Genomic DNA, 64,131 nt, shown 5'->3' with positions numbered 1-64,131 from the left:
GAAGGGAAGGGAAGGGAAGGGAAGGGAAGGGAAGGGAAGGGAAGGGAAGGGAAGGGAAAAGAAAAGAAAGAAAAGAAAAGAAAAGAAAAGAAAAGAAAAGAAAAGAAAAGAAAAGAAAAGAAAAGAAAAGAAAAGAAAAGAAAAGAAAAGAAAAGAAAAGAAAAGAAGAGAAAGTCACTGGTCTTGGAAGAGGGTCAGAATATCTGTCTCGCTAACCCCCTAGGACTTTCAAACAACAGAAGATACAAATCCTCCAACTCATCCCTCTGCTTGGTTGTCCTTCCTCCACCCACTAGAGTCCCAAAGCTACATGTTCTGGGACAGACAAAAGTCTGTTTTGTTTTGTTTCATGAATAAGTAGCTGTTTGGTCACCAGGATTACCAGGCAGCTGTTATTTCAGCCTGGCCCACGCCGCTCCCCCGGGGGAAAGCGATGCGGCTGCTGTCACTGCTGTCTGGTCCCGCGCGCAGAGGAGCCAGGGCGGCCTCTGAGCATTCCTACGGAGCAGGTGTCCAGTCTCTCCCCAGATGAACAAACATCAAACGTTCTCAACTTACAAGCAAGCTCAAGAACAAAAATATCACCGTCTCACACAATGTTTGGCCCATGCAAGAAAGGTGACGTGGTTGAAGTCATGTACATCATGTTTAAATATCATACTCGAGATCTAAAAGGCGAATCAGAAATGGAAGAGAGCGCCTATCGCAAAAATCCTTTATATCAGTTGTGGTAAAAAGTTGGAATCTCCAATAAAAATAAAATGGAAGAGTAAGAGAAGAGATAAGCATTCCCGAGTCCTATAAGTAACAGACTGTTTCTAACACTATTTATGCGTGAGAAGTTTTAAGGCACCCTGACATGAACATGGGCTCCTACAGGCTGTTTGTTTTACAGACACATTGGGAGGCCGATGGTGCCCCTGCAAGCTTTCCCATGATATCAACAGTAGGTGATTCTCTCATGCCTGTGACCTCCTTCCTGTCGCTGTCATTCAAGTCACATGACCATGACGAGACAGACCCACGGGGCTCCACCTGCTGCCTCACTGTTCAGGTGTCCATTGCCTTCTGTTATTCGCTCTGGGTCTCTTGCAAATTCCCTTCACTCACCCTACTCCTCACCTGGAATCTTCAAAATCTAATTTATAATTTGTTTTTGACCCATCCTATGCCATTATATAAACTTTCTCCTTTCATTTTCCATCCGGGAAAAATGGTTCATCATCTTTTCTAGACTAAGACACCTGATAAGCTTCATGTTTTTCTTAAGACCTAGAAAAATCAGGTCTCTCCAAGTCCCTTCTGGAGGAATTCATTTTTTTTTTTTGACCACTGGAACCACAGTATTGATTTCAGCCCAATATTCTAGGCTGAGGAAACAAGTTTTAATCTTGCTTCTATTGTGATCACTCTGGTGATAGCATCTGTCTCCGGACACGTATAATGTAATGGGTTAGAGCTCTAGTTCCGGCATCAGGAAAATGTAAGTTCAAATCTCGTTTCGACCACTTACTAACTGTGGACTTAAGCCACTTCCATTCTCTAAACATCAGTGGCGATAAAAAAACAATGGTATTCCTCAAAATGGATTACACGAGAGAATCCTCGGAAAGATTTTGCAACAGGGCCTGGTGCATAATATTCATTCAACAGCATGAATCGTTTTTTTAATGTTGATCTGTACCTGCTCTCTGGTCTCAGCAAAGTCGTCTGTCCAACGATGAGAAGGAACAAAGGCCGCAGCCTTCCTGTGCTTTCTGAGAGGCCGCCCTCCGGGTCAGGGCTTTTCAAACTGCAGCTAAGGAATCTAGCAATCAGTTTAGAAGGCCATTAGCTGGACATTTTTAAATTAGAGTAGAATGTAAAAAAATTACAGGATAGAAGACAAGTCAGAGAAAGACAGGAGAGAAGAGAATAGAATAGAATAGATCAAAGTCCATTTCGTGTTGCAGGGACTACGTGGTGATACGCATAGGAGGATCCAATGTAAAAGCATTTTTTGCTGTGTCACAGTAAGCAAAGAGAAAAAAAAAGGTTTGAAAGCTGCTGCTGTAGGCTGATGCAGAGCTATTAAATACTGTACTTAAATACGGTTTAGGAGGGACATTACTGCCCCCTACTGGGGCTATTCTTGATTTCTCACAGAGATGGGACACCATAGGTTAGCAAAGGCCTTGACTGTCATTGCCCACATGACCTCAGCCATCCTCTCCTATCCCATCTGGAGGCTCACTTGGAGGCGACTCACCCCTTGAGCTACCTCAATGCCTTCAGCAATGAGTCAAGGCAGCACTAGAAGTAGGAGCTGGTGTTCTGACCTTGAAAATAATTTTATAGCACAGCGTCCTTCCCTTCTAACCGCCCCCCACAGTCTCTCCTGGGAAACTGAGCTGAGCAGCCCCATGACTGATTCTCAGCCACATGTTATCCTTGGTCCCACCTCTGCCCCATCCCACATCCCAGCTGGGCAGAACCTTCCCAGCCCTACGCAGCCACCTGTCTCTGCTTCTCTGGGGAGACTACACCCCTTAGAGGAATGCGAACCAACTGCATGTTCTCAGAGCCAGGATGCCAGCAGCCTCCATCCTCCAACCCGCTGAGGTCTGAAATAACTGACTGGGGTTGCCATAGCCAGATCCTCAGGGGTCTCCCACCTCCCCTCCTGCTGCTCTGTAGCCCATTCTCATGCTCATCTTTCCAAAGCGCAAATCTGACCACACTCTCTCCTGCTTATAACCTTTCTGTGGCTCCCCCTCGCCCTCAGGGTGAAGGCTAAACCCCTCAGGGTCTGTCTCCAGCGCCCCCTCCAGCCTCTCCTCTCACGTCCGCTCCCTACCTCCTTGACTCGGCTCCAGCTTTGCTGAACTTGTGGCTCTTCTCAGAAAATACCAGGCCCTCTCCACCCCTGGCCTGCAGTTAGAATGATAGATCTCTTTCTCAGGACTCGGCTTAGATGTCACTTTTTCCAGGAAGCCCTCCCTGATGCCCTCACTCCCGTGCCTGAGTTAAATTCCCTCCCTGAGTCCCACACAACACACTCCGTGACTGGCTCCCAACACAGTGCTCCTCCTCCTGAATCACATTCATTTACCTAACATGCCCCTTCCCTCTCCCTGAGGTGGGACGCGCATGCCCAACTTGGCACTGAGCAGCACAGACTCTCCTGGCAGGGAGGGCAGCCCTTGGCACGGGGAAAGCACTTTCCCCGTTTCCCTGGCTGCTCCAGGAGGACAAGAGTGGTCTGTCTTCCACGCTCCCTGCCACTTGCCAATCTTCTTATTTTCACATAATGCCCGCCCGAGCCTAGCTGGGCACTTGCCTTGACAACAGCTTCTAGTTTGAGTTTAGTGGATTGTTTTGTTTTCACTGCATTCGTTTTTATTTATAAATTCTAATATGGAAAGCAATGCAAGATTTTCTTTTATAGAATTAATTTATATCAGTAAAGGAAGTAAATCAATTTAGAAAAAGGTTGGCAAATGGCTGTCCAGGTGGCGTGCATGGCGGTAAACGCATGCATACTCACACGCACACGTGCATGGAAGCGTGAAGGTCACTGTGCAGGAGAGAACCCTCCGTTAGTGCAGTAAGTCCTCGGGGCATGAGAGGCAGGGTGCTAACCACCCGTGTGACTGGGAGAAAATCACTTTTCTGTTTCTTAGTTTAGTCGCCTGTAAAAAGAAGAGAACAAAACTGGGCCATAGAAGCAAATGATTTCATCTCCCGGATACAAATCTCTCTTCCTGCTCATACGACTTGGAAATCACTTGGCTGAAAAGGAACCCACAGGTGATTATACTTTTTTATATTAGAGATCAGAGATCTGAGGGGGACAGAGGTCAAGCAACTTACACAAGGTCACACTGCAATTTAATGTCAAATTCAAGACCTGAATCCAGGTTTCCCCACCCCGGTGATCTGTTTTTCTCCTCATTCTGAAACCACCCCCTTATGAAACACACACACACACACACACACACACACACAATATAAAACCATCTTGAAATAATGGAAAAATAAATAAGAAAAAGATAAAGGCCATATTTAACAATGTTAAATAGGGAAGTAATATACCTGGAAGCTGAGAAAATATGTTACAGGGCTTCCCACAATGCTGTAATTCCCTTGTTCGTTATGTGGGTTAGACACCAGGAGCCAGGCAGGCCACACAAGCTTAAGTGAATCACCTTTGGTTACTATACATGTATAATAAAACCTGCTTATGAAGACCAGATCCGATCACCACTTCACCCTCTGTGGGTCATGAAAAACAGCTTCCTCAAGATTTCAAGGGGGATAGTCACCCACATTTTTTAAATGGAATTTTTAAACACTTTTAAAACTATCTCAGCAGAGCAATTTGCATATAGGATGTAGTCCCTGCAATGACACAGTGCAGTGTTTTCCTCTACCCTTGTCTTTGCAAGTGCGCTGAACATGTTTATCGCTGAGCTGGTTAGAAGCAGACTTACCAGATTTACAGATGAACCAAAGTGCACAGAATCAAAACATTTTAACCAAAATTCCCAGTGAAATGTAAAATGGGTAGATCTAATGGCCTTCACGTAAATATATATGTATGTGTGTATATATAAATTTCATATGTAGCAATTGAGAAAGATCTGGTCAAACTGACGGTCATGTGTGATGTTTCACTTGATCATAAGCCCACTGTGAGCCAATAGTAAAATGTGGTGGCTCAGGGAAAAGTAACATCCTAACACAACGCTGAAATAACATTAAGTACTATTACATCCCTCTGTGCGCCCACCAGCTGATCCAGAGGCCTGGTGCAGTTACAGGAACCACGCCGTCAGAGTGACAGACACTGGCATCTGTCCAGGAGAGTGATGGGTCAATGGGAAGGGGAGAGGGTCTGTAACCTGAGGCAGATGGCGCATGGTCACGGCACCTGTTCGAGGGCCAAGCGAGCTTTCTGCACGTGTAAGAAGCACAGAGGCTCTGGGACGCACACACCGGGGTCAGCTCCCAGGAATGTTGCTGAAAGGTCTCCGCGTGGGAGGTTAGCCTCCTCCACAGCTTCCCTCCCCGCTTGGATTGTATGGTTTGTGGTGGGAACAAAACCACATCTATTTTACATGGTAGTGCATTAGGCCACTTCATTTCCTTCCTGGAGGAGACTATTCTGTGGAGAGTGTTTTGACAACCAAGCACGCTCCTAAGAGAAAATGAGAGGTGACTAAAGGCTGCCACGTTGATTCAATTCACCACCCGCTTCCCATCCCCACACCCCCCCAACCATATGGTTGGCCCAGGAAGCTAGAAATGAAGGGCAGAGGGTCTGGCAGCAAAATCGAAGCTGCTGGGCATCAGGCGGGCAGCCCCACGGCGGGGTCTTCTTGCGTGTTCCCACAGTTCAGGGCGAGGGTGACCCACCTGCGTCAGGGTCACAGGAGTTGCTCATTAAAATGCATGTTCCTGGGCGTCTCCCAGACCTACTGGGTCAGCACTATGGGGGCAGGCAGCTCCTGAATGGCCCCAGTGATGCCCGCCTCCCGGGATGCACACCCTCCCTTTTCGTGTGGGCTGGACCTAGGGACTCTCTTGTAAGAACAGAAAAGGCAAAAATAGGTGGATGTTGCTTCTGAGGTTAGGTCGTGCGAAGCCTGTGACTTCCCTCTCTCGCTCGCTCACTGATGAAGCCGGGAGCTTGGGCCGCCCTGGCCAACAGCGAGCAAGGCTCTGCCCCCAGCCAGCACGACATGAGTGGGTTTGAAAGCGGATTCTTCCCTCACCGAGCCTGAGAAGACTGCAGCCATGGCCGACACCTTGACCGTAGCCTTGGGAGCCGCCCTGAGCCAGGTCACTCTTGGATCCCAGCCCTACAGAAACTGAGATAATGATGCTCCCGGCCACTGCGCGTGTCATGTGGCGACAGATCTAATAGAGATGCTCTGTCAGGGAGCTGCCCTGAAATCATGACACCCAGCCTTCAGGTCTCCCCACCCCCCTCTCCCTATGACACAGGAGACAAATGTCTGTGCAAATGCAAATGGGCAATATTTAATAATATACACTATTTACACGTCATCTATGTCATAGCTTTCTAAGGCTCAATTTTTACATCCTGGCCCTTGGGAAGCTTCTTCTGGTTCTTGGGGGGGCGGGGGGAGGAGACAGGGAGCGGGGAGCCTCGGGGCAGGATGGAGACAAGTGAACCTGCCTTCGACCTCATGCCTGTGCTTTCTGGGGCCACTCTGAGGCTGTGTCTTTGGGGCTAAGAGCATGGTCATTCCCACCTGCCGGTCCCCAGGCCCCTCCACGGGCAAGGGGAGGGGTCTTTCCCTGAGCAAAGTCAGTGAGGCAGCCAAGTCCAATCGCTTGCCTCCTCCCAGCCAGTCCCTGATTTCCCCGGGGAAGGAGCAAGGCTTCCCAAGGGCACGGCTTCTCATTTTCTCCAGGAGAATCGTGGGCCGAGAAAAGTGCATTTCCGAGGCCAGCTGTGTGGAAGGACCACCGTCAACTGGGAAGGCGCTGGACCCCCAGCCGGGACTTCTCTCCGGGCTCCATCTCCCACCGCTGTGTGTCCAGCACCGAAGGAGCCCCTCTTCTCACTGTCAAATGAGGGGCTGGGCCAGGTGATGACTTAGACCCTCCAATTAGTGTCCAGGAGCCTAAGGCAGGGAGGCACTTCTGGCATGGCAACTGGTCAGAGCTGGGCCAGCTCTCCTCAGAGGGCCAGGCCCCCGCCACTCAGCCACCGCGCCCTCTCTGCGGAGCGCCCGGACGGGCTGCTGAGCCACAGGGGGCTCTGGCAGATGCTGTCCAGCCTGCTCCTGATGGTGTCCTGCAGCTCCTCGTCGCCCAGCAGGGCCGCTGCTGCCAGGGCCAGCCACAAGTACTCAGTGGCATCATGGGCATCCTAACCCCAAGGCACAGGGCAAAGAAGAGACAGCATTAGCAGCATTTCCAGGAGAGGCCTGGAGGCGGCGCTGGGAGCCCTAACGGTGTCTGCCCCACATACCTTCATCCCTCTCCTGGTTCCTGGGGGAGCTCCTCCCCTCCTCCCCAGGCACAGGGTGGCACCTTAACTAGGGTCAGCCAATCACGAAGCAGCATCCCCTAGGCACAGTGCTTCAGGAAGGTATAAATGACTCAAGCTGGCCTATCCCAGTCCCTCCCCAAGGCCTTCCAGTGTGATCTAGCCGAGAAAATGGTCCCTTACCCTTTTAGATATGGGCTTGGGCCTGTCAATGGCGGGGGGGCACTAAGGAACATGGGGAAGGAGAAGCATACAGAACCAACAGATAGAGGGAGGCAGGGAATGCATGATGGGAAACTAAATTCATTCCTGAACTTCCCTGTTATTTAAGCAAACAAACTTCCTCTTTTGCTTAATTTTGCTTAAGCTAGCTGGAGTTGAGTTCTTCCCTGGCAGCTGTAGAGCCTTTAGTTGACACAATCCAATCACGCACTTTGTCCCTGAGCCACTTGCTGGGAGCTGTGGGCAGAGGCACGATGGCTGGGGGCCTCCATGCCCAGGCCTCCCTCCCTACAGGGTGGGGATGAGGCACAGATCTGCCTCGGGTGAGACTCAACAGGGATGTCTGGTTCCCATCAACCCTCATAACTCAATAATCAACTCAGGCCAGAAACATGTCTGGCAAAGACGAAAAGGACAGCAGAGTTGCCCTGAGGATCCCCTGTGGCCAAACACAGGCGACTCGAAACCACCTTATTAAGAGATTAAGGCTTATGCTGGAGCAGACCGACCTCTGGCAAAGGGAAGCCAATGACTGGGGACAAGATTTGAGCCAGAAGTGTGAGAGAGTTTCAGGTCACCAGCACAGTCCTAGAAGAGGCAGGGAAAGCAAGCCCTGGGTTCAACTCCAGCAGAGCAAACAGGAGAATCGGGACTAAGCCGAGGCATGCTGGCATTCGAAGACCCCACTCCTCATTGTCTCAAACATAGTAACCTGTAGCCAGATTGCTCCTAAATATAGTTTACACAACTGTATAAGTGAGTTGCAATGGACTAGTTAACCTATAACATCTTGTAGACATACAGGTAAGCATTCATTTTTCTTTTTCTTTTGGAGCTTTTGTTTTGGGACTAATATATTTTCATAGGCTCTCAGGAACCAGGCAACGTGCCCATCCTACCTGACAGATAAAGTGGTCACAGGAACCAGAGCAGAGCAAGGAGGAAGAGGAGCTACTATCTGTCCTCAGAGATGGGAGGCACCTTTGAGCTCTCCATGGGGGTGAAGTGGAAGGAGCATTGGTCCCCAGTGGAGTCGGTCCCCACCCTTTGAGACGGGACTCCCCCTCAGGGACATCTCAGCTCTACCCTGAAGGCCCAGGGTCCGGGAAGAACATGGCTGAATGGCAGCTCTCACCTGACCTTAGAAGCCCTGACTCTTACCTTCAGCTGGTAGAACGTGAGTCGGCCCAGGCGACAATATACCTTTGCGTAGTACAAGGCCTCCTTGGGGGTCTGCAGCCAGGCCGGACAGAGGGACAGAGTCTTCAGGTAGCAGTCCTCGGCCATCTCATACATGTGCAGGGAGTAGTACACTGTGGCCAGACGGTGGAAGGCCACCAGCTCCTGCTTCTGATCTCCTAGGGATCGGAAGACTGAGCAAGACCCCGGCAGCCAGCACTTCCCATCACCCGTCCCCTCATTCGCTCTGCACAGTTCTGTGGAGGTCTGCTAGGGTCAGGGACTGGGCTCGGGACATGAGGAACAGAGCAGAACAGGCCCCTGCCCTCACGAGGGCTACTGTCTCACAGGACACAAACATTCCGGAAATAATCCCACAAATAGAAGTAAAATTACACCCCGGATAAGAAGACACAGCTGCCTGAGAGCGCACCGGTCAAGATTTTCTGGGATGATTCCTGAAGCAAATATTCTCCATATTACAGGTGTCACCTTCACTTGAGATTCTGGGAAATAATTATTTCCAAATTCCTGTGGGGGACGTGGTGACAAGATGAGCTTGCTGAAACAGCTACGGATTCTTTACAAGGAGATAACACTTGTCAGCTCCACACACGGGCTGTCCTGAGGGCTCTGGGCTGCCACCAGCTTGGATCTCAGGGTCTCCCAGAAGCCACAGAGACCTGCTCTCCAGTAACCCACACTAAGAGCCTCTGCTCTAGGGAGCCTAGATCTTATTTTGGTTTTGGGTGGGTTTGTTGTTTCAATAACAAAGTGGCCTTTTAAAGAGAACAAAGGCTTCCAATGGGTGGTTTGGGGGTGGGGGGGGAGTGGCATATGTGCAAGGTGGCTGTTTGATGCAATCTAAAAACATCACTTTTAAGATTTAAAGACCCAAAAGCCCAAATTATAATAGAAAATCCAAGGGAGAGATAATTCTGATATGGACAAATGCAGTCACAGGGAAGCATAAAAGGGTGGGAAACAGCTCCCTTCGGCTCTGCCCAGGGGAGGATAAAGAGTGCACCCAGAGGCAGCTGCCTGGCGCCTCCAAGGCCTCTCCTGAGATCAGCAGACAGCCCCTCAGGGGTTCTTTGCAGTAAAGAAAAAGATAGGATGAGGAGAGAGGGAGCTCCCAAGTGCAATTAGACACAATAATGTCCAGTAGCATCAACATCCCATGCCCTTGAGCATGCCCAGAAGTCTCCTCTGGCATCCTCAGGAAGACTGCACCTGCCTCCACATCTAATCCCTCCTCTGACCAAACCTGCTGTCCCTCAGGCACCAGCATTCCAAATGCAATGCAGTGGGGGCTCTTTAAAAATCTTTCTTTTAGTCTCCCTTCTTTCTCCTTTAATGACTTAGGTTGTTTCCCATGAACTTTTGTGGCAAATGCAAACTATTTTGGTTACAGGGTGAGTTAAGTTAATGGGATTCTGACCTTCATTTACATTTCAGTTCTTTGGGGGGAAAATATGCATTTGACTCACAATCAACCAATTAAACATTTAGGGCACAGTTTCTTCTCTGCAAGGCAATGCCCATGCATAGAATAAAATACCTTTTGCCCTGTGCTGGGAAGTAACACCCATGATAATCTAAGAATTAGAGCAACACAGGTCACACTTATCCAGGACGAGTTAGGTACCAAGCACTATGCTGCAGGTTTACGTGGACAATCATTGGTCTTCATAACAACTGCACGAGGTGGGTGCTACTTTTAATCCTAATTTGCCAAAGACAAACTCGAGACTCCAGCTGCTCCCTTAGCTAAGGTCTCCCAGCAGTTGGATCTAGAACATGAACCCATGCAGTCTGACTCCAGAGCCCGTGCTGTGGCGCCTTGTGGCACCTCCTTGGGGAGGCGGGGGGCGGGGGGGGGGGTCTGCCCCACCCATTCAGTGCAGGACACCTACCTGTGACTGTGCTGAGCCTGGCTGCCAGGGTGGCAAACTCCAGAGCCTTGTCGTAGCCTTCCAGGCTGATCTGCAGCTCGGTCAGCTTGTTGAAAATCCGGAGCTCGGTTCTCACGGCCTTCATCCTCCTCGCTAAAGGGACAGCCCCCGCCTGCGGAGAGAGGCATAGGAATCTTAGTCTCCCATGAATGACCCGTGTGCACCATACTCCAGGAGGCTCACGTTCTCCTGCTGGGTTGGGGGGTGGTAGCAACTGAAACTAAGGAACTTGGTCATCCATACATGGGTTTTCTCAGCTCACTCTCTCAGCCCTGGCTCTTGGTTGCTCTGACCAGATCTTAGAGGTGGAAGGACTAGAGGTCATCGGGCCTCCTAAGTTTGGGAAAACTGAGAGCAGGAAAGTTACCTCCCAGCCATGTGCTCCCTCAGCACCCACAGCGCCAATCTACAAAGTACATATGTGTGTAGGATGAGAGTACCCAACCAATGGTCATTTCTATTATTTTTATTATGACAGAATGTTAGGCAGGTCACGTCATCTCTCTGAGCCTTTCTCATCTATAAAAATGCATATGACAATGAGCCCCTCAATAGTCAGGGTCATGTTCCTTGTTCAGTGACAGGCACATAATGGGTGACTCACAAATGTTTGATGAGTGATTAATCAACTGAACAAGCAAATGAATTAATATCTGAATAAGTGAGATTTTTAAGATCAAAGAAGACAATGTTTACAACTTCAGTCAGTGGTAAAATTATGACTTTTGACATATCTGCTTAACATCTAGACATTTATTTATTAATATTATTTGTTAAATCAACTCCCTTTTATTATCTTGTCTCATTCTTTGCAGTGATGTCTGTGAAATCATGGGTTTGATGAGCTGGTGTTATACTTGATAAAAACATATTAAACAGATGTGTTTCTCCATGGACCAGCCATCTCCCACCTGCCTCCAGTGGTGCCTGGGAGCATTCTGGTACACAGATAAGTGTGCTACACACTGTGAAACACCGTGCACCTGAGAGATGCAATTATTATGGCCTCTTCTCCAAGCCTGAGAAGGACAGAGTTCATCAGCTCCTTCTTTGAGAGCCTGCCAGATTGAAGAGAGAGGAAGTATGTGGGCACGGGATGAGCAAGGTGTGGAGAAAAAGGGGCCACATATCCTACACACTCAGGGGAGGCCTGCATGATGGGCCCTACAAACTCAGAGACGAAAAGTAACCACATAGGATGGTCTGAACATAGAAATTCCTCACTGAAAGTGGGTCATAGCAGTAGTCACATCCTAGGCCTGTAGCTTCCTTGGCAAAGGACAATCTTAACCTTAAGTGTCAGGGTAATTTTCCAGACCCCTTAGGCCACATCCACAAACTAGAAGACCACAGAACTCCTCCTTGTTATCTTGTTTCTCCAATACCATCTCATGTGCTGCCAATATTATCAACTATCCTGTACCCACCAATGTAAAAGAAATACATGTCTCTCTTTTACTTTTTATCCAATCCCAGAGATTTCCCCGCTTTGCCTTCTCCTGTCCCCTTAATCTCCCATCAATGGATTTCATGTATTCCCTCATGCCTCCTCCTTTGATGCTAATGTATAAAATAAGCTTAAAACTGCCATTTTTTGGAACATTTTCTTAATCTGTGGAGATTTTGCTTCCCAGGAATTGTTATCAGTTTGGCTCAATAAACTCATAAAAATTCTCTCCAGACTTGGATGTTTTTTACATCAACAAAGAGAAGGAAAAGAAATACCAGCAAAAGAGGGGAAGGCAGGTCCAGGCTGAAGTCTATATGGCCTCTCCCAGGTTTGTGCCAGGGCCTGGCGGGCACACTGTGCGGCCTGGGACTTACCCGGTAATATTCCACCGCGCGATGCCTGTGGCGGGTCCCATTGAAGAACACATCACCTGCTTCTTCATAGAGCTTGAGGGCCAGGGAGGGCTCTTCTGGCTTCAGCGCTTTCTGGATGGCTGCCTGGGTGGGACAGAGACAACTGTCAAAGGCAGAGAGGACTTCAAGCATCCACAGGACTGGCAGGAGTGAGTGCCTGACCACCCAGCTTAACCCTCTGTGGTGTCCCCAGAATCCCAAATTGCCCTCCACACTCATAGAGCTGATAGGAAGACTTTGAGATTCTCTAGCCCAGCATTTCCCTATCATTGTATGAGAGATTACATCGGATGGCCCTAGAATAATTTTCAGCTGTACACATAACATTCTATGTTTTAATATACCAGTATTTATTTTAACGTGTTTTAAGAAAAAAAGACTATTACATCAAAACCTGTGATTTCAGATAGCATTGTTTAGTGTAAAACGCTAAGTCAACTTGAAGTTAAATCAGAAAAAAATGAGTATATAGTGATATAAAGAGTACACGGATACGGCAAAACTGTGAACTGTTCATATTAATGACTGAACTTCCAGATGGAGAAACTGAGGCTCAGAAATATTAAGAAACCTCTCCACATTCACGTCAGTGGTTAGTGGCAAACAAATGCTAGTGTCTTCCAGCCCAACACCCTTCTCCTAGCCTCCATGACCTCTTTCTCTCTAGCAAGCTAGTCTATATTGCATCGAAGCAGAACGTGGCATGGAAGGTGAGGAGTGAAGAACACACGACAGCCCAGCTGCGGCAGCTCAGGCCAGACTTCCATGGCAATGACCTGCAGAAGTCCAAGGTAGATGGCAGTCTGGGGTTGGGTGGGCCTGGGACCAGTTCTCGCTGGGAAAAGACCCCACAGTTACTGTTACCGCACACGCCACTACAGAGACAGGGGGCGGTGAAACGGAATCCTGGAGTCAGAGGCTCTGCTGCCAACCTGAACAGCTTCCTCTGGGCCTCCGTCTCCCGAAGAGTGAGAGGCAAGACTGAACTATCTGCTCTGAAAATCCTTCCAGCTCGAAAACGCCAAAGCAGGATGGAGTCTGAGAGTGAAAGCTTTACTTCACACAGCCGGGGGGCCACTTCCACCACTTACTACATGTCTCATCTTGAGCAAGTTATTCAGCCTCAGTGAGCTTCATCGGTAAAATGGGAATTTCAATTGAAACTCCTGCTGCATTTGTAATGAGGATTCATCCACATCATGCCTGTGATGTGTTTACCAAAGTCTCCTGTGCATTCAATCAATGTTACACAACCTTCAGTCCCAGTGCGAGTGAGTTTATGTGAGTTTAACTAATTGCGTAGGGGGGAATAAAAAGGAAGAAAATAAGAAATGGGAAGGAAGCAAAGATAATGAGCATATTTTACATGAAACAAATCTTGCATACTATCATGATGTCAGTATTTGCAGATAATAGTAATAATAATGAAATACCACTTATTAAGCATTTATTGAGCCCCAAGACTTAGTAACTGCTTACTATGCATATGCATTTACTATACAGGTGATATACCTAATCCTTACTAGAGACTGGATTCACCCATGAAGAAACAGAATCTTAGAGAGCTCATGTAGCAAGTCCAAGGCCACACAGTTAGAGAACAATAATGTTAACACTCCACACACATCAACCTCGCCTCATATTGCAGCACAGCCCTGAAGGCAAGGTGTGTGTCAAGCTTTGGAAAGATGGACGTGCTTGGCATTCCGGTGAGGGAGTCTCCCACCACGTTCTTTGGGAGCTTCCATGTGTATATGGACCCGGGACTGGCCCTTTGCCACCTGTATGCAGCCTGCCAGACTGCCCTGGCTCCCACCTGTGTCCAAGAAGCAGCCCAGTGTTGACTTTCCCTCCAAGGAGAGGCCAACACCTCTCCAGCTCCTGATGGTCCCTCTGGAGCAGCGGTTCTCAACCTGTGGGTTGTGACCCCTTTGGGGGTCGAATGACCCTTTCACAGGGGTCGCCTAAGACCATCGGAAAACACATATATAATTACGTATTGTTTTGTGATTAATCACTATGCTTTAATTATGTTCAACTTGTAACAATGAAATTGGGGGTCACCACAACATGAGGAACTGTATTAAAGGGTGGCGGCATTAGGAAGGTTGAGAACCACTGCTCTGGAGGGTGCAGCTGCCTCCCCAGTTGGCCCAAGTCGGCAGATGAGCTCTGCAGGAGGCCCACCTGCAAGTACAGCTCCACCAGCTCGTCCTCCTGCATGAGGTAGTAGAGACGCCCAGCCCCGAGCCAGGCCTCGGCAGCCTTGCCCTCCTCGCCCAGGTCGATGAAGATCCGCAGGCTCTCCTTGATGCAGGTGAGGGACCTCCTGAGGGACCTGAGGGGCGAACATGGACTCAGAAGGTGGGAGGGCTCCAAAGGGCCTCAGAGTCCCTTAGCACAGGGAGAAACGGAGGCTCTCAGGGGGGCGGGGGGAACAACATTGTTTCAGGTCACACAGGAAGGTCTGGGTGTGATTTGAACCAGGCTCTGCCTTAACTGGCTGTAAGAAAGTACAGGACTTCTCTGTGCCTTGTTTTCCCCATCTGTAATATGGGGATATAATTGTACCTGCCTCGGAGGATTGTTGCAAGGTTTAAATGTAATAATAAAACAAGAATGCTCAGAGTAAGCACTTGATAAAATATTTAAATGTTAGTTATCGTTATTACTGACCCATGCTCCATCTATCTTTCTACTGCACTTGAACATTTTTTCCATAAGCACTTAACACACAGCAGATGCCAAAGGCCTACTTATTGTATAAATGCACAAATGAATGACCATAGTGGTAACTTTAAATCATCAAAAACTTTTGGTGTTTTAAAAAGAAGTACCGAAGAAGAGTAGAAGTTTTCAAAGGTTCAGGTTTAATGGAGTGCTCTTTAATTATCTGGAAAAAACTGTCTTATGTAGGATACTCTTCCCTCATGACAGGGATTAATGAAGAAAGGAGGCACAGCTAATGTAATGTTGCACAGATTTGACATTCTAGAACAAGAAGGAGCACTGGGCATCATCTAGATCAGTGGTTCTCAACCTTGGCAGCAATTGGAATATCCTGGAAGCTTTTTAAACATACGTACACAGGCGAACCCACCTCATTGTGCTCCATGCCAGGGCACCCTGGGACACTCGGGGAGTGTGGCTCAGGCAGCAACACTCTGCCAAAGCCCTCCCACACTGCCTGCATTGTACAGCTTGGGTTGAGACTTACTGACCTAGTCCAACCCCATTATTTCATAGAGAAAACAGGCCCAGAGATGGGAAGTGACTGTGCAAGGATGCACAGCACGTTAGAGGAAGACTCAAGGCCAGAACTCCCTTCTTCTGAGTCCCAGCCCTGAACTAGTCCTGTAACACCCACATTCCTCAAAGCCTGATTCACAGCCCACGGGATTCAGCATTCCCTAGGGAGCTTATTAAACACACAGACTCCCAGAACTTCCTCAGATTGACTCTATCAGAATCATCACAGCTGCAAGCCAGGCTTCATTAGCCCTCAATTTCTACAGCTCTTTCTACCTCGTACGGGTATCCTGAGATTACACATTGCTCAGTAAACAGTGCACATCACTAAATGCTTTCTGTGACTGTGAGGACCCTAACCCCAACCACTTTCACAATGGATGCTCACTGGGCACACGCCCACCCCTGCAAATGCCCATCCCCCAACTCCATCCACATCCCCTCCTGGGGGACAGCCTAGAGTCCCCTCTCTCCCTTCGTACCCATATCCAGATGAACATTAAACTGTCTTTTAAACCTGCCTCGGAGGATTGTTGTAAGGTTTAAATGGAACAATAAAATGAGAGTGCTCAGAGTAAGCACTTGATAAATATTTAAATATTAGCTATCATTGTTATTACTGACCCATGGTCCATCCATCTTTCTACTGCACTGTAACATTCAAATGTGCCCTCACCTTCCCCACGTTTCCATTATAACTGCTGCTCCTTCTACCCCAAATTCCATTCTTTTATCCTTTCTCACCTTCAAAATCTTACTTCTCCCTCAAGGGCACCCTCACATGCTATGAGCTTCATGAAGTCTTCCCTGACCCTTCCCTGTTGGTGTTCCTTCCTTCCTCTCCAAACCTAGCCTTGCAGAGCCGGCCATCTCACCTGTGAGCACTGTTTGCCTTTGCCTGGGGTGGCTCTGGGTTTTGTGAAATGGAAATCCCTGCGGGAAGTTCAGTTGAAAAAAAAATGCATCCATTACATCAAAACTCACTTAATGAATTCCCCCTAGAAATCAGTGCCAAGAAAAAATTTGCTCCAACAGATATATTTGCTTCTGTTCTTTCATCAGGCAGTGTGAACCACATATGGCTTTCCCCTTTTACCTCCGCCACCAGGAAGCTTAGTGCTAACTTACAGTAATCACCCCCGGGTGCATGGAAACACTTGTTTTTCTATGTCTGTTAACTGGTCTTTGTTCTCTTTTTTCCTTGAGTGCTCTACAGAAGTGGGTGATTTATCCCTGCTAAATAAACACAGTCTCAGAACGTTCTCCTTGATGACCTGGGCCTTCTATAAAGGGATGATGACCTTATGTTTGCAGAGGTTTCCCCTGTCACTTAAGGTACCTCACAGTCTTCCTCTTGGTATCACTCACGGAAGGTAAAGCAGAGTGGATATTTATTTCCTCCCGATTATACAAATAGAAATCCAGAATCTTAGAGTTATAGAATGTTAGGATTTAAAAAAAGCCTAGTCTGGATCATATTCCAGAACAATGGAGTAAAGATCTCCAAAAATCCATTCTCCCATAAAAACAAAAGAGAACACAGGCAAAAATTGTCACATTCCATTTTTTCAGAACTCTGGAAGTTAACCAAAGGTTTGCGACAATTTGAGGAGAGTTCATTCAAGAAAAACAGCTGAATCGTGTTAAGAATAGTGAGTCTAGAACAGCCGTGGGATCCGGCCCATTTGAAATGAATAAAACTAAAAAAAAAAAAAGACCATACCCTTTTATGTAATGATGTTTACTTTGAATTTATATTAGTTCACACAAACACTCCATCCATGCTTTTGTTCCGGCCCTCCGGTCCAGTTTAAGAACCCATTGTGGCCCTCGAGTCAAAAAGTTTGCCCACCCCTGGTCTAGAAGCATCTCTCTCTACAGCTCTGTGGCAGCCTTAAAACCAAAGGCTGGTTTTTAACTTGGCAATCACAGTAGCTGGGAAAACCAGTAACCTCTTGCAGCCACTGGAGGGGACACAGTGAGTTTGGAATTCCCCATACTCTGTCCCCAGGGAACTGTCACTATCTGACAAGTCTGGAAGTTCCCTGAAAGCCTTCACTCACAGGGCTTGTTTTTAATCAACCTGACTCAGAGCTCACTCAGTGTAGATAACCCTTTCCCTGGGGTGTTTGTCCAAAAAGATGTGCAGCAATTGTTTAACAACGCTGCTGCCTGAGATGGTGAAAACATCTGGAGCAAAGAAGAAGCTGAAAACAAGACAACAAATAAAAGGAAAAGTTGGGGAATGAGCTGTCCATAGAAGGCATTGAAAAGCTCCAGCATATTCCCAGCAATCTAAAAGACCATCTGAATGTGCAAAACTGTGTGCATGTCCAGGAAATGTATAAGATTGTTATAAATGAAGATGTTAATTATAATCCCCAAGGTAACAACCAGAAAAATAGTGATATTAGAAAATACTTTTAGATGAATGAAAAGAAAAATACCACATATCAAAACTGGAGTGAGTGGAATGAAAGCAGTGCTCAGAGAGAAATTTATAGCTGTAAATATTTATATTAAAAAAGAATAAAAATCTCAAATCAGTAACCTAACATTCCACCTTAAGACACTTGAAAAAGAAAAGCAAAGTAAACCCAAAGCAAACAGGAGAAAGAAAATAATAAATATTAAATCAGATACAAATAATATAGAGAATAAAAAAATAGAGAAAATCAACAAAATAAAATAATTGGTTCTTTTTAAAAAAATTTTGAGTCAAATCTTTTGTTAGTCTAATCAAGAAAAGTAAGAGAAAAGCTAGGAATTAAAGTGGAGACATTATTACTACCAGAAATAACTACAGAAATAAAAAGGATGATAAGGGAATACTATGAACAGTTGTACTCCAACATATTAAACAATCTAGGTAAGTGGACACATTCCTAAAATAAAAACTATCAAACTGTTTAAGAAGAAATAGATAATCTAAATAGACCTATAACAACCAACAAGACTAAATTATTAATTTAAAAAAGAACAAAACAACTCCTTACAATGAAAAGCCCATGCCCAGATGGCTTCACTGGTGAATTCTACCAAACATTTAAAGAAGAATTAACACTAATCCTTCACAAACTCTTTCAAAAAATAGAAGTGGAGGAAACATTTCCCAGCACATGTTGAGGCCAGTGTTACCCTAATAGCAAAACCAGACAATATCACAAGAAAAGAAAAATACAGATCGATATCTCTTATGAATATAGATGTAAAAATATTCCACCTATAGTAGGAAATTGAATCCAGCAGCATATAAAGAGGATTATACTCCATAATCAAGTGGGATTTATCGCAGGAAGGCAAGATCAGTTCCACATAGTAAAATTAATCAACTCAATACCCTTTTTACTAGAATAAAAGAAAAACCCACATGGTAAGTTCAATAGGTGCATTAAAAGCATTTGAAAAAAAATAACTCTTTAATAATAAAAATTATTATTCTATTCAAAGAACTAAGAATAGAATGGAAATTCCTCAACCTAATAAAGAGAATTTATGAAACATTCACAGTTAATTTTATACTTAATGGTGAAAGCTTTAAGTCTGAAAGCTTTCTCCTTAATATCAGGTGCACAACAAGAATTTCTACTCTTGCCACCTTTATTAAACATTGTATTGAAGATTCTATCTAAGGTTATAAGACAAAAAATGAAATAAAAGACATCTAGATAGGAAAGGAAGAAGTAAAGCTATATATGCATGTGACATGATCTTATATATAGAAAACTATAAGGAATACACACACACACTATTAGAACTAATAAACAGTTGCAGGATACAATATTAACATGTAAAAATCTACTGTATTTCTATAAATGCCAATGAACAATCTGAAAGTGAAATTAAGAAGACAATTGCATTTATAGAGGCATCAAAAACTACTCAGAATACATTTAACAAAAGAAGTGAAAGATGTATATTATAGAAACTACAACACACTAGAAAGGGATTAAAGGAGATCTAAGTAAATGGAAAGACATCCATGTTCATGAAGTCGAAGACAGGATGTTGTTAAGATGGCAATATCACCCAAATTGATCTACAGATGCAACATTCTCCCTATCAAAATCTCAGCTGGCTTCTTTGCAGAAACTGAAAAGATGCTAAATTTCATATAGAAAGGCAAGGGACCCAAATAGCCAAAACAATCTTGAGAAACATGTTTGGTGAACTCACTTCCCAATTTAAAAGTTACTGCAAAGCTATAATAAACACAATGGTATAGTCTGGCATAGGCTAGACATATTGATCAATAGAATAGAACTGAGAGTCCAGAAATAAACACTTATTTTTATAGTCAATTGATTGTCAACAAGGGTCCCAAAACATTCAATGTGGAAAAATAAATTTTCAACAAGTGGTACTTGGACAACTGAATATCCACGCAAAAGAATGAAACTGGACCCTACCTCAAACCATATTTAAAAAATGAACCCAAAATGACTGATTGACTTAAATGTAAGAGCTAGAACTAGTAGACTACTGCACTAAATAACTACAGTAGTACCCCTGTTCCAAGACCCCCAATGAATACCTGAAACGATGGATAGTATCGATCCCTATTTATGCACTGTTTTGTGCTATAAAGAAACACCTACGGCTTCTCTTTAGCATATCCAGATTGCCAGCATCACTACTGTTGTGCCTTGGGGCCATTATGAAGTAAAATAAGGATTATTAGAGTACAAGCACTGTGATACCTCTACAGTCGATCTGAGAACCAGGAGGACCACTAAGTGACTAATGGGCAAGTAGCATGTACAGCATGGACACACTGGACAAGTGTGGTTCAAGTCCCAGAAAGGGTGGAGGAGCACAGAGAGAGATGTCATGCTACTCAGAACAGCATGCAGTTCATTTCTGGACTTTTCCACTGAACATATTAGGACTATAGTTGACCACGGTTCATTGAAACTGTGGAAAGCAAAACCGGGGGTAACGGGAGACTACTGTAATTACTACTCAGCTGACCCACACAGATATGGATTGTATGTTTCTCTGTGCCAACTTCTCTGCTCGACATGTCTGCCCACATGGAGCTTATGGTCCCCACACCATGACCTTCTGAACCTACCACAGAGTTTTCAAAACCCCAAAAGCTTAGGTCTCTGATCTAAAAGGTCCTCTAAAGAAAGCCCACAGCCTTAAGAATCTGTCCCCTTCCTGGGACTGAGGCACAGGTAAAGGGAGATTGCAGGACTCCTGATTCTTATAAGAGAGAGAAAGGGTGAGGGAGAGAAAGAGTGACACAGAGAGAGAGGGTGGGGAGAGGGAGAGGGAGAGAGAGAGAGAGAGAGAGAGGGGTCCTTATTTTATTATTTATGATTTGATTATCCAAGTGCCTAAGGTTACCAGATTGCCTACCGTGTAGCCTAGAAAAGCAAAATTATAATTTAATTAGCTTCTCCTCAGCCACCTCTCTCTGCGCAACACTAGCAATTATCTCTGCTCTATTTTAGAGGTCATTCACAATTATGAATTCAATGCTACAATGCTAATCTGTTGCAAAATGCAATTGAGTATCTTGCAAACCATGTGGAATTTAATAGAGTGAATTAAAGGCTTGTTAGAGAGCAGAGCTGCAGGCCACAGGCCCTGACAAATGAGAATGAAGTAGATTAGACCAGTGAGGAGACAGGCGAGAGAATACCAGCAGGAGGGGCGGACGCCTTGAGAATACTTTAAATACCAAAGGGTTAAAAGAAGCCTTTGGGTAAAATAGTTTGGGTATATTTTTGCAAAAATAAAGCTTTTTAAGAGATTGCTGAAAAAAACACACAAAACAAAGGATGTTTCATTGTACTATTACACAATTTTGTCAGCACAATTAAGCTACAGTCAATACTTCTTTTGTTGTTTATTCCAAGACTTGGTGCATAGTTGTAGTTATAGCCCAAGTATTTTGAACTAAAAAGTGAAAATAAACTTTATAATTTTATAATTTCCAGTTTAATTTTAAAGGTAAGGGCCCAAACAACTTTCTTTACTTTGAATAAGGTAATGTATTTACTTTCAGGGAATGTATTTACTTTGCGTCCTTTCTCTAGTACCAGCTGTTTCAGGTGAGGGAGACCTGGGTTCCTAACAGCCACCTCTCCTCATTACGCATCCTCAGCCATGGGCAAGTGATGGGTTGTTATGGAAACACAAGTAACTGTAACAGAGGCAACATTCCCGAGCCCTTTCTATATATCAAGCACTGTTCCAAGTGGCCCATGTGCATTAACTCACTTATTCCTCACAAAAATACTATAGCATGGAGGCCATCACTGTCCTTCTTCAACTGAGGAGGAAGCTGAAACTTGGAAAAATTAAATAACTGGTCCAAAGCCACAGAGCTGGTAAGTGATGACGACACTGGGCTTGCACTGAAGCTGCAAAGCCCAGGCTCTTTTCCTTGATGCTATAACATACCATGGGCATTGGACTTGACACCCTGCAGGAAAGAATAGTGTTTCTCCTTAAGGCAGGGGTCCTCAAACTTTTTAAACAGGGGGCCAGTTCACTGTCCCTCAGACCGTTGGAGGGCCAGACTATAGTTTAAAAAAAAACTATGAACAAATTCCTATGCACACTGCACATATCTTATTTTGAAGTAAAAAAAACAAAACGGGAACTATAACATACCATGGGCATTGGACTTGACACCCTGCAGGAGAGAATAGTGTTTCTCCTTAAGGAAAAAGGATGTTTCTAGGACTTTTCCCCTAAGCCCAGACTCACCTGGCCGTGTTTAGGTTCCGATACAGCTGCCCGAGGGACTCCAGCAGCTGCCCCTCCATCTCCCGGTCCCTGAGTCGCTGAGCCAGGGCCAGCCAGTGCTCGTGATAGGTGATGCATGCCTCGGGGTTTGGGGACACAGAGCTGTAGAAATGGCAGAGGGATTTGGTGACCTGAAGCTGACCTGAACATAAAGCAGGGACATGAATGAGATGACCTGAGACAGGAAAAGGGCAAAACGTGCTCTAACACTTTGCTCTCAAGCTGCCCAGCAGCAGGGGACATACTCACTCTTTAGGTGCCGATGCCTTAAGCCAAACAGCAAGGCCATTTCATAACAAAGGCGCCCACTGGCCAGCTGGCATCCACACACCAGGACTTGGGCCAACCAGAGAAGCACCTGTACTAATTCCATGTCTGTCTCCACACTGCCCTGGAGTTGACAATAGAGTCGGACGGCCTGAAGGAAATAGTCTCTGGCTGGCTGCTGGGCCCAAGATTTAAGGGAGAGATGGCCAAGATTAGCCAAAGTCACTGCCTGGTTACGCACATCCCCCACCTCCTGGGCCCCGTTCAAGGCCCGGAGATAGCTCTTGGCTGCCCTGTTCAGCCGGCCTTCACCTTGAAGTGCAAGTCCCAGAAGGTTCTGGACTACCCCCTTTTGGATAGCATCCTCTGTCTCCTTCAGGGAGTGTAGGAGTGGGTAGAGGATGTCCAAAGCCTTCTTCGCCTGGCTGGCTAAGAGATAGGCCCATGCCAGGCAGAGGGCAGACTCGAAGGCTTCCTGCTCCCCCAGCAGCTGCCCTAGCACCAAGGCTTGGCTCAGGTAGTAGATGGCACCATCAGGAGACCTGTGTTGGAGGTACACTCTGGACAGGATGAGACACAGGGCCCTCTGGGTGCGCCGATCTGCCTGCTCCTCACAGGCGGCCAGCGCCTGCCTGAGCGCCGGACAGGCCAGGGGGGAAACTTCATTCCAGCTTGTGGAGGGAACGCGGAGGAGCTTGGTAGCATTCTGGAGGGCCAGGTGGACCTGCCAAACCGGAAGGGACATCCCTTGGGCACTCTGGGGACCACGTTGCCGGACAGAGGCCACTGCAAGGTGCGGAAGGTATTTCTTATCATACAGAAAACTCAGGATGGTGGCCACCGCATCCGAGGCGGGAGGGTGTCCAGAGAGAAGCTGCAGCCGTTCCGCGAAGGGCAGGACCTCCTCATGCCGGCCGAGGCTTAGGAGCAATCGGATGGCCAGGAAGCAGGCCCGGGCCTCCAGGGGGCAGCTGCCCGACGCAATGCCCTGGCGTAGCACGTAGGCCACCACATCGAGCTCGTTCTTGGCACTGGACTCCCGGTCGGGCAGGCAGGCCAGCAGGGCCCCTGCCTTTTCCAGCAGGGCCGAGCCTTTGTGCCTTAGCCTCTGCCGCAGGTAGATGGCAGCCACGTTGATGTACAGAGCAGCCACCAAGGACAGGTCCTCAAACGCCCCGTTGAGAATGCGGATGGCCTCCTCGAAGTACACCCTGGCCTGGGAGAGCTTGACCTTCCTGACGCTCAGCCGGCCCAGGAGGAAGCAGAGCCGGGCATGGGCCCAGGTCATGTGGCTCCGCTTGGCCCACTTCCTGGAGGCCTCCAGGTAGACCACCAGCTCGTCCTCCTCGGAGAAGCTATAAAAGGAAGACGTGAGGAAAGAGAAGGAGAAATCATAGAGGCTCTTCAAGTGGTCGGCGTAACCCTGGTGATCCAGGAAAGCCAAGATGGGGGCGAAGGTCTCGGCCTCCTCCTCCTCCTGACCGGAGTTCAGGTCCATGAGCAGCTCCGGGTCATCCAGGTCGTCTGGCTCCGGCAGGTGATAGCTGTCTGAGGCGGCGGAGAGGAGCTCCTCCAGGCTGCAGTCCTCGGAGCTGCTGGACCGTCCGGAGCCCGAGGCCTGTTGCTCCTCCCTGGCCCCCCCAGGCCGGGCCTCCTGGAAGCCGTCAGGCTGGGACGCTGTAAGGGACAGCAGAGTTGAGCTACCCTAAGCCCCAGCAACTACAGTGGCCGGTGCTTGGCAAGCGGACAGGGTGCTGTCCCGAGGGACTGGCGGTCAGGGTCAGCATGATCTCTACTCACCGCTCAGATCATTTGGAAGATTCTGGATGGACTCGAACCCACCTGGATAGAGATGAAGGACAGACCAGTGTTAGGTCCTCATGGGCCACCACGCCTGTGCCTGCAGGTGTACCCCAGACCAGTCTGGGGACTTTGTATTTGTGCTTCAGACCATCAGCATCTTTAAGGAACTGGGCAGAATTCTCTCCTTCATCATCAGTTTAGAGTGGCTAAAACCTACATATTATCTTACTTAACCCACTTGCTTTACAGCTGGGAACTGAGTTGGAAATGAGACCCAGAGGGAGAGAAGAAAAGCTGAAAACATCAGCTCTATGCCCAGAGGTGTGGGGGTGGGGGATGATGAACTCTGAAGCCCCAAATCTCTCAGCAGTTTTACGACAGAGCCGTGAACAGACCCCCAAGTGCAGCTCACTTTGCGGCACGTGGCATCGCCTCCTGTTCCCGTGTGTCCCAGATCCCTCCTTCTTCCTTCCTCTTTCATTCATCAGCCGGCCACTCAACAGACACTGATTTAGTGTGTACGGTGTGTTTTGACTGGACGCGGTGACCAAATGTGACTAATGAAGAAAAGAAAGCCAAGGTGCATCGGAGGGTGGTGGTCTCGGGGTGGGGGAAGGGGGGAGATGTAGATGAAAGGACAGTCTTCGGCCCTGTTTTAGACACTTTGGGTTTGCAGTACGTGGAAGAGCTCTAGACTGAGAATTCAATAGATCTGGCCGGAGAAAAGTTGGCAGAAGGAGACTGAGAAGGCACAGAGAGGAAAGTAGACACGGAGACGAGGGTGCCTTATGGTGCCACCACTTAATGTCACAAAAGTGAAACAAGACTAGGTGAGAAGCAAGACGACCTTGTGAGTTTGGCAGCAAAGAAGCGAACCCTCTTGACTAGAGCAGCCGCTAGGGAGCTGTGGAGGCAAAGGCCAGACGCGCTCCGCAGACAGGGGCTGCTCAAGGAAGATTCTGCCTCTTCCTGGCAGGGAAGCAGCAGCCCGCTCGGGGCTCTCCAGTGAACTTGAGGACATCAGGCCCCTCACCAAGTCAAGCCTCAGACTCCTATTCTCGGGGGATGGCTTTCTCTGCGAGTGTCATTGAAGATACTTGAGATCTGCAACCCCTGAGGGGGAGGAGGCTCCGTAGGCAAACACAGGAGAGCTAGGTGTTCATGCGCCTGGTCCTCACTGACTTGGAGGACACAGCCATTTCTCTCCAGGCCAGGACCATGGAGAGCACAAACAGTGCTCGAGCCTCCAAAAGGTGCTCCTCTAGAGGAAGAATTGCAGGAGGCACTTCTTCCCTGGGCATAGGCCTTGGGGGGTGGAAGTTACCAAGAGGATGTTCCCTCTGCTGGCTGCCTTGGTGCCAGGGGCAGCCGGCACACTCACAAGGCACAGCTCTGCATCCAGCTGAGCTGCACTCCTGGTCTTTAGACAAGAGGCAATGGGCTGCCTAGAACCTGCTCCTGGATCTCTCCCAACCACAGGGTCCATGGTTGGCAGATACCTTAGCTCCAAGTCTGTGGCCACCCTGCCCCATGACACACCCCAAGTAGTCCTTAATTTTTCAGATCTCAGCCCCCACCTACCAGGCAGCACCCACAGTTTCAGATTCCTGACAGCCTGGTGGACAGTGTGACGGTAGAGCTGGAGCTGCTGTAGAGCCAGGTGCTCCTCCCTGTGCTAGAGAAAGATTCCAGCTCCCACCTCTGCTCCGGGGGCTGACCTGAGTGTCCCTCCTGCAGAATCTCTGGCTGTACCCATGAAACATGCCCCAACTAATCTTGCCACATGGGAGTGGATACAACCTCACCATTGCTGAAGAGATGGGAGAAACAAGAATCCTTCCTCAAACCACTGTCCATGGGAGAATGGACTTCCTGACACAGAGCAACAGGCCCTCTCCAAAGGCAGGGAAGGGCGGTCATTCATTCACCCTGTCAATCACCTGACACTGCTGAAAACTGTGCTAGGCACCGAGATCCCTCACCCACCCAAGTCTAATGCACCCAAAAGTCCAATGTCATTTGTGTCAGGGTCAGTGTGAAGGTAGGGATTGTGTTGACTAGAAAAATGGGTGAAGGCAGTTCTTTTCCTGGCTCAGGCATTAATTCATTTGGGCCTCAGTTTCTCAATTTGTGAAACTGGAAGAAAAGTTATGTTTTTAGGGTCCTTCCAATTGTAACATTCTATGCCCCCACCTTTATCATTGGGGACCTAGACTTGCTTCTGCCCTAAAAGGAGGGACCACAGCCACAACTTGGGGAGTTTTTCTTCTCCAGGATTAGAATGGAAGGCTCAATATGGCTGACCTCCCAAGTGATAGTTGAGTTGATGTCAACATGTCTCACTGTTTCTAGGCAACAAGTCCCACCAAATCCAGAACTGCCTGAAATCTCAAGGGAAAGTGCTGCTAATCAAATACTATCCAGGTCATCAACTGAATAGTAACCACAGCCCCAAATTCCTGGGTGGGATTAGCATTTAAAGATACTCTATTCCTGGTTGGAAACACTCTCTTAATCTTGAGGAGCCTGGGCTTTCCCAGGGGTTGGAGGAGCAGACACTCACTAAGCCGGTAGACAGACGTTATGTCAGTTTGAGCAAGCGCGTGAAGGAAGCTGGTGCTCTCAGCTTTCCCGTCACTTCCCAGGACTCCCAGAGAGCATCTCTCTTCATCACTGAAAAAGGCGGAGTTCTTGCTCCTGTATTGAGACAAAAGACATGGACACAGATCAGTGAGAGGTTCCAGGCATGACTCCTTCTCCCTCTCTGTGAGGACGTAGTGAAGGACATAGAGAAGCCATCACCCATGGGCCACAGCTAAAATCAGACTCTGCCTCACTGTTGTACAGTGTATTAATTTATGGCTGAGAGGAAAGCTGTTAAAACTCCATCCCCCAAGAAAAACAAAGCCCTTCTCTTGACTCCTTCCCTTTCTTCAAGACCATGTGGTGCCTATTTTTAATGGCAGAAACAGGAATTGGTTTTCCTAATTTTAAGGGTTGGAAAGGAGTTCTTCATTAAAAGAAGTTTCTTTGTTAGGCTACTGCAAGAAAACGCTAGGGACAGGTGACATAATCTAGAGCAGTGATGGCGAACCTATGACACGTGTGTCAGAGGTGACACGTGAACTCATTTTTTTGGTTGATTTTTCTTTGTTAAATGGCATTTAAATATATAACATAAATATCAAAAATATAAGTCTTTGTTTTACTATGGTTGCAAATATCAAAAAATTTCTATATGTGACACAGCACCAGAGTTAAGTTGGGGTTTTTCAAAATGCTGACACGCCGAGCTCAAAAGGTTTGCCATCACTGATCTAGAGGGACAATGAAGAAAGCATGGCTATGGTCAGAAGGAACCTTTCCCAACTGCCAACATCAGATTCCATGGCACAGAACAACAGTGTCACATAGCATCGAGAGAGAAATAAAATGCTAAAGAGTAGAAGTGGGTAGAAAAAGGACCGGGGGCTGGAAGAAATAATCTTATCTAATAAAAGGCTAATATGCAAATGGTTGTGATGCTCTCATGCTGTAACGACCAATCAGTAGGAGGCTGTGTGCGTGGAAGGCGCGGGTGGGTGGGGCTGCATATGCAGCGAGGCCGGGGAACGTGAGGCTGCGTCCCCCATCCGGCACTGTCCAGGGACGTGACACTGTTATTGTTTATTTATTAATAAATTTATATATCATTTTCATATGCATTTTACTAATTTTCTTTCATCTCTGACACTTCTATTATAGAGAAAGTGCAAATAGCAATATTAAAATATTTCCTCTAATTAATTCCCTTTTAATGTGCACGAATTTTGTGCACCGGGCCACTAGTTATAAATAATAAGGATCTTTATATTCACCCTGTCTTATAAAACAAACTTGCTTACTAGAGATTTGTCTTAGACTCAAAGAATTTGAAAACTAGAAGTACCTTAGAAAGTGTTCAATCCAGTATCTATCTGAACAATTGCTAAGATGTCGTACTTATAAAGTTGGTTTTTTAACTTCAGAATCCAATTTTAAACAAAAATAACCTGGAATCCTAATATTTCATAACAGCTAATAATTTGGGGTTGCTTATTATGAATCAGGCACTGTTATGTCATTTAAGATACACATCTGCCCTATGAGGCACCTACCCTTTGTCCCCATGGCTCAGATAAGTGCAGTCTGAAAGCCAGTGATGAGGAAACCAGCAGCTAACATGAACTGCTCAAGGCCACACCACTAATTAGGGCAGAACTGGCATTAAAGCTGTGTCCTGACATCTGGCCCAGGGTTCTTCCCACGACACTTGCTGATGCTCCGTCTCTCTGGCCTGGCCTCCGATTCTCTGTGAGAGCGCCCATTCTCAAAAGAGAACCTGATGGAAACCTACGACTAAACCTATTTGAGATAAAAAGAATTATACCATCCCAATTTCTGTAGAACTCTTAAATTTTACAAAGCATTCCTGAATTTACTATTTCATTTGCCCTTCCTAACAGCCCTGTGATGTAGATACTTTTATCCATATTTGGGGATAAAGATTCAGAAAGGTTCAGAAGGACACACCTAGAAAGTGGGAAAGCTGAGACCGAAGTTGAGGGCTCCCGTCTCAGCATCCACTGCCTCACGGCTGATCTGCTTACGTCCTGAGGCCCAGGTATTTGGAGAGTCCAAGAAGGTAGGCAAACTCTAAGAGTGGTTTCCAGCATGGAGGGGGTTAGAGGAGTTTTTATTGATTTTTTTAGAGCAAGAGATAGAGAGGTGGAACCATCGATGAGAACCATCAATCGTCTGCCTCCTGCACATCCCCTACTGGGGATTGAGCCCACAACCCAGGCATGTGCTGTGACTAGGATTTGAACCGAGGACCTCTTGGTTCATGGGTTGACGCTCAACCACTGAGCCACACTGGCCAGACAATATTTAAATTTATTTTTAAATTTAGGCATTTAAGTATATAAATTTCCTTTAAGTAACAGTATTAAAATGAACTATATCTATTACAATGGGAATAAAGCCTAAGTTTACAAAGTCATTTGAGAAAAAGGCCAGCTACAGGAAAAGAAATTTACATAAACTTTTAATTACACAGAACCATAGAATGCTTGCTTATGAACAAATACCTATTTTTAAAATGTCTCAGACTAAGGACTGGAAACACATATCACCTTCACATAGAGTTTGCCTCTGGGGTGGGGATCTGACCAGAGGATGAGAGTGGGAAGGGAAAAGGCGTCTTCAGTTAGATATAAAGATATGGTTTCTTTAAAACACACACACACACACACACACACACACACACAACACACACAGAGGTCGATTTAAAAACAAAATCACATTATTTTTTAAAGGAAGGATGTGGAGTTCTGTCATTCTCAAAAGCTCTGAGATCCCCGAAGCCACTCTGGCCAAATGCAAAGACGGACTGGAATGCCTGCCAGTCATAAGAACTTGTCTTCCAGCTGCTGTTGCTGTGAACTGGGGAGCTGGTATTGAAATCTGTGCTCTAAAGGAGGAAACCCACAAATCTGCTCCTGTGGACAAGCACAACCCTTTCCCACGTGTCAGAGACAGCAAATCTGACGCCGAAAAAAACAGCTTTGATTGATAAATAAATTAATTAACATACATACATACATACATACATACACACACACTTTAGGGAGTAGTATACCAGACAGGGTGGCAACGGGTAGGAAGAGGATGGAGACTTCAGCAAATGATGGACCATCTTCAGAAACTTGACACCAAACAAACATGGGCTAAGAGTGACACCCAGTGGCCAACCACCAGCACAGCCCACAGGAATGGTTCCCAGGACTTCCACCCCTGCCTGCTGCTTGTGTCCAGGATGTTTGTGGGGTCTCCCTGACTGCTGCTTTAGGGAGGTCTGTAATCCAGAGAGTGCCTTGTGGGGATGCAATGAGCCAGTTCCCCTCTCCTCCCCTCCTTGCACCCCTCCCCGTCTCCTGGCTCCCTTTCCCTTTCCCTACCACGTGTGCAGTCTCTGCAGCATTGGGTCTCACAGGTGACAGGTGTAGGACAACAGAGAATGCTGTGGAAATAAGGAGAAGGTCTCATGCCACCACTGGGTACAGGGGCTGATGTTCTCCAGGGTGAGAGTGTATCCCCGACAACTGAGCAGCTAAAACAGGAAACATGAATTTCGTGGCACTGTGTCATTGTCATTTGGGACAAGGTATGAGGTAAAGTCCAGATATAATTTATCAAATCTGACATCTGCCCACAATCTCCTATTATAACTGTCTCTCAAAGGTTACCACCCACAACAGTCACAGCAATAACAAGCGCTAACACATTCACCACACACACACACACACACACACACACACACACAGTGTCAAGCACCACCCTAAGTACCTGACATGTATGAACTCATTTCAACTCATGCCAATCCTATGAAAAAACATGATCACTGTAAGCAGTTTACAGATGACAGAACTGAGGTGTAGAGAGACAAGTCCACATCCCCACAGTCACAGGCCGAGCTCGCATGGCCCTGAATGCCTTTCTAGCGGTTTGGCTCTGAAAGTCTTGATTGCTAAGCTACGCTGTCTCCCATGACCAATGACCTCGCAATGACCAGTGACCTGCTAGTGACCAATCCCAAAGCCTTCGATCGTGTTAAACATCACACACACACCCTCCCCTGTGGCTGGTCCTTCCCTCTCAGCAGGCTCCCCCGTCTCCTATGCTACTTTCCTCTGCTCTGTAACAGACCTCGGTGGAAACGTTCATTGGATATAATGCCAGGATTCTGGGGTTCCAGACCCAAGGCCCTGAGTCCAGCCCTCTCACTCTTGGGCCTTCACTTCCCCCACCGTAAAATGAGGGTGATTTGCCCAATGGTCTCACCTTGGCCGTACACTGGCCCCACCTGAAGCACTTTCATAACCAAAGCTGCCCAGGCTCCACCCAGACCAATGAGATAGAACCTTGAAGGGTCGGACACAGTTGGTCCTTAGCAGTGCCCTCTCCTCTCTATACCCCCACCCCTTCCCAAGGGCCACCAGCCTCTGCCTTCTTCCTGGTCACCTGCTACAGGTCGTCCCTCGCCCGTGCACGCCTCACCCAAAGCCAAGGTCAGCTTCCTAGAGAGAAGTTCCAGTCACATCACGTCAGATATTCTCAGTGGCTCCCCATTCCCTGCCAGGTGAAAGACAGGCTGGCCCAGCATTTCTAGCCTTCCCCATCACGGCCCGTGAAACCGTGGTGGCACCAGTGCCCTCCTGGTAACCTGCCTCCCCCAGGACAGGAGTCGTTCCGCAACATCCCCTCCCTTTCCCACCTGCCACCTCCTCCCCATTTACATCTGCTGAGATGTCTTACATCGTGCAGAACTGAACTCAAATGTCACCTTGTCCGTGAAAGTTCTCTTGCCACCCTTTCCTCCTTGCAGACGCCCACAGCACTCCACACCCTGCAGGAGCTCAGTGGCTGATCTGTCTGGTTTAGAGTTCCTTGGGTTCCCACATTTCTGCGCAGGGAAAATGACCTTCTGTCTCCTCTCCCACAAAAGGCAGGGCTTTGAGAAAGCTCTGCCCTGGATCCACTCTCCCCAGGGCTCTTTCCCACAAGAGAAGGGGACCCAGTCTGAGTGCTCAGAGCTGAGACGTGGGCCATGTTTTCCTGGTGTGGAGTCTCTATTAGCAGCCAACTGCGTTTCCTCTCACTTCCTGGGCCCAGGCTTCCTACCGTTTCCTGTCCCTGTGCAGGAAGCTGCCCCAGAGAGCCTGGGCAGACAGTGGGGAAGCAGGCTGGCCAGCTGCACCCAGCCCAGCCCTGTGGACTGAAGGCAGGAAAGAGTAAAAGATGCACTCCACAGTCCGGCCCAACACCAACGTCACACGTGAAACTGTCAGCAGGCAGACCTACATGGGAGGGACTCTCCACTGACCAAGCTGTAATCTATAGGCCCCTGGGAGTGCACGTCTCTTGATGGGGCCCCTACATTAGATCAGATACGTGGCCGAATACAAGGACCAATACTGCACCCTCAGGGCCCTTAGCAGGCCTTTCTCCTTGCACAGAGGGAAGCCCCGGGGCCCAGCTGTTGAAAGCACCTGAACTGACTCTCTCCCTGATCAGTACCCCCTCCTTCCTGTCACTCCTGTGTCACCCTGCCTGTCAGTGTGCTTCCCTGGTTCCATGTTTCCAGGGAACTGAAGCTCATCTGCAACCCTGCTCAGGATGGGGGGCTCCTGAGGAAGGCGGCCCAGCTCCAGGGCGAAGCAGGGGTCTCTCCGTCACACTCACGTTGGGGAGTAAGAGTCGGGATCTATGTTCCTGGTGGGGACAAAGCCCACTTCTCCGGAGCACGCCGACTTCCCAATGAACCACTGAAGCCCAGGTATGACAAAGCCCACGATCTCGATGCTTTCTCCCTGGCGGAGGTCCAGTTCGTCCTTTTCTTCCCTCTCGTAGTCCTTCCAGGCCTTACATTTTCCTCTGCCTGCGGGGAAACAGCACACAGGTCAGCTAAGTGTGGCAGAAACAGCCGAGCCTTCCACTAGCTTTCAATGCAATGTGAAGGGAGGGGTTCCCATACTTTAGAACTTCAAGGACCAGTAAAATTCCCTCCTCCCAAAAAAGAAATTCACAGGAATGACATAGGGCAGTTGGCTTTTCATTTTGCCAAACTAGGACATTCAACAAAAGGAACAGCCAAGCACTTTCGCCATCACTTTATAAAGAAAAGATGTTTGAACACACGGAGGCAAGATAATCTCAGAATCTGGATGTACCCGAACTCTGAGTAAAGTTCGCTTGTGGAAAACCGCAAAGCTCACTATACTGTCCACAGCCTGTGTGCCAGCATCGTGTGAACACGTCATCGTGGTCGGCGCGACTCCACAGACCAGGGTGAGAGCCACTGTAGGATCTCCTCCTTCCCCCCAAGTCCTGTGGCCCCTGTGGCCCCCCGCCGCCCCAGCTGTAAAATGGGAGCAGCAAGAATGCCTGTCTCTTACGAATACTGGGAAGGGTCACGGTGACTGGTACCCAGTCAACCCTCAACCACCGTTAGCCCCTATCACTGGCGAACAGAAAACTGCCGATGGCTTAGCAGTGGTCAGCAAACCACGGCTCGCGAGCCACATGCGGCTCTTTGGCCCCTTGAGTGTGGCTCTTCCACAAAATACTGGCTCTTCCACAAAATACCGACTTCTGCGCATGGGCCACGAAGTTTCAATCGCACTGTACGTGCTCGCCCACACGTGGTATTTTGTGGAAGAGCCACACTCAAGGGGCCGAAGAGCCACGTGTGGCTCACGAGCCGCCGTTTGCCGACCACGGGCTTAGAAGGATCTCGAAGTCCCCCCTTCAGACTGTGATCATTGCCCAGCTTGATAAATTGCCCAGCGAGGACCGAGCAATGACGTATTTAGGAGCATGTACTGTCCATCTGCAAAGCCCTTTTGTGTCCGTTTTCTCAGATCTCCGCAGGAGCCCCAGAGCGACGACCGGAACCCTCTTTGTATGGGTTAGGAAGTGGGGGGCCCAGAGAAGCACGAGAACAGTGCGTGAGAAGCCGGGTCCCTCCACTGCGGGTGACCCTGCTTTCTGCTGATTCTCCTCTGACTGACAGCACGGTTTTCTATGTGCCTTGGTTTCCATATTTCCTTCAGCTGCTCTGCTAAAGCTACTGGCTTTACCCCCCGACATTTTGGCCCAAGTTTCCATTGACAATGTCTTCAAGATCAGAAATTTCCGCCCGAACCAGTTTGGCTCAGTGGATAGAGCGTCTGCCTGCCGACTGAAAGGTCCCAGATTCAATTCTGGTCAAGGACATGTACCTGGGTTGCGGGCACATCCCCAGTAGGGGATGTGCAGGAGGCAGCTGATCGATGTTTCTCTCTCATCAATGTTTCTAACTCTCTATCTCTCTCCCTTCCTCTCTGTAAAAAATCAATAAAATATATTTTTTTAAAAATCAGAAATTTCCACCCATTTGTGGGTTTTATGGTAAAACTTATGAACGAGGCAGTTCAGCATAATGAGGGCCTGTGAATTGACCGAGGTCACACTGGCTTTAAGTTGTGGAGTCAGAATTTGAACCGAACTCACAGCCCCATGCTCATAACTAACTACAAGACTAGATGCCTCAGATAATCAAGAATCTTGTTTATGGCCGTCGCAGATTAGATTTAATATCTGGGTTCCATAATTCCCACTATTTCTTTTTTTGTAAGTATCATTCAGGCTTAGAACTTACAAAATTTTACTTTTTGCTGGGGGTGGGGAGTGGGGGGAAGTACTCTAAGGATGAAGATGAAAGGAATTTATATTCTAGGTATCTAGCAAACATTAAAGTTTATTATCCACTAGACACATACATATACACACATAGACATACACATACATACAGATACAGATTGCCTAAAATGTATGTGTACATATGTGTGTGTGTATTTTGTTTATTTATGCAAAAAATAGTTACTAGTTACCCACTAAGTGCCAGGCATTCTTACTCTTCCTAAATTCAAGATTAATTTCACAAATCTTTAGGGGAAATTAAAAACTTTTTGACCAGAGATTGGAATCAGGCAGCCTGCTGCAAAAGGTAAGATTTCCTTCTTTTTTATGGCTGAGTAGTATTCCATTATGTAAATGTACCACAGCTTTTTTATCCACTCATCTAACCATAGGCACTTGGGCTGCTGCCGAATCTTGGCCATTGTAAATAACGCTGCAAGGAACATAGATGGATCTGGAGATTATTATGCTTAGTGAAACAAGCCAGTCAGAGAAAGACAAGTACCATATGATCTTAATTATATGTGGAACCTAATGAACAAAATAAACTATGGGTACAGACTGACAGCTGTCAGAGGGGAGGGGGCTGAGGCTGGGTGAGAAGGGTGAAGGGATTAAGCAAAGATAAAAAAGAAAGACTCATGGACACAGACACTGGTATCATGATTGCCAAAGGGAAAGGGGTTGGGGGAAGTAGAAGAAGGTAAAGGGGGGATAATGGTGATGGAAGAAGACTTGGAGTGGTCAATACACAATACACTATACCTGGAACCTATATAATTTGATTAACAATGTCACCCCAATAAATTCAATTTTTAAATAAGAAAGCAAGCAGCCTGTTTTCCCCAGGTCTTTAAATCCCTAAGGTCCCTATCATTCCCCACCATCTTTCATCCAGGCCCTCACGCATGTGCGTTCTGCCTGCTCCTACAGGCACCTGCATCTGCAGCCCTGGATGGAGACCCCTCGCTGTACAGGTGAGGAGACACATGTACAGACAGTAACTGGCTTCCCCGAATACAGTCAGCAGCTTGGGCAAGACAGGAATTCAGATCTACTGACTCCAAACCTGCAGATGAAATTAGGGCAACATTATCTCCCTGACAACACTCTCTTCAACTCAGCCGTACCAATCTGATAGGAGCCCGTCCAATCCCTCTTTCTGGGAAGGCCACAGCTTCCCGGATAATTCTTCAGGAACCATCTGCCAATGGAAACACAGGGTTTGCAAATATGGATTTCAAAAAATCAGAGCAGAGAGCGAAACAGTCCATGAAAACAACAGTGATGGTCGTGATGATGTGTGATGGTTATGACTTGGCCCGGGGCTGGCAGGCATTACTGAGCACTTACTTTGTACGGGCACTGTGCGAAGGAGAGGGGTCAGCCTGCCGGGCATGTTTGCCGGCTCTGCAGTTAGTGTGTCAGTTAAATAACTAACAGCTGATGCCTTTCCATTCTCACCGTCAGGTTCTCTGCCAGAGCCGCACACGGGTCCCCGGCCTGGGTAATGTCCGTTGTTGCCACAATGTATGTTTGAGTTCACAGTAGCCTCCAGTAAGGATGCTCACATTTTAGTGTAAAAAACATCCCCCTGTGCTTAAGGGGAGCTTATACCAAATGCAGGTTCCTGGATCCAACCCCAAGAGAGTTTGAGGAGGGCTAGGGGGGTCTAAATTTGTAGTAAAATCCCCAGGGGATTATGATACAAATGGTCCCCATTCCCCACATTGAGAAATACCACATTGGAGACCAGATAGAATATTACCCTTTAGGTACAATGCCCATCTGACATTGAGAGTTGTCTCCGATGCCATCAAATTGTACAAACCTTGACCGTTACAAAAAATAAAAGAGAAAAAGCCACCTAGATTGTGTTCCCTCCCTGGCAGCACGGAAGCCCCGCATGCCCGCTCCGTTCCGCACAGACCTGGGTGTGCTCTGGGACCCTCTCCCAGGAGGCGGGAGGCTACTCACTGGTGGAAAGGGAGCGGCAGAGGTTCCAGGGCTGACACCGGCACCAGGCCCCGCTGACCCGTCACCAGGGACATGCCTTCGCACTCGGACCCGCCGTCAGCTGTTTTCACTGAGATCAGCTCGCCCTCGCCGAGTGTCAGACACTCGCCTTCCTGCTCAGCTGGCTGAGCCACGGCACACGTGGCTCTGCAGAAGAAGTGGCCTGCAGATAACGAGAAAAGCCCTTCCGAGGAGTCTAGGGAAGCGGAAAGGGGTTATCACACTATGTCGAGTCTCTCTCCATGGCCCAGACACGTCTCTTTCTGGGAGAAAAGCACACAGTTGGTCAAGGGGGGAGAGGCCACTGCAGGAGATCCTTGTGATCCCAGAAAACTGGTATCAGAAAGAAAGCCACTAAGAGGAATTCACTTAAAACAGACACTGAAAGCCTGGCCGGTGTGGCTCGGCTGGTTGGTATCCTCCTGTGTGCCAAAAGGGTGCCGGTTTAATTCCCAGTCAGGGCATGTGCCCAGGTTTCTGGTTTGATCCCCAATAGGAGGTGTGCAGGAGACAGCCAGTCCATGCTTCCCTCTAACATCAATTTATTTCTCTCTCTCCCTCTCCCTTCCTCTATATCTAGAAATCAATAAAAATATTTAAATTTAAAAAATAGAAACTAAAAGTTCTGAGTAATTCATGAGACTAAGGTTTAATTGGCACTTCACCTTATTGAGTGGTCAGGTGGAGCCTTGATCCGACCCTTCCTTGCAAACAGATTGGTGAGAGCTTCAAGCAGTTCCTCAACATCCCTTTCTTCGATCTCACGAAACCTTTTAGGTTTTGCAAGATTTGCAATTTTATTTTACAATCAAATTCTAGCATACATTTAGAAAAGTGATTCTCAATCTTGGATGCACATTGGAATTATGTGGGCAACTTTCAAGCTATACCAAAGCCCAGGCCCCCACTCAGGAGATGTCACTAGCCTGGGTGGAGTCCTGGCAAGGGCATCTTCTAAACCACCCCCCCCCCAAGACACCCTGACTCATGTGGCTCAGTTGGTTGGGCATCATCCTGTGCACCGGTTAGATTCCTTGTTAGGGCGCAAACCCGAGTTCGGGATCAATCCCCAGTAGGGGATGTGCAGGAGGCAGCCCACTGATGTTCGCTCTCACATCGATGTTTCTCTCTCCCTCTCCCTTCTTCTCTATCTCTAAAAATCAATAAAATTATCTATATATATAAAAGGCAAAGTGACCATCCGACCATCTGGTACATATAACATACACTGACCACCAGGGGGCAGACGCTCAATGCAGGAGCTGCCGAGCTGCAGTGACTTGGCAGTGGCAGTTTTTAAACTTCATAATATTGCACCTAAAGCTAAAATAGATGTTGCTAAAACCCAAAATGAAACAATGGGAAATTTCCTTTCAATATGCACGAATCCATGCACTGGGCCACTAGTTTAAAAGTAATAAAATAAAATAAAAACTTCCCAAGTGGTTCCAACATGAGAGAATCAGTGAGGCTGCTCATGTGATGTCAACATTAAACTGAGAGAGATATTTGGGGTAATATTATAATAGGTGGGTTCATTTGTAAATATTAGTAAATATTAATGGTTTTTACCTCCTTTGTAACCTGATCATTTCAGGGACTTTGCAAATAAATACCCAGATAAGACCCCCACCCCTACTCCCTGCTCACCTTCCTGCGTCAGGAGTGCCAGGAATATTGTCTCCAAGTGTTTATCATCTACGGACACTTGGACCTCTGTGTCCTCCACCAATCCACAGTTGAGCCAGTACTTGTGGTCGAAGAGAAGATGCTCCAGACACGCAGACACATAGCCTAGGAAGGCAAGGCCACAAGGGTCCTGAGCAACATGACTGCGGCCACCAGCTGAGCACAGAGTGTGAGCGAGCCCCTCCTTAAGGTCCCTCCCAGGCTCTGGTCCCCAACTCATCCCCATTTCACTGGAATTGGAAGAGCATACGTTGATAGCTTAGCAATTTCTAGAATGAATTTATTCTTATCAGCATCTGTTAGGAAATACAAGTCATTTTAAGTGATATTTACCATTTCCAACACAGTTACGGGTCCATAAATGCATAGTGAGATGACCAAACCCCATTACCTTTTTCTAATGTAGCCACAGAGGAATCTCCAAGATGACAATGCTGAGTCTGGGGGTTCCTGGTTCCCCCTTCAAGTTCCCCTGAGCTGAGGCTCACATTCCTGTCCCCCTGGAGATACAGTGGCTGGGGTGGGGGTTCTCCATGGCCCACAAAAGAGCCAGGACTTTTTCAATATCCCCACTCTGATCCTCCGCCCCACGCAGGCCCAGTAAGCTCTCCTTTGTTAAAATCCAACCAGAAACCATGCAAATTGCAGAATCCTAACAATTATGGGTAGTACTTTAAGGAGCTACTCTGATCTTACTCAAGACCAGCTCCTTTTTGTAAACCACCAAGTTCACATCTATCTCAGCACTTTGAATTTAGTCTCGACCAGTAACTACTGCCAGTTGATGACTGTCTAATAAAGAAGTCTCTCCCTGAATACAAAGCAGTGCTGTGTTCGGCATTTTAGAGTAACAGTTAACATTGGCTTTCGGTTTAGTTCAGACATTCTGTGATATTTCAAAATTAACATCCATGTTAGGGCTCTACCTCTTTTAATGCTCTGAGCCAAACCAATTCCTTCTCGTCAAGCCCTGCAGCAGGGCGGCTCTGTGGCGTGGACGCTCGTCCCCCCGCCTGCTCCCTGCCGTACCTAAGCTCAGGTAGGTGGAGAACTTCCAGATTTCCTCCACGGTCTTGAAGGTGATGAGGAACTGGGCCTGCTGGGACTGGATGCCCACCAACCTGGCTGAGAGGTCCTGAGCAAAGAGAACGGTGAGTCAGCCGGGCAACAGTGTCCTGTTAACAAGCCCACAGGAGTACAAAATGCTTTGTATCAGTTTCTTAATTACGGCGCTGAATTTTACATCAAACACACACAAAAAGGAAAACAACCTGAATGTCCATCAGAGGAGACTGGTGAAAATGAACTATGGTTCATCCAGACAATGGGATTTGTGATGTCACGCAGCCAAGAAAGAATAAAGACACTCTCTATGCACTGATACAGCCTCCAAATATACCCTGCTAAACAGGACAATGGCAGTGACCACGAGAAACAACACCAGGGTGTAGAACCAAGTGCAGGGAATGCTACTTGTTGTGTAAATAAGATTTTTTAAAGTGGGGGGGGAGGGGAGATAAATCAAAGATGGCACCTTTTATTATGAATCTATGTCTACTGATTATTTTTATAAAGTTGGCCAACTACCCTCCAAAAAGGCTGATCTTACTGTTACGTGTTCACAAGCAGAGGGAGAGCAGATCGGCAAGCTCCCCCCACCCCCTTTTAATACCTGAGTCACTGACCAAACTTGGTTTTCCCCTGGAATCTGACTCTGTTGCTTGCCCACGCCTCTGGAGTTGACTGTAACGAGTGATGATCAGAAAGTCCCTGTCTCCCCAGGCCAGGTCCCACATCACTGATCAACCCCTGGAGCCCTGACCTGGGAGAAGCTTGGGGAAAGAAGAGGATGGAAGGACCCGAAGGAAGAGCTCCGCCCTCAGCAAAGCCAGAGTCCTGGTGTTCTGCCGTAGCGGGCCCCGAGGCCCAGGTCCTCAGGATGAAGGGCCCAGTACTCAAGGCAGGGGTCTGGGCAAACATTGGTCTACAGAGAACTTACTATTTGTCAGGTACTCCACCAAGAGCTTTATGAGCAATGCCTCCTTTAATTCCCACAGTAACCCCAGGGAAAAGTACAATTACAGTACTTAATCCATTCTAAAATCATTGTTAACACATTTAACCATTTCTGACACCAAAGATAAGAAAGCAGTGGCTCAGTGGATAGAGTGTCGGCCTGCGGACTCAAGGGTGCCAGGTTCAATTCCGGTCAAGGGCATGTACCTTGGTTTCGGGCACATACCCAGTGGGGAGTGTGCAGGAGGCAGCTGATTGATGTTTCTCTCTCATTGATGTTTCTCTCTATCCCTCTCCCTTTCTCTCTGTAAAAAATCAATAAAATATATATATAAAAAAAAAGAAAGCATGACATCATACTTAATGGGCAGCATTTATTTTCATCCTTAGAGGTAAACAAAATAATGGTGCGTTTTATAATCAAAGGCCATTTCAGGTTAAATGGAAAATGGGATTATCTGTCTTACAGTCAAGGAGGCCGGGGAGACAGGTTAAGCAGGTCGCCCAAGGTCACCTGCGAGTGCACTGTGGCACCCGGCCTAGAACCAGGTGACGCCAGGCCTCAGCGTTCCCCAAAAGCTGGCCCTGCTGGAGCCTCAGCCCACAGACCCACTCACTAAGCCAAACCCAGTTCTTGCCCATGCCCAAAGCAACCTAGGTTAAAAGACACTGCTCGCTTAGGCAGCACATATACTAACATTGGGACGATATGAAGAAGATTAGCATGGCCCCTGCGCAAGGATGACATGCAAATTCGTAAAGCGTTCCATATTTTTTTAAAAAGAAAGAAACTCTACGGTTCCTGAATTCTGAAAATTTAAAACCAAAACCACCCTATTGTTTATGTGATTTACTAGGCATGGAGCACTTAGCGTCCCCCCCCCCCACCGCCCACCCCTCCCCCCCAGCACAATGCCCAGCTCTCTGCAGAACTGTCTCATTCACTCCTCCCCAAAGCACAGATGTGATCATCGGTTACATGACAGAGTAATAAAGCACGCTTCTCTTTTAAATATGTATCAGATGAATGCGGAGCCTATAAAAATAACTAGAACATAAGTTTATTGTGTCAAGTATTGTTTTCCTTCCCCCACCTCTACTGCAACAACTTTTAACCAATTTTGACTGTAGCTCTCCCAGTAAATGCCTCCTGAACTGTACGCATTTGGGTCATGCTCTTCTCCCTGGGTTTAACAATCGAAGGTAATATCTTCCCACTATGGAAGATCAGAAATCGGTTTACTTACCTTATTGCCTTTTCCTTCTCACATTCTAATATTTATAGTTACTAATTCTTGATTGACAATTTTGATACTTTAAAAAAAATGGATACTTAGTGGTTAGTAGTGGCTAAGAAAGGGGATGGAGGGCAGTTATTGCTTAGTGGGTACAGTTTCAGTTTGCGATGATGAAAACGTTCTGGAATGACAGTGGAGAGGGTAGCACAGCAATGTGAATGTGCTTAATGTCACCGAACTGTACACTTCAAATGACTAAATTCACTGAAATGTATGTTTTATATATATTAGCACAATAAAAATAATAAAATTCAAGTTCACCAATTTTTTGAAGTATACTTAGTAAGGTAGGGATAGTGATTCCCATCCTACAGAGGTTACACAACTTGGGATCGTCACACAGCGAAGGATGGCAGATTTGAAAGGAAGTTTTCTCTGGCTCTGCAACCCCAGGGGCTCCCCGAATCCCAGTTCCTGCCTCCTGCTGAGCAGAGAATGTGTCCCTCATTTGTTCAGCCAGATGTTTTCTCGAGAGCCCACTTAGTCCCAGTGCTGTCTTGGGTGCTGGGAGCCTGTAGCAGAGGATGCACAGGCTGGGCGTTCCTACGCTCTGCCCAAGCTCACCTTAAACAGAGCACGCACCTCCTGGTCCTCGTTCTCCAGCGCCCAGAGCCGCCTCCTGGCTGCTTCCTGCAGGGGGCCATTTACACACCTCCTGGAGCGGCTCTTCACACTGAAGGAGAGTGTCAGGTCTGAAAGAGAACAGGGAGCCGGATGAGGTCGGGAATGCAAAGGGAGGAAAGAACTAGATAAGCACCAGTGTTTCCCACATCTAAACCCTACAGGGCTGCCCTCATTACTTAGAGGTTACGGGTGATCCTAACGATGCTCTGAGCACCTCCTTGAAACTGTCCCCCAGAAAGAAATGCTGAGGTCCGGATGCCCGGGAATCCCAGGACTTGGTGCACTTGGGTGGGTTATTTCTGCTGTGAGCCAGGTTATTCCTACGCTGCCTGGCACTGAGGTGACAATGCCGAAGCTGTCGCTGAACGTTCACCAAGCACATCAAGCATTCGCTGGAGAACCTGTGGGGACATATACTTCCTCCTGCAGATAACCTGTGAAAGTTTCTAACTATTTGTGTATTTAGGAAAATGCATTCATATGTCACACTTATGGATTATAATAGATATGATATACTTTACGCATTTTACATACACACATTCATTGTCTCTAACCTGTCTCTTTCTGATAAGCATTTATTAATGTTTTTGGGTAATTGGTTAATTATTAAAATCTATCTTTAATTTCTCAAATGGCACATTGAATACTGCGAGCAGACACTGTTTTAAGTGCTGGACACAGAGGGAAACCTAGTGGCATGGTCCCTGTTGGGGCACTTGGAGGTGGGGTGTGCCTTTGGGCAGTGTTGTCAGGAAAGGCCACACTCAGGAGGTTCACCTTAGAACTGCACTTTGCCCGGTATCTTCTTTAGAGAACCAGTAGCAAGGCCATTACTAATTATCAAACACAATAACCCCCTTCCAGCCCAAACTTACCAGGACCTCAGCAATTCCCGAGCACATTACAGATGGCCCCTATCACACAGGCCTGGGGCCACAGGGCAGTCCTGGGCCCCGACCGTGGAGAGGCCTGTCTTTGACCCAGAAGTCCTGAATGTGCTGTGGCTGTAGACCAGCTCCAACATGACATGCGCAACTGACCTGGCATTGGCGTGAACTTCAGTTGGATGACTGTTGCCTCCCGTTCCTCCCTGGCCTGTGTTCTAATCTCATCCAAGCCCTGCATCGTCGGCAGTCCAGGTCCACCCTCCGACGGGCAGCCCCTCTGCACACGGATCTCTAGGAGGAGGGGATGTCCGGGGGGAGGAGTCACACAGACCTGGGCTCAAGGCGTGGCTCTGCCCTTGCTAACTGCACCACCTGAGCAGTTAATTACTTCCCTGTGCTTGACTTTTCTCATTAGCAAAATGGCTGTTAGAGTACCTGTCCCACAGGGGTTTGCAGAGGCTTACTAAACAAGATAATGCACATAGAGGCTTTGTCTGGTGCCTGGTACATTCTAAATGTTCACTAAACACATTAAGCATTAGCTGTTGCCCCTCGCAAATCCCCAGGCCCACCCCAGTACTCCAGCAATCACTGCTCTCACTGCCCTCATCTGTCACATCTATATTTAACCTTGACTCTGAGCCTCTGATTCCTTTTCACCAGACTTGTCTGTTCTGTTCTTGCAAAACCTAAACCAAACTCCCCTCTGGAATCTCTCTGGTAATGGCCCCTGGTGACTGACAGCCCCCCTCTATATAAATCCCCTTGCCACGCATGCCCATGCATCCTTGGATATGACACTCAAAAGACCAGGATGTAAATAAGCAAACTGCTTTTGAGATCCCAGCGAGTGAGAGCTAATACTCGGAGCGGAGCCTCTGGGCCCACTGCGGGATCCTGCAGTGCCCTCTGCACCACCAGACAGGGGCGAAGTCAAGTCCACTCTAGTTCACGGCAAAGTGCATTTTGTCATATTTCTGTCTGGCCTTTTCATCATAATCATGTATCTGATTGATTCTGTCTGCAACTCTTCCTTATAAAGGAGAGGTTGGCAGCGGGAGCCGAGTCCCCCCTTCTCTCCCCGTGACCTTCCTGGAAGCAGCGCCCTGGCAGAAAACACTGAAAAAGGAACAAGTTCAGCCTCGGTTGACTAAGTTTCACCTACACATACCCCTTGTTCATTGGCCTTGGCCTTTGGGCACAGATAAGGCAAAATGCTGACTCCACTGTGTTCATGAAACAGCAGATGGGGATGCAGCTTTTGGCGGGCATGGCCCCAGCTGACAGGCAGACGAGCAGATTGACACAAAAGAAGGAAGCGAAGGGGAAGGTTTTGCTTATTGCCAACCAAGCAGTTTGACAGAATTTGGAATTAGGAAAAGAACAAACCTGGTAAGACACTTATACAATATCGATTTACATGACTGATGTCAGAAAGAACATTCATAACGTAAACCTTTTCCACAAACCTGTTGTCTGCTGGAGAGAAATGCATGATTGGAGGGGCCATGGAGCGTGTGGTTGTGAAAAAGGACCGGGTTTGAATGCCTTTCTCATCACCTATTAGCTGTGGCAGTGGGGAAGTCGCCTCCCGCTCGGAGACTCCGTTTGCCACCTTCAGAATGGGGAGTGTGGCGCCACCTCCCCGAGGTGAGTGAGGCAGGATGGGCAGAACATACGAGGATCACTCAGCACACGCTTGGCACAAGGTTTGCCCTCAAAAATGGCCCCTTTTACTACACGACAGAAACCGAGTCTTCTACAGGTTTATCCTCAGGGTCTCGGGTACAAGGGTCGGCCCAGGAGTAGCTCTCTGATGACAACTCTCCCTTTGCCAGCTTCCCTGAGGTCTCTTAAGGGACCCTTGTGAGAGGCATGCATTGAGAATAAGATTTTTCTCACATTAATTTCAAAATCTTTTTCTGCTTCTGAACAATTCATACAGATGCCCTTCTGATCAGTCAATCACCTCACACATTCAACCCTTTATTCACTTATTCATTACGTTAACAAATATTTATTGAGAACCTACAATGTAGAAGGTGGTGTCAGGTAGTATATAGAATACAAATATGACTACCACATATTTGTTCAACTATTGCTGTATTTATTTACCAGACATTTTCCAAGCACCAGCTATGTACAAGTAATTCCTTTAGATACCATGTAGATTACATAATTATTTAGGAAAAATTACCCCTGATTTTAAAATTTAACCAAATTAATTTTTGTTAGTACAAGAAGTATGAATGGAGCTCCTAATATGTGCCAGATTGTGAAGAGTTTTGAGTATCAGCCTGAGGAGGTTTAACTTAATCTTGACAAAGGAGAGCATTGGAAGACTGGTGAGCAAGGCAATGTCACAGTCAAGGTCATGCATTTTGTGGTGGTCCTAGCAAGGATAAGGGGAAGGGAGCCTGCAGTTGGGAGTGGCCAGGAGGTTGCTGCAATATTCTACATGGAAAATGTTTGTTTGTTTTTAATAGGGTTTGTCTTTAGGGTTTGGATACCTGGAGTCATGTTCTGTAACAGGAAACATCTTTCCTTATCTTCAGGTGAGGATCTAAACTCACTCGATATGGCTGGATCCTTGGAAAGAGTTTCTTTACCTGGAAGAGATCAAATGAAAGATCACTGTGAAAGTGTAAGCAAGGTATAAACAAGGACTGAGAGCTTTTCTCCAGGGCTGGTGGCATGGAAGACTTCTATCACCATTGCCTTATAATTATTTATGATCAACTATGATCCAAAAAAACTGTCACACATGCCATCTCAATCATGCGACAGTCACAGTTTCCCCGTTTTATTAAAATAGAAACAGATTTCCACCCACAGGCCAGACTGAGTCCCTTGGCATGGTGCACTGAAAGTGCGGAATATATGTTGGGTCAACAAGGTCATCATAGATCTGACTATAGCGTTGTTTAAGGACAACAGAAGTGCTGGAGCAGAACAAGGGAGAGTGGCGTTGTTGGGGAGATGGCTGGGGCATGGCTGTAATAATCCTGAAACATATGAATGTCCCCAGACTGTCCTTCTGTCTGCCCACTAAATAGAGTCCTGTATGGGACGTCTCTCGTCCCCAGCTCTCCAAATGTTTGTCTTTGCAGCTACAGAATTGGAGTGAAAAGGATAAAAAAGAAGATTGTGACACAGGCCAGGGTTAGGGAGAAGGCTATTTTGATGGCAGAGAGTTGAAAAGAGAAGAGAGTGTGGCTAAAAAGCATGAGGCAGTAGATATATACAGGGTGTGCCAAAAAAATGTATACACGTTTTGAATAATTATTAATTCCAATGGGTTAAATTTGAAAAGAAAGAAACATCAATTGAGCTATCAGCTGTTAAAGTGTGTGTACATTTTTGGGGATATCCTGTATATGTAAAAAAAAAAAAAAGAACAGGGGAATTTCACAAGTATGGCTATGGAAAGTGGGTCTCCTTTATGGCATCCCCCAAATACAAAAGAATACATTACTTTTGGTTACTCTGTTCTTTTGACCATGACATTGCTCAAGGACTAGACCATGGGGTCTGAATCATATATTACCTGGCCCTGAAAAGAGGGGTTAGCAATCTTGGCAATCACTGTTCGAGTCACTCATTTAATCCCCCCCATTTCTTCACTTGCACAATGGTGGTGGGTCAAAGTCAAGCAGTGTTCACTCTAGACCAGGGGTGGGCAACCCCTGGCATGCGTGCCAAACATGGCACACCAGTAACTTTTGCTGGCCCTCGAAACCCTCTCTTATAATCTTCCATGTACAATTTTTTTTCTTAATATTGACTTTTTTAATTTTTCAGATAAATTCAGTGTAGGTGCATCTTAGATAAATAAATAATTTTACATAACATGTATACATTAAAACATAAATGTATTTTTCATCATCAGATACTGTGTTTTTGTCGCTCGAATGAATTTTATTATTTCTTCAAGGTTCTTCACATATGTACACCTTAAGAGCTATCAAGTAGGTGTAACATGTTCTCAAAAAATTAGGGTTGGCACGCAGAAGAATTCTGAGTCAGAGATTTTGCTGGTTTTGGCATGCACTCACAAAAAGGTTGCCCACCCTTGCTCTAGACCTTTGCTGCTGGTGATGCAGCCCAAGCATGATAAATGATCGTGCAACCATGCTCCATACGGTCACAGCCGGTTCACGCCGAACCCAAATCCTCATCTTGCTGCCTGGAGTCTGTGCCTCCTTCTGTGCCTGTGCAGCGGGTTTTGAGATCCAAGTGGAGGACTTCCATTTCTTTGTATAGAAAACAGTCCATCCTCTTTTGGTGGTGAACAGGGAGAATGAAGTGGATTTTGGCTTAAACTGGCCGAAGGAGGGGCCCATCAGCTCGCAGCCCTTCATCCGGTAAATCTCGGTAGGGTTCAGCGCCAAAAGCTAAGCAGCTTAGCTGGAAAGCTGGCGATAATGAGCTCTAGTTGAACAGGATCATTTCATAGTTCTGCCCCCAGGAGCCAAAAGTAACTGTAGCAAAAGGACAATGGCTTGGGAATCATGAGACATGAGGTCGGGCACCATCAGATCCTCCCATACATCAGTTAGGTGACCTTGGGCAAGACATTCCATGTGTCCGTTTTTTGAGATTTCGCTTTTCCCACCATATATGAGGGACTGACCTAAATCAGTGCTTCTCGACACTGGCTGCCTATGTGAAGCACCCAGTTTGATTTTTTAAAACACCAGTGCCTACCCTCATCTCCATAAATGCTGATTTCTGTGGTCTGCAGTTAGCCCAGCCACAGGTATTTTTTTAAGTTCCCCAAATGCTTCTAATTTGAGTCAGTGTTAAGAACCACATGTCTACATCGGAGGTCCTCAAACTTTCATGTGCATGTGAATCACCTGGGGATATTGATAAAAGGCAGATGCTGCTTCCGGAGTTGAAAGCCTGAGGGTCTGCATTTCTCCCATAGTCCCAGGTGATGCTCCTGCTGGTCCCAGGGTCACAATCGGAGTGGCAGCCTGCTTCGCTACTCTAGGACAAAGTTTGGAGACTGGTAGACCAGAAGCCACAGGCCACAGAAAACCCACAAATATTTCTTCTTTTTCTATTTTTTTCCCCCACACAGTGAATTTTAAAGTTTGAATTGCTTGGCATCATTTAGAAATTGGGATATTTTGCATAACTCGGATGCTTGGCTTTGCTTTGAGAACTGGAAGACCTACAGCCCAAGGCCCTCTCAGTGGCAACAGTCAGCCGAGGCTGTGGTTGCTGCCGCTTGACAGGGCATTTGTTCTCCGGCCACACATCCCCCACACTGACAGCTCACTCATTTGCCCCCAGCCTCAGCAAGCCCTGAGAGTGTATCCCTGTTATAGGACAATGAGGACCCATAAATGAGTCCACCTTGAAGAAGGAAGGCCAGGATGGTGGCCCTGGTTGGGGGGCAGGGGTGGAGGGTGGGTGCACAGCTCTTAAAGATGTGTGAGGTTTAGAGAAGAAAATTGCAGAATTTCACACAACACGCTTGTTTTGTAAAAGATACCTGTACAGAAAACTTGTAGAAAAATATAGAAGAATATCTGCATGACTTGGAGTGGCCATTGATTTTCTAAATAGGATGGAAAAGCACTACTCACAAAAGAAATAATGGATAGCCCGGCCAGCATGGCTCAGTGGTTGAGCATCGACCTATGAACTAGGACAGTGATGGCGAACCTATAACACGCGTGTCAGAGGTGACACGCGAACTCACTTTTTGGTTGATTTTTCTTTGTTAAATGGCATTTAAATATATAAAATAAATATCAAAAATATAAATCTTTGTTTTACTATGGTTGCAAATATCAAAAAATTTCTATATGTGACACGACACCAGAGTTAAGTTAGGGTTTTTCAAAATGCTGATACGCCGAGCTCAAAAGGCTCGCCATCATTGAACTAGGAGGTCACGGGTTGATTCCCAGTCAGGGTACATGCCCAGGTTGTGGGCTCCATCCCCAGTGTGGGGCATGCAGGAGGCAGTCAATCAATGATTCTCTCTCATCATTGATGTTTCCATCTCTCTCTCCCTCTCCCTTCCTCTCTGAAATCAATAAAAATATATTTTAAAAAAAGAAATAATGAATAAATTGGAATACATCTAAATTAGAAAATTCTGTTAATCAAGAGATGCAATTAAGAGAGTAATAAGTAAGTGACAGAGTAGAAGAAAACATAGGCAATATGTATATTTATCAAAGAGCTAGAATCCAGAATATACAAAGAATGCTAATACATCTTTATTAGGTAGGCAACCATCTAGAAAAATGGGCAACAAGCTTGGATAGGCATTTTATCAAAAACAATATCTGAATGGCCAATACATTTATAAAAACCTTTTCAAGCTCATCAGGGAAATGAAAACTAAAATCACAATGAAGCACCTTTACACAGGCCAGCTAAAATGAAAAAGACAGATAAAGCCAAGTGTTTGTAAGGATACTCATAAACTAGAACCACATTTATGGCAAGTGTGTAAGAATAAGTTTTGAAAATTTTCATTTTGGAAAACTGTTTGAGAGTTTCAGTTCAAGCTGAGTATATCCATTTATACACATGCATAAGATTCAGCAATTCCAATTTTGAATAGATATATACTCAAAATAGTACACACATATGTTCACCAAAATATATCTACTAAAATATTCAGAGCAGCACTATCAATAAGAACCAAACCCTGGCAACAATACAGATGTCCATTTGCACTAGAATGGATAAGTGAATGGTAGCATGTACAATGAAATACCATGCAGCAATGGGAATAAATGAGTTACTGCCACAGAAAGCAGCACAGATGGATATATTCACCTTGTGGAAATTCAACAAGATGTACACATCTAACTTTATGCACAATTTTGTATAAATGGTAAATTTTAATAAAAGGACAAATTTTAAAATATTCCTGGCGCCCGTCTCTACCTACTCTACCTCAGAATATCTAGGGGTAGACTGGGATGTGTGTTTTTAATTAAACGTCCGGGATTTCCGATGTCCCCTAGAGCAGCGGTCGCCAACCTTTCTGACCTCATGGACCACCAGTGTGCACAGAGGCAGCCAGCTCAATGGATGCTTTGGGAAGCGTGAGCCAGAGGCCAGCTCCTTGAGAAACAATAAGGAATCTGGGACATGAAAGTGAGTTTTATAATAGGAAGAGCAGTTAATAGTTGCACAGGATTTACAGTTATAAAGCTTTTTCATATATGGAATTACATAAAATTCGACATGAAGGAATTTCAAGATCTGAGCTGGGCCTTGTGAAAGAACCAGACACTATTGAAGGCAACAAAAAACTATTATGTAGAATAAAGTACGTTAGGGAAAATATATGGTATTTTAATAACTGAAAGGAAATAACCCAAAAGGCCCATGGTGGCTATTGCTGAGTTATTTTAAATTATCTTTCCTATGCTTCTGCCTACTTTCCAAATATTCTGTATTGTCTTCTAACACTAGAGGCAGGTGAGGCAGTGTCTGGGAACAAAGACTCTGCAATCAGACAGTCCTGGACTCAAAGCCTGGCTTCTTCATTAGCTTAGCCATGTGACCTAGGAGAACCCAGTCTCTGTGGCTCAGATGAGGCTGCCTCCCTTCATCCCTAACTCCAAACGTGGTCACAGGACTCAGCATAAGTGAATCGAGTATGCTCTGCCGTAGCCATGCAGCCAAAGTTAAGCCCATGAAAATTGGTCGTACGACACTCACCAGCACTCTTAGGGAAGAGAAGATTTCTTTCCACTGAACTTGAAGCTGTGAATGTGACAGCGTGGAGCTGTAGGTCCCACCACAGAGAGAAAGCCTGCCTGAGGATGAGACCAACCTAGTACAAATAGAGCTGAGGAAAGAGAACTTCCTGATAACATTTTTGGACATCTTGATGAAGCCATACCTGAAACAAATAACCTCCGGACTTTTCACTTATGAATCAATAAATTACTTTCTGGAAGCTAGTGTCTTTATTATTAATACTGGCTAGATAAAGTTACTAACACTTAATTCAGAAAACTCTGAGATTTATTTAAACACTATCAAACTACTCTCCAAAGTGGCTGCAGCATTTTGCTTCCCCTTAGCAATGTGTGAGAGCTCCAGTTGCTCCACATCCTCACCAATACTTGACTGTGTTGCTCGTTTTCATTGTAGCCACTCTATAGATGCGCAATTTTATCTCATTATTTCAGTTTGCATTTCCCTAATAACTAATGATGCTGAGCACTTTTTTCATGTGCTCATTTGCCATCCATATAGTCTCTGAATGACAGAAAACTGTGGCAGAGTCGGGCACCACACAGATCACTGGGTGCAGACCTTGCTGTTTCCACTACATGAACCTGACCTCAGAAATCTGAGGTTTAAAGTCTCTAATCCGGGAAACGTCTAACTCACAGAAACTTGCTGGAAATGAGAATCCACTCCCATTTCTCCTATCTTACCCTGGCATTCTCCTTCAATCTCCTATTATTACACTGATGATTAGTATTTACCAAAAAGGTTGAAAGGGAAGTTACAAACAGGATCAATGTAGGCAAATATATCTCTCCCACAGCAACTGTTTAAGGGTGTAAGTCTGCCAAATTTCTTCAAGAATGTGTTGAAAATAAGGAGAAAGTGCTAGGAGCTTTTAAACAGACAAACTTCGATGTGGCTTGGTCTGTACTCCTACGTGAGCAACTGTCATTTATTAAACAATGGCAAGAACATTTAAGGGTCCTGGACGTCAGCGATGATGGCAATTGACCAGTAACTCACCCTCTCACCACCTGCAGTCAGGAGATTTATGTGAGCAAATGAGAGACATCACAGGGAACTAATGCTGCAGGCAGCATGCACGTGTGAGAACGCAGCATGCCTGGGGTTGTCAGAACCAACATCAGTCATTGTGTCACACAGCAGCAAGTCAGCTGGGCAGCCAGCCAGGGTTCAGTTCTATCAAGAACCTTCTCCTTTGCTGCCTCCCTTACCCCTGAGGACTGTTGATCCTCACTGTTTACTCCCACTTACACAGACACAATGGCAGGAGCAGCCAAAGAATTACGAGCACAGACTCCTAGTCCTATGGAGTCAGGAATTAGGAAGAAGGAACGCTGGAGTGGTCCCTGCTAGCTAACAATAAAACAGCCCACAATTACTGAGGGGTTTTCAGAAGCCAGACCCTGTGCTAAATCCATGAGATGAATGATCTGATTTAACCCTCACAAATGCTCCATGAACTAGATACTACCATTAGATCCAGTTTACAGACAGGAAAACTAAGGTTTGACGAATAGAAAGCAGAACTAAAATGAAGTCACTAGAGTCAAGTTGCAAAATAACTAAAAGCAAATAGGTTGAGGTATGAGGAAACAGTTCTATTCTTGTTTTAATGAGCCTGGGAACCTACACCTTTGAACTTTCCAGTCTTGGGTCAATACATGATATCCATCAAACCTCCAGATAACCCTCTGATTACCCCTTAAAGGGCAAGGAAAGAGTGTTCATACCACCTGAGATCCATTATCCAGACCACCAGTCCTCTAGAGGATTAGCATCTTGGACCCATACAGAGTCTAAGAATGTAGGACTGATTCTTCTCAAGAATGTACTCCTCACTGTAAGAATCCTTGGTTTTTCTTGCTTCTGCACACCACTCTGGGTATTGCTTAGTTGTGTTTTCAGTTTGCAAACCTCAAGACCCTTGAATAAATGTTTATCTTTTATTTCTACCCAAAGCCTCCTGTTGTATACGATCATTTGACAGGTTCAAAGAATATAAGAGACTTGCCCAAAGTCACACAATTACAGTGGGGCCTTGACTTACGAGTGTCCTGACTAACGCGTTTTTCGAGATACGAGCCGTCTCTCGGACGATTTTTTGCTTTGAGTTGAGTTGCGAGCTAAAATTCGGGTTACGAGCCAGCTTCAGATACCCCACCGCTGGTTGGCACAGCAAACGTCACAGTGATTTGACATACAAGTAATTTGAGTTACGAGCTCCGTCACGGAACGAATTAAACTCGTAAGTCAAGGCCCCACTGTATTAAGTTGCTCCAGGATGTGTCTCATATTTTGTTCCACTTTTCTAGGATAAATAGGGGCACCTAGAAGGGGATGTTTATGTCAACTGGCCTCAGACCTACAGCACTTCTATCAACACCCTAAGAAAGGGCCCTGAGAAGTATGGAGAACAATATGGGAGGGTGTCATGAAAAGCCTCAATAGAAATAAATAGCAAGCCGACTCTTGGTGAAAAAGTGAATCTAGAATGCCAACCAGTTGTTAATAGCAAAGTCAGGTAAACCAATAAAATAACTGAATGAGAGTGTTGAAGAAGTTTGAGGTTGTTTTTCTCAATAGTGGTTCATTGGTGGGTTTGAACTGTAGAATTCTCTTACATGAAATCTGGGGCTGAAGGACAGGACAGCAAACAGAAGTAGAGTTGCTACATCAGAAGCTGAGGTCAGGGAGCAGGAGCAGAGGTCCCGAGACACCGCCCAGGGCGAGTTCACAACCCCCTCATTTTACAGATGAGCAAACGGAGGCCTAGAGGGAGAGTGTGATGTGCCGGGGCCATAGACATGTAATTGATGTGGCTGACATTTATTGTGCTTAATCAACTGTGTACCAGGTTGTTTCACATGTAGTCTTAATCCTCATATGAGGAAGACAGTCATATCATAAAATCTACACGAGGAAACTGAAACACAGAGAGGTTAAGTAAATTGCTCAACACAAGTTAAGGAACAGAGATGAAACCCAGGCATTCTGGCCTCAAAGGCCAGGTGATTAACCGTGATGATGCCTGCCTCAGTGGCATTGTTTAGAGGTTTGTTTACTTATAATTTATAGATCTGGGTTGGCCTTAGTCTGGGAGCCTCTCCCTGCTGGAGGTGCCAAGGTGCTCAGGCTCCAGAACACGGCTACTTCCCGTTCACTTTGGCATTGGCCAGCCCAAGTAACGGGACCCCCGGGGGAGTCATCTGTCAGAGAGTAGAAAGCTTTGTCTAGGGGTTCTCCTGGGCTCCCGCTCCAAGGAACCATGGTGGTGCTCCAGGAAGAGATGATATGCCAGGTAGGGTTAGGAATGGTTCCTTGTGTGATGCTCTTCTATCTCCTCCCTAGCTCTCCCCCAATCCAATCACCCCCACCCCAAAGCTGCCATTCATCCCGATAAATGCCATTCGCGAGACCGCAGGGCCTCACCTTGGTCCTGCTCTGAAGAGAAGCAAGGAACTTGCATTAGGGTGACCAACCATGCCGGTGTGCCTGGGACTGTCCCAATTTTAGCCTTAACTAGAGCCTGGGGGAGCCCTCCGTCCCAGGCAGACCCGGGATGTTGGTCAGACAATGACAAGTCTCAATGGCTTGACACTCGCTTAGAGCAATAATTCTCCGTGGCTTCAACTTGACATACCAAAACAGTATATCACCCTGCAACAGGTAGGAGGCAGGAAACGCCTGTTTTTCTTAGTAATAGCAACCCTGACGAAAATAGGGTTTGAGGGACGGAGGCCAAGTTTATGACCACCCGTGGACCCCAGAGGAACTCGCAGCCGGAGCTTTCTTCCTGACCTAGGGAATCTTGGGAAGAAAGGAAGGAAGGGCTTAGTCACACCCTGGGAGTGGCAGCCAAGAGCAATACTGCTCCTCACAGCGCCAGCTCCCAGCCTCTCTCTTCAGGAAAAGTAGATGTTTCCCGAGCTTTATGCCCTTTTACAAAGCCAGAGTGACAAACACTGACGGAGGGAGGAGGGAGCCAGAAAGCACAACCACCTCCCCGACTTTGGAAGAGCAACTTCCCCACCCCAGCAGACCCCTGATCTTTCACTGAACCAACCACCTCAGCCAAGACACAGGCCAGGGCCCCCCAGGAAACTCACCTGGGCCCCAGGACAGACTCCGCTCCCTGGGGATGCAGAAGCAGCCACCCATGTGTTCACCATCCTCCACGGGCCGAGGACCCTGGGAACACCAGCCAGAAGAGCACTCCCAGGGCACAGCCTCCCCACGGTGTTCCTCCTCCCGCCTACTCCCTGGCACACGAGGGACCAAGGCCCTGGCTCAATGCACAATGCAGCCTTTGAAATCCCGGCTGCAGCAGGAGGCCCAGGGAGGATGGGAGGGGCCGCCCAGCCCTCAGGCCCCGCAGTCCTTGCACTGCCCGGCCTCTGCCTGGAAGCAGAGCTCCTCCCTGCCTCTCCGCAGACTGCTTCATGCCTATCAGGCTGTGGCACATTCCTGGCATTCTAAGACTCAGATACACAGTTTGGTTCTTGTGGGGGCAGCCAGGGCGGAGGAGGAGGGCAGAGAGCAGCCCAGGAACCAGGCTGCTGTTCTTGCTCCCTCTCTGACTGACTTGGCCTCACTGACTGGCCTGCCACGGGGAAAGGGATTCCCCACCCAGCCTCTCTCTGCAATCACCTCCGTGGCATCTGCATGAAGCTGAAGCAGGGGCTGCGGGTGCGGCATCTCACCTCAACCCCAGCAGCACCAGTGAGCCAACTGCCTGCTGGTGAAGGTGCAGCGCCCCAGCCCGGGCTCCCAAGGTCCTGGTGAGAAGAAATCCGGGAAATCGCCTGATGTAGCCCAGCGTCTTACAGGTGAGAGGGTGGAGGACAAGGTATGTTAAGGCTACAGTATGCACAAAAATACTGGTCACACGGACCAACCTCTTCCATTTTGGATAGTCAGCAGAGCAGGGGAATGCAATTGACACAGTGTGGCTGAATCTCAGAAAACCTCTCATGACATCTCCCGAAGGGGATGGAGCAAATATGGCTGGATGCCAACAAGGTTAGACATAGGCACAGGTGATCAAACAACCACGCTCAAGGATCACTCGTTACTTAATGTTTCTTTAATGCCAAGAGCAAAGGTCAGTGGTGAGTGGACCGAGAGTGAGGAGGTGTGGGCCGAGAGAAAGCGGGGTCCTGACAGCCGGCCTTGCGGGCTACTTGGAGGATGGACTTGAGGTCCCGCTCGCAAGCATTTTAAGCAGGGAGGTGGCCTGGTCAAGTTAAATTCTGGAAGGAGCGCTAGGGTGACAATGGGAAGGATGGCCCAGGGGTCCATCTCACTGGAGTGGTCAGGAGTGTCCACCACACACACCAGCTCAACCACAGGTGACAGCGTGTCGGCTGTGTCTCTGAAGTCTGGCTTCCGTTTCAAACCTGACTCATCTTGACTCCCAGTTTACTACGGACCAGGCGCTCATGATACATCACTGCACTTAAATCCCATAATGTAGGCATTATCACCTCTATTCATGAGTGAGAAACTAATGGAGACGGGTGTGCAACTTGCCTAAGGCCCTGCCATGTATGGTGTCAGATTCAGGACTTGAGCCGGTCTCCTTGCTTCCACGGCCCAGGGCTTCACTCTTCTGATTATGGGCTCTTTTCATGACTCCACTGAGGAAGGATTATTGGGCAGGTGGGGGGCAGAGGGGCAGGGGCAGGGGCAGGGAACACAGGATCTCTCTGATCACAGCACCACATGCAGGATGTTTAAAGCATCCACTTCCCATAATGTGCCCCACGCCTCTCCCCTCACCAAGGAATGGTGTTTAAGTGTGAATTAGGATGTTTTCTTGGGCCCAAGATAAAAGGGCAAGGGCTTCTTTAGGAAGCAGCCACTGGAAGTGTGGGGAGGTATGTGAGAATCAGACAGTGAGGAGAAACCATGGTCTCTCTTGCACATGGCAGCAAATGCTCAGACTTGTCCTTTCTCCTTGACTTGCCTGCACACCATTCTCATACAGGCACAGTGATAGAGATCAGAAATGGCAAATGGTTCAGATCAGCCAAGGGAAGGCCATCTGTCATAGATGACAGACACCCGGAAGCAGTGGACTAAGACACACATTTTGGCAAATCTGAAATGAATGGTCCATTCTGGATAAAGTCATTGCTTTTCTTGAGATACAAGAAACTAGTGCTATTCTGCTCTGGGTAGCTCAGATGAATCAACCAGAACAAAGAGCTTTCCAGGCAGAGAGAGTCGCAAGCGCAAAGGCGCTGAGTCTGGACACTGTGTGGCATGTTAAAGGGAAAGCATGTGTGATTGGAGTCCAGTGAGGCAGGGCAGGGCACAGAGATGAGGCCAGAGAAAGCAGCAGGAGGTCAGAATGTGTAGGACCTAGAAGGCCATCTAAGGACTTTAGCTTTTACTCTGGGTGAGATGGGAGCCAACGGAGGACACTAATAGAGGAGTCCTATGATTGACTTAGTGTTTTAAAGGGTCACCCTGGCTGCTCCTTGGAAAATAGGCTCAGCTGGCATGCCGGGTATGCAGCAATTGTAACGTCTGAGGGAGAGACAATGATGGCTTGAACAAGAGTGAAGTTAGTGGAAGTGGTGAGAGGGGCTTACGTGTTTGACATGTTTTTCAATGAAAAGTATATTAGTCAAGGTTCCCCAGAGAAACAGAACCAGTAGAATATATAGTACCTGTGGTGCCAGGAGGGCACTGCCCCGTCTGAGGAGAAGCCCCTGCGAGGCTTCAGGCAGTGAGGGACATGGCGCAATGCTCCCTGGTGTGTGGCTAGACATTCTGGTTTGCCATGGAAACCAGACATCCAGACTTTCAGACTAATTCAGAATCTCTTCCCAAGCACTGTGTTGGGCCAATACTTCAGGGCAGACAAACATGTCTGCCAATCAAATCCAGCCCAAGCGCAGCCTGTTTGCCCCTTCAGATGTAAAACTGAATGGTTTTCCTTGGAAATTTTTACCATCTAGTTGAGATAATAAGATATGCTCTTTAGTTCAACAGAAAAACTAAAAGACCATGTGGTGGGTGAAACTGTGCCCCCTAAAAAATAATATATTGAAGACTTAACACCCAGTACCTTAGAATATGACTTTATTTGGAAATAGGATTGTTGTAGATGTAATTATTTAAGTTAAAATGAATTCATACTGGAGTAGGGTAGGCCCCTAATCCAATACGACTTGTGTCCTTAATAAACAAACAAACACCCTGTGAAGAGATAGAGACACACAGGAGAAACCCAGCTGACCATGAAGGGAGAGAGATTAGAGCGATACAGCTGTGAGCCAAGGACCGCCAGCAAACCACCAGAAACCAGTAAGAGGCAAGGAAGGCATCTCCTTAGGTGTCATAGGGAGCACAGCCATGCAGACGCACCTTGATTTTGGACTTCTAGCCTCTGGAATCATGACACAATAAATGTCTGCTCTCTTAAGCCACTGAGTTTGTTGTAGTTTGTAAGGGCAGCCCTAGGAAACCAATACAGACCACATGAGCGATAAGCACACCATGTCACCTATTCACCCTCTACTGGAAACATGAACCTGGGAATCATTAGTATACAGAGATAATATTGGTGATGTGAGTAGAAAGTTAGCATGTCCCAAAGGGAAAAGCAAAGAAATCTTCATGGAGGAGGTGGCATGTGTCTGGGGGCTTTGAAGCAAGAAATTTTGACAGGAAGTGAAAAGAGCATCCCAGATTGAGGAAAACCCATTCACAAATGGGCTATGATTACATTGGAGACAAGTTTAGGGGAAAGTAATTCCATGTGAATGAATGCAGAATGATGTTGCATCTTCTCGTTCATTCATCCTTTGCCTATTTTTCCTCAAGCATTAATAATAAAATAATCTATATATATAAAAGCCCAGTGACCGAACAGCAGAACAACCAGAACGACTGGTTGACCAGTCCCTATGACACGCACTAACCACCAGGGGGCAGACACTCAATGCAGGAGCTGGCCCCTGGTGGTCACTGCACTCCCACAGTGGGAGCGCCACTCGGCTGACTGGGATGAGCAGTGGGAGCAGCCGCTAGCAGGCCAGGGTGAGGCCGAGTCTCTGCACCTATCAAATACCTGAGACAATCCAGACTCTGGCCTGACCCCACCAGCTCATGCAGGCCCTCTAAGGTGTGTTCTAGAAAGAGCGCGGGGAGCTGGCATAGGCGGATGGCAAGAGGGGACGTGACTGTGGACCCCCCAGAGAGGCTGCCCTGATGGCTGAGGATCCTGGAACACGGCTGCCCTGAACATCCCTGATGGTGTCACCGACCTGGCATCACACATCAAGGACATTCACTGAGTGGCTTTGGGGTGCAAAGCTCTCTGCCAGGTCCCTCCAGAACACAGAACATGCCTTTACCCGAGACATTACCCTGAAATACCATCTCAGACTAATTTCATCATTCAGCAGCCGCTCAGAGGGCAGGTCCATAGCCACTCAGCTGACTGGGATGAGCGGTGCTCCCACAGCGGGCCAATCCCTGCAGGCCACGCCCCCATCAGTGCACTGGGCCTCTAGTAATAAAAATAAATGCTTACTGAGCTTTTATTATATGCTCATATGAAAAGACCACCTTTAATCTTCACCCACCTACCTAAGTCTGAGTGACTTGCCCAGCTCATTCAGCTGACAGGCACAGCAGAGCCAGGGTTCAGGGCCGGCCCTGGGACTGCAGGGCCATGGCCCTCACTGCTCTAGTTAGTGCCTGACGCTGTCAGGGAGCCCCATGCAGGTCTGTGGTGGAGGGGCCCGGCAGCCATCAGAAGGCGCAGGTGACCAGGCTGCCGGTGAGAAGCTCCCCGGACTTTCCTCTGTGAAGGAGGGGAAATGTGCCCTCACCAAAGGCCAGCTGAGGAACAGGTCCTGCAGCTCCAGGGCGGAGGTGGGGCTGCTGACCTGCTGAACCAGGAAAAGGTCACCAAGCTGCTGGCTCTGACCTCGCCCAGAACAGCTGACTGCTCTTTCCCAAAAGGCAGTTTCCTGTTTCGTGGCTCCCACAGCAAACCCGGGGTCAAGAGCAGGCAACCGAAGCCTCAGCCTGGAAAATTTGCAGTGAAAGTGTCCGCTCCTCTAAGCGTTGTTCTCATTCCCATTATTTTCCATCAGAACGTTTAATGTCAGGAATTAGATTACTATTCCTGTCATGCCAGCCCATTTTAAAGGTAAAGAAACTGAGTCTCATAAATATGAAATGCTTCATTCAACACTTTCAGGTAATTTTGTGGCAAAGCCTATATTAGAACTCAGACCTCAGGACTCAGTTCCGCCTGTTTCCACAAAACATGCCAACACTAATCAGTTCATGTTCTAAAATTAAGTTCTGTGGGGAGAGGCTAGGACAGGGTGTGTGTGTGTATCAAGTACAAAATACAAGTCAGGACTGACTCTCCCCACCACTCCCAGGAAAAGGAATTTCTCTCGGCCCAGCTTATCTTTCTGGGAAATTCAGGTTTTCAGGCATCCGACCCAGTGAGTGGGGTAGGAAGGGGGAGCCCTTCTACCCACCCAGCCAGTCCACCTCAGCTGTCTTTCCTCTCACCGAGGCAACTAGAGGCCTAGGCAGACCACACGGCAGGAAGTCCTGAGAAATGGAAGGAACTTAAAACGCCCATCAATATGGGAGGAGTCAAGTAATGATGGTGTATTTAGTCAGCAGTGAAAAAGAATGAAGCCGGTCTACATGAAAAGTCTAGGAAGGATCTTTAATACATATTACAAAGCAAAAACCGAAGAGACCTGCACACAGTATGGTCACATTGATGTACAGAATCACACCACGTATGTGACTTTGGATGTGTAGAAAGAGGACATCAGCCTGATGATGGGGGTCCATCTATTCACTCCACGATTGGGCTGCGGGCCTTGGGCTGGGGGAGGGGATCCACAGAGAGCAGAGCAGATAACAGATCAGAGTTTCTGTAGCCGGTGAGGGAGGGATGGAGGATAGGGAAGGGGGAAGGGACACGATGCCCTTATATTTTATGTACTTCTGTGTTATGGCAAGTTTTCCAGCTAGACTGTTGCATGATGATGTCATAATAAATACAAAACTATATGATCAAAGAGAAGAAGGTATTAGTAGGAGGAGGAATGCACATGTCAGCACAGTGTGCCAGGGGTGCTCATGGGAGGGCTCCTGGGTTGTCTTTCAAGCTGTTACTCTTGACCTTACTGGAGGGATGGTCTCTAGTACCCGGCATCCCAGAAGGATGATACCAAGTAGAGAGCGTCAGGCACAGTGTCCACAGCATCACAGATGGAAGAAAGCATATTCCAGTAAGAAAGGCCCCACACCTCCCGCAGTTTCCTGATGGCCCTCAGAGAGCACTGCCTGGGCCGCTACCGTTCCAGAGGAGGCAACCTTTGAATAGCAGGGTCATCTTCTGGAGCCGATACCATGAATACAGCTGCGCTGTCTTCTGTGAAAGTGGCCTTCTAGACATGACCTTTACACCCTCCTGCCCTGGTCGAGTGCCTCTGTCTGACCAGCAGCCTGTTCTGAGGGCCCTTGCTCTAGCTGGGAACCTGGGTGGTAACACAGGACGCCTCTTTTCTTCTGGAAGGTGCCACCTCCCTGCCCAGGCGGTCTAACCCCGAGCAGACTGCACAGTTACGTGGATTGCATGAAAGGACACACCCTTCCCCACCCCGGCACCTCCCAGTCTTTGGGTTCGTCTTCTGTCTTCTCTGGACAAAAATATCAGCCAGACAAGCTATTGGCCAGTGGGGCAACAGAAACCTTACCAGCACTCTGATGTGCTTCTGCCTCTTGGTGTCCGTTTGGGCAGAGATTTGTGACCGGAAGACCAGAGTTCAAATCCCGGTTCTGCCATTTTCAACTGGTATGCTCTTCCACATACTTCCTCCTTCAAAAATAACAATGATAATAATTAAGTGAAGATAACAAAAAAGTTCTACTTCACAAAATGGTTGTGAGGATTTTAAAAGTTTTTTATATTTTTTATTGGGCGGCCATTGGTTAATAAAATTATATAGATTTCCATTTAAAAGTTTTTATAGGTCTGTCTTTCACTTGTGCAAACCTTGTAAGTGTGTGTGTGCATGCACACGTGCACAATCACTGCTCTACTCATCTTCTAGATGGGCCTGGAGCTGACAGGATTTTGAGGGGAAGGGGCATCCAGGCAAACAGAATGTGCCTGTCAGCTTAACAGAGACCAAATCTCAGTCCCAAACAGAAAGCCTACAAGGAAATGCATCCAAGTAAAACCAGATCCACCTGTCCTCAGAGATAATCAGAAAGATTCCTTTAGGTTACCTGGGGCGGAGGCATGCAGTCTAGACCACCCTAACTGCATTTCTGTCCTCACTCCTCAACTGGCGAGCAGTTTCGAAGACGAGTTTTACAAGCTGTTTACTTACGAAAGATGAAATCTCATGTTCAACTATTTTCACTGTTACAGCATTTGACTTTGTGATCTAATAAAGCTGTTTAAAGCAAAAGGACATGTGTCTCTCTTCTTTTCTAGGTGTCTTCATTGATACATTTCATGGGGTGACCTTGGGCAAGCCAGCCATTTCCCCTTCAGTGCTTTCCCCTCTTCCTTTGAGTCCCCACACCACCCGGGTCTTGCTCCTATGAAGATTCTGTCCCAGTCCCTCTCCCTCTGGAAGTGGGGTACCCAGATCTCCATCCAGCCGTCCAATACAGCCCTGTAATTTGTTCACAGCTCTGAAACACTGTCCCCTCCTTTGTTCCACTTACTGTACTTCTATTAATAGACCCCAAGCTTACATCACAGCCTGCTGGGTCAGGAGATAGCTCATATTCCATTCACTTGGAGAGATTCATCAAAATTTAGATGCCTCGATCTTGTTCAGCCCCAACAAATCAGAATCTCTGGAGGCAAAACCCCTGGAGGTTTTCTTTTAGAGCCATTCCAGGTGAGTCTAATATGCATACAGATTTTGGCAAATAATGTCCCAGTCAGGCCCAGGTGTAGATTTCAGGGGTCTATATGCCCAGCACATCTTTCTTAATATTCTGATCCATGCAAAGGTAATTAAAAACCTTAACCACAGTGGGGGGGGGAGTGGGGGGGCAGCACATTCAGGTACAGTCCACTCCTCAGTAAAAAGAATCTGAGAGGTTCCCTTTCACTCCTCAAAGTTCAGCGTCCACAAATAATGAAATGACAACTTATACAGGAAGTTCCCTATTGATGAAACCCTTCAACTCACTACATTCTCACACCATACCCATGACATAGGGGTTGAACCTGGCATGTAGGAAGTGATGAAAGGGTTGTCTGAGAGAAGTCAGGTGACTTCTCTAAGGCCTAGTTTGCCAGTTATTGGTAGAGATGGATTTTCTTGAACATCCAAGCCTGCGCCAGCATATATAGGAGCTTTCACCACTTGAGACATCCAGGAGAACATGAACCAGACACAAACACACAGCGCCCCAACCCCCAGCTCCTTCCTCAAGCAACATTTGTCTAATAACAAAAACAAGAATTATTTAAAACGACACGTGACCACATATGTGCAGGAGTCATGCAAATAAGCAAAACAAGGCACTTAAGAGGTTTCAGCAATGCGTGAGCACCTGGGGAAAGTAGGAAAGAAAAGCCACTTAAATACAGGGTGCCAGGGCTTTCAGCCTGTGATATGGATCTGAGTTACCTGGCGTGGTAGGCAGAATATGCCCCCCACCCCCACGTATGCCCCAATCCTCAGAATCTATGAACATGTTACTTTACGTGGCTAAGGGGACTGTTGATATAATTAAGAAATTTGAGAAGGGGAGATTTGGGGGATTACCCAGATATAATCACTAGGGTCCTTGTAAATGGGAGGCAGGAGGGTTAGAGTCAGAAGATGTGATGACAAAACTAGAAGAGGGCAGAATCAGAGAAAGAGATCTGAAGACGCTACTGCAATGTTGGCTCTAGATGGAAAAAGGGGCCAATGAGTTCAAGAAGGTGGGAAGCCTCTAAAGTCAGAAAAAGGAAGGAATTGATTCTCCCCTGGAACTTCCAAAAGGCTACAGCCCTGCCAATACCTCGGCCTCGGCCCAGTGAGAATCACTTCAGACCCTGACATCCAGAACTATAAAATAATGCATCTGTGTTGTTCCAAGCCAGGAAGTGTGTGGTGTGTTACAGCAGCCACAGAAACAGATACACTAGGAACCAGTAAGACACAGACCCTCATCTGGGCCCAGGATTAGTGGTGAGAGGCTCTGAGGGGAGCTTGCCGGTGTTGCCTGTGTGCTGTACTTGGAACCACACTGAGCATGGAGGCCATCAGCAACTCCCTGCG

The 64,131-nt window shown here is 47.1% G+C and overlaps 1 protein-coding gene and 1 non-coding gene across 5 annotated transcripts; one reads left to right on the top strand and one right to left on the bottom strand.

The window, feature by feature from the left end:
- Positions 1-5,998: 5,998 nt before the first annotated feature.
- Positions 5,999-55,125, bottom strand: SH3TC2 (SH3 domain and tetratricopeptide repeats 2). 4 transcript variants are annotated; one of them, XM_023761211.1, is made up of 17 exons: positions 54,946-55,125; positions 45,604-45,702; positions 42,147-42,274; positions 39,298-39,403; positions 38,230-38,373; positions 36,541-36,763; positions 35,694-35,767; positions 32,566-32,761; positions 26,867-27,000; positions 24,301-24,342; positions 22,483-24,177; positions 22,195-22,375; positions 14,410-14,560; positions 12,184-12,306; positions 10,321-10,471; positions 8,387-8,583; positions 5,999-6,883 (listed from the first exon to the last, which is right to left on the bottom strand). In XM_023761211.1, exons 1-17 carry the CDS (start codon positions 54,995-54,997, stop codon positions 6,692-6,694), a joined length of 3,888 nt encoding a protein of 1,295 aa, XP_023616979.1. In that variant the 5' UTR covers positions 54,998-55,125; the 3' UTR covers positions 5,999-6,691. The 4 variants fall into 4 exon arrangements, with proteins under 4 accessions (XP_023616979.1, XP_006097500.1, XP_023616980.1 ...); XM_006097438.3 differs by having other exon boundaries at positions 36,541-36,742; XM_023761212.1 differs by lacking the exons at positions 39,298-39,403; positions 45,604-45,702; positions 54,946-55,125 and having other exon boundaries at positions 36,541-36,742; positions 42,147-42,261.
- LOC111827691 lies at positions 40,954-41,060 on the top strand. The gene has a single exon (XR_002831356.1). It is a non-coding gene; the product is annotated as a U6 spliceosomal RNA (small nuclear RNA).
- Positions 55,126-64,131: the final 9,006 nt, after the last annotated feature.

The sequence above is a fragment of the Myotis lucifugus genome, unplaced genomic scaffold (genome assembly GCF_000147115.1).
Source record: "Myotis lucifugus unplaced genomic scaffold, Myoluc2.0 scaffold_202, whole genome shotgun sequence".
Taxonomy (NCBI): domain Eukaryota; kingdom Metazoa; phylum Chordata; class Mammalia; order Chiroptera; family Vespertilionidae; genus Myotis; species Myotis lucifugus.
Note: the sequence above shows the minus strand (reverse complement) of the source record. Positions and strands in the feature narration are given on the sequence as shown.

Bases quoted from the DNA above. Each gene is read 5' to 3' on its own strand.
- SH3TC2 (XM_023761211.1), bottom strand. From the start codon at position 54,997: ATGGGTGGCTGCTTCTGCATCCCCAGGGAGCGGAGTCTGTCCTGGGGC. The intron at 22,376-22,482 runs GTGAGTATGTCC...CTTTATGTTCAG, and splicing joins AAGGCATCGGCACCTAAAGA to GTCAGCTTCAGGTCACCAAA. The intron at 6,884-8,386 runs GTAAGAGTCAGG...CCTTGGGGTTAG, and splicing joins TCACGTTCTACCAGCTGAAG to GATGCCCATGATGCCACTGA.